Source organism: Tamandua tetradactyla, chromosome X (genome assembly GCF_023851605.1).
Source record: "Tamandua tetradactyla isolate mTamTet1 chromosome X, mTamTet1.pri, whole genome shotgun sequence".
Lineage (NCBI taxonomy): Eukaryota > Metazoa > Chordata > Mammalia > Pilosa > Myrmecophagidae > Tamandua > Tamandua tetradactyla.
In genome coordinates, this window is record NC_135353.1 from 69404437 (window position 1) to 69475095 (window position 70659).

Sequence of the window (70659 nt, forward strand, 5' to 3'; positions counted from 1 at the left end):
GCCGCCGTCATCAGCAGAGTTGGAGGCCTGATCTGATGGTTCAGGTTGAAGGCTTGTTGGTTTTTTGGGCAACAGCTCCGTGGCCTCCTCGGGCGATGTCACGGTTCTCACCAGTCTTTCCGGAACCCACACTGGTTGACGTCCTGGCTCCTGGGGAAAAACACAAACAGAGCCTCTGGCCCAGCTGAGCACGGGGTCAGGGCCTTGCCACTGTCCCGACAGGACATCCTTCCATCGGACTAGACCTCTATGTGGAGGACTCGGAGTGGTGTGTTGAAGGGCAGGTGTTATTCCCTGTGAATTTTCATTTAAAAAATTGTACGTAAACAAGGCTATAGACAGTTGAGCCTTTGGGGACAGGCCGTGACCTATTCCCCCTTTCTGTTTCTTTAGTAAGTCTTTGATGTCTAAGATGAAAATAGACCAATGCTCTGGCAGAGCTGAGAGAAGGGGCAACCCCATCTGAACAGGTCCTAAGGACTCCATGCAATTATTAACGGCTCTTAAATCATGTAACAATCTCCATCTGCCTGATTTCTTTTTTATGACGAATACGGGTGTGTTCCAAGGCGATGTGGAGGGAATGATATGGCTCTCTTTTAGCTGTATAGACACTAGAGTATGCAATGCTGACAGCTTTTCTTTTGGTAAGGGCCACTGAGGCACCCACACCGGGGTACTGGTCTTCCACTTTAGTTTTATAGGTGTGGGTGGGAGTCTCCCCTCAGTGGCCCCTAGGAAAAACCCAGGCCTAGTCTATTAAAATTGGAAGCAGTCTGTATGGGCATGGTGTGTCCCTGCAATGAGGCTCCTAAGCCTTTGCCAGGGACATATCCCATTCCTTTTAAGAGATGCTTAGAGGCCGGAGAGCAGTTACTGGTCAATGTAACATCCATCTGGGCTAGAATGTCTCTTCCCCATAAGGACACAGGCAAGGGTAGTACATAAGGTTGAAAACTGCCTTGATGTCCTTCTTCATCTGCCCAGTGGAGGGCAGTGGCACTCAGCATGGGTGCTGAGACCTGGCCTATTCCTCTAATGGTGTCCTCCGCCTTGCACGTCGGCCAGGTGGAGGGCCAGTCTTGTTGTCTTATAATTGATCGATCGGCCCCGGTATCTAGCAGGCCCAAGAAGGATCTGCCTTGTACCTTAATAGTCAACATGGGTCGAGACTCCAGAGACATATGGAGGCCCTCAAAAACTTCTCCAGAAGACCCAAATCCCTTATCTCTTCTCTGTCTGGGTCTACTCGGAAAGAATGTATGTAAGCTGGGTAAGAGCAAGAGCTGTGCCAGCTTATCACCTTTTGCAATGACCAGAGTACCTTGCTGAGATTGTACCATAATTTGGGCGTAACCTGTGAAATCTGAATCTACAACGCCTGGTATGACTGTTAGTCCTTTCAGGGCTGTGGATGCCCTCCCTATTATGAGCCCAACAGTCTTCGTTGGTAAGGGCCCTTTAAAGGAGGTCCCTATCAACTGGACACCCATGGAGGGGGTCAGTACGAGTCTGGAGGTGGCACAGAGGTCCAGTCCTGCTGATCCAGGGGATGCGCGAATTTGGACGGGTGTTGTGTCGCCGGATGGCATGCAGGGGGGTCCACCGAAAGGGTGGACCCCCTCTGCCCGTTTTTTGGGTCCTGTTCAGGACGGCCAGAAAGGCGCACACCCTGCGCATTGAAGGCTGACCTACAGTCTTCTGCGCGATGGGGTCCCTTGTGGCAACGGCCACATAGCCTGGTTGCCGCATATGGTCTACCAAACTGTTGAGTGGCAGGTGGTTGGCCTTTATTGGGACAGTTTCTCTTAATGTGTCCCAACTGGCCACAATGATAACATCCTCTTGGCTTTGTTCCTAGGTCTTTGGATTTCTTTGCAGCTACTTGTAAGGAGCTGGCTAGCATGGCAGCTAGACCTGCATTAGTTAACGGGCTACCAGCATCTCTGCAGAGCCGAACCCATTCTGTCAGGTTTTTTCCTCTGTTTTGTGCTAGGATAACTTTACATTCCTTGTTGCACTGCTCAAATATCATTTGTTTAACTACAGTCTCTGCCACTCCTGGATCTGAGAAAATTCTCTCAGCCGCAGTTTGCATTTTGGCTACAAAATCCACGAAGGGTTCTGTGGGGCCCTGATGTATGTTGCTGAGTGAGGCTTGAGCCTCTCCCTCACCTGTCAGCTTTTTCCAGGCTCCTACGAAACAACGGAAAATCTGGGCGTAGACTTCTTGAGGGAACCCTGTTTGATTCTGGGAGTGGGCACCTTTCCCCAATAGCATATCTGCATTCCATCCGCCATGTCTCCCCGCTGCGTTTTTCGCAGCTTGCTCCTCCGCTAACTCTTCGAACCATGCTTTCCAATCTATGTATCGGCCCTGGGGCAAGCAAGCACGGGCCAGCTGATATATATCTGCGGGTGTATGATTCAGGGCGGAAAGGTTTTCAACCATATTCAATGTAAAAGGGGCATTGGGGCCATACTGATGGACGGCCTGCCTCAATTCCTTTAAAAGTTTGTAATCATATGGCTCGTGCTGATTGTTACCTTGGGGGTTGATAATAACCGGGTACATCTCTGAGACTGGTTCTGGCTTAAGCGGCTGGCAACCACCCATCATACCGAAAGGTCTAAAGGCTGAAAAGGGGTTCCATTTCCAGAAATGTCTCCCTCTATTGTTTGATGACGTGGGACCCTGAGGGCCTGCGTACGCAGGCGGGGGGCACAGCTGTAACTGCCCTTCCCATGACCAGCCTGCAGGGGGCTCCGGATCTCGCAATGGAGGGCAGACGGAATTACCTGATGCTGCCACTCGAGGGAGCCCTTGCCTACCATCCACCGGAAGGCGCCGCGTCTCTAGGGGCGCAGCGGTAGGCGCGGCCGGGGCAGGAGGCCTCTCCCAATCAATCAGCGGAGGCGCGTCTGCACCCTCGGTGTCATTACTATCTGACTCCGAGTCAGAGTCGTCCGAACTAGCGTCTGACTCTGGCGGCTTGCAAGTTGGCGGCTCACTTTCACAGGAGCCGTCCGCTAAAAGGGTCTTTAAGGGAGCTAACAAAGGTAAACTTCCGGACTGCCCCATGTTTGCAGTCGGCACTGTACTTTAATCACTCGGAGAGCTCTTCCGAGTCCCCGGGGCTACCTGAAAGCCCGCGGGCCTTAACTCTCACGTAATAAGAAGTACTCACCTTCTCGCGGTGATCAGGCGCGGGAAGTCCGCTGCGAGCTCAGGATGCACGTCCTTCTCAGTTCAAGAAGAGACAGTACGGCTCTCCTTGCAGAAGAGGTGTCGAGAGAGGAGGGTCCCCGTACGGGCCACCACTTGTCTGGCGCCGTCTCGCTCAGCTTCTGGTCCCCGGCCGGCGGAGGGAACAGGAGGGAGAGAGAGACAGACACAGACAAACCGACTCAAGTGACAGACACGGGTTCGAGACATGCTGCCGTTGTGAGCACAGACCTTTACTGGAGCTAAGCTTGCAAGCTCTGTTACAAATTCCACGCGGGACAGAATACCCCGCGGGGAAACAACCTCTATGCGGCCGTCAGGTACGGCTCCCTATGGGTCGTCTCCACCCACCCTGTCCGGGTAACCTCTTATATACTGTGCCCAAACCCAATAGGTTAGTGCCACGTATACAGAGGTGATTGGAAGATAGGGTTGGTGGGCGCGTACGTCATACGCGGAAACAGGATGCGGGCGCCATCTTGACTCACTCGATGGGCGGGGGGAACTCTAGAGCAGGCCGCAGCGTGTCCACTAGGCCAGACCCGGGAGGCGGCTCTCCACAAAGGTGATGGTGGAGTAAAAAGAAAAGGTAGAGTTGAACAAACAAGTATGATTGCTGAATCATTATACTGGTATTTCTTTTAGACTCCAGTATCTTAGAGAAGCTGGAAGTAAAAACGTAAAATTGTGGAATTGCAACCCATACCGAATTCTGAAATCTATCCTATGACTAATTGTTGTGATGTGCTTTGAAATTTATTGTTTTTTTTTGTAAATATGTTATTTTTCACAAAATAGAAAAAAAAAGGAGAAGGAGGAGTTATGAAAGAGATGACAGATTCAACAATTGAGTATGACTGCTGAATAATACTGATATTTCTTTTAATCTCCAGTGTCTTGGAACAGCTAGAAAGAAAATTGAGGAACTGCAATCCATAACAAACTCTGAAATCTGTTCTATACTCACTTGTGGCAATGTACTTCACAATTTATTTCGTTTTTGTTGACATGTTAGCATTTTTTAAATTTGTTAACATTCAGATTAAAATGTTTTAAAGAATGAAGCAAGCAAACAAACAAACAAAAAAAAAGTGTGCTGGTTTGAAAGGATGTATGTCCCCTAGAAAAGCCATGTTCTAATCTAAATTCCATTTCATAAAGGCAGAATAATCCCTATCCAATATTGTATGTTTGAAACTGTAATCAGATCATCTCCTTGGAGACCTGATTTAATCAAGAGTGGTTGTTAAACTGGATTGTGTGACGACATGTCTCCATCCATTTGGGTGGGTCTTGATTGGTTTACTCGAGTCCTATAAAAGAGGAAACATTTTGGAGAAAGAAGGAGATTCAGAGAAAGCAGAGAAGAATGACATAGCCATGAGAAGCAGAGAGCCCACAAGCCAGAGACCTTTGGAGATGAAGAAGGAAAATGCCATCCGGGGAGCTTCATGAAACAGGAAGCCAGGAGAAGAAGCTAGCAGATGACGCCGTGGTCGCCATCTGCCTTCCAGATGAGAGAGGAACTCTGATCGTGTTCACCATGTGCCCTTCCAGATGAGAGAGAAACCCTGACTGTGTTCACCACGTGCCCTTCCACTTGAGAGAGAAACCCTGAACTTCATCGGCCTTCTTGAACCAAGGTTTCTATTCCTGGATGCCTTAGATGGGACAGTTCTATAGACGTGTTTTACTTGGGACATTTTCTTGGCCTTAGAACTGTAAACTAGCAACTTATTAAATTCCCCTTTTTAAAAGCCATTCCGTTTCTGGTATATTGCATTCCGGCAGCCAGCAAACTGGAACACCACGGCTTTTCAACCCAGCATAAAACCCTTGAGCAAGGATGTGAATCAAGGTTTGGAGGGCCCACCCTGCACAAACAACATTCATGGGGCTAACCAATTATGTAAACCACCTGGCAGTAGCCAACCCACCCAAATGCGCTATCTTTTACCAAGCACTGCTCTGGAGAGTAGGCAAGTTAAGAGAAAGACCTGAACAAGGGAGAGGGGGAGTAAGTAAAGCTAAGCAATAAAGGCAGATGACCCCACAGTGCCAGGGCCTCTTGCCCCTCATCTCTTTGTTTGCAACAGGGCGCACATGTTCCTTCTCTGCATACACATTTAATAAATTTTCTACCTGCTTACTTTGTGCTATGCCCTTGAATTCTTTCTCATGGCATGGCCAAGAGCCTAGACTCAAATCCAGAAACATATTTTGGCAAGCCAGCCAGAAGACATTTCTCCTCTCTGACCAACTGGATTGGTACGTCATGGCTACTGACTGGGAGCCTTGGCCACGTGCTTTTGCTTTTGCTTCTCATTTGGCTCAGTTCTGTGTCTCTAGGAATCTGGGGACTCTGATCCGGCTCCTCCAGGATATAAATTCAGTTTACTTTGATTTCTCTGGCTCCCTCCTTGGAGGTGGCAGGAGCCCATATCCACACCGTGCAGATCCAAGGAGACGCATTGTGGTGGGTGATGCTGCCCTTGAAACCTGACTGGAGGATTTTCCCTGTGTCATGCAAGAGTCATATGGATGGATTAAAAGTAAGTAAATAATAGGGGGAACAAATGTTAAAATAAATTTAATAGATTGAAATACTAGTGATCAATGAAAGGGAGGGGTATGTATGAATGTTTTTTTCCTGTTTTCTTTTTATTTCTTTTTCTGAATTGATGAAAATGTCTAAGAAATGACCATGATGATGAATATACAACCATGTGACAGAAAAGAATGATCATATTGTATGTTGATTGGTTTTATTAATAAAAATTTTTTTAAGTCACATTGATGCCAAGTCAAGTCTCACTCTCACTCTCTCTCTCTCTTTCTCTCTCTCTCTTCAGCTCCCTGAAACTTCCCCACACTCCCCCCTCTCCTTTCCTCTGGGGATGTAGACCCTTCCTCCTGCTAAATCTGTTCCTCTTTTCCGAGGTCCTCTTTCCTGCTTCATGAAAGTTTCCTTCTTTTTCCTCTGTCTGACTTTCAATGTTTTTTGAGACATCCCATGTTTTGTAACACAAGCTTATGGGCTAAGGATTCTTGTACCAAACAAGGTGTTCTCTTTGACATTCTAGGGTGTCACCTCTGATCTGTGCTTATGATAACTGAATATTTTCCAGTGGAAGTGTCTCCCCTCCATGTCTTCATAGTTTAGTCTCTATTGAGATCCACTAGGGCTGAATATAAAGCTTTTCTAGCACATGCTTACTTTTTAACTCTCAGAAATCAGGAAATTAGAGTACAAAGTTATTCTTGAGAGCATTGCTCTAGGCTTCTCTTGCATGGGGTGCACTCCTTCAGGAGCATAGATCTAGACATCTCATGGTGAAGAGCATCCCAGAGATGACCAGTGACTTCACTGCCTGTGTCTCCAAGGCATCGGGCTGGTGGAGGTCATTTGAATCTACAACTCCTCGAGAGCATTTATCTGGAATCCTTCTGAGCAAAGGTCGTGCTAAAGTTCCTTACCCATGCTTGGAAGTTCCCTGGAAGTATAGGTCCAGACATCTCTCAGCTAAGAGGCTGTCCAGGCTTGAGTCTCTGACTCCTCAAGAGCATAGTCCTGGAATTCTTTCAGGCTAGGATGGGGTTAAAATCCCTGACCCGTTTTCTGGAACCACCAGGAAGCAGAAATCCAGGTATCTCTCAGGAAAGAGCGGAGTTTGAGCCCCCAACTCCTCAAGAGCATTGTCCTGGAACTCTTCCAGAGAGGGGTTTAAGTACCTGACCTGTGTTTGGGATCTCCCTCAGAAGCATAGGTCCAGAATCTCACGAAGGAGGCTTTCCAAGAGCATTTCTTGCAATCTTTCCAGGCAAGGGCAGGGTTCAAGTTGCTGTACCTGTAAACTCCTCTACTTCCTTTTCCAGAGAAAATGGGAAATGACAAAATCAAAATAAGCTAAACGGTATGGAAACATAGCCCTCCAATGAAACTCTCAATGACACACCATCCTCCAGTCTGTAAAAGACAGGAAAAGTAGTCAGAAATTCCCTATGCCCAGATATTTATAGCTTTCTATCTAGACAAGGACCTGAGAGGGACTGGTAGCTTGTGCTATGCCCATATCTCAATTTCAATTAGAAGAGCTCATCTTAATGATCACCTTTTAAAACTTGTTTGCTCAAAGGCATGAGAAAATATACACTGAGCTGGTTAATTGTAAAAAGCCAAAGAAGATCACTCAGGACGAAGAGGAAAACCTGGCTCTGTTTGAGGGGAAATTAGTAGAAGCCCTAAAAAAGTTTACTGATGTGAGTCTGGATTCCCAGGAAAGTCCAATTTTGCCAGGCACCATTATATCCCCCAGTCTGCCCTTGACATTTGGAAAAAGCTGAAAAAGCTCTCCATGGGCCTGAAAACTCCCACTAATAAGCTGTTCGAAACTGTCTTTTCTGTCTTTAACAATTGGGAAAAGGCCAAGGAGAAGAAGGCAATGAGAGGGAAACAGAAAAACAAAGAATAGGTTCAGCTTGTGGCGGTCATTGTTAAAAGCACCCTGTCTCCTTGAGTCATTGTTAAAAGCACGCTGTCTCCCGATTCATGGTTTCAAGCCTCAAGGGCCTTGCTTCAACTTTGGGTCAGGGGACCTTGAGACAACCCTTGACCTCATGACCCACTGGGGCCTTGTCCCAAGTGCCACCAACATGGGCATTGCGACCAGGGACTGCACTGTCTCCTGAAGTGGGGTGGGGGTGGGGGGCAGGACAGCCTCTCAAGCCCTGCTCATGGCAGGTGAAGAAAACTGAAAGTACCTGAAATCACATATGGCTCCGCTGACTTCACACCTGATCAACGACTTAAAGGAGCCTCGGATACCACTCAACATGGCAGGTAAGATTATTAATTTTAAAATTAAATACTAGATCCATGGACTCTGTTCTGAACTGCCATTCTGGAGCTACCTCCACTCCAAACTTGCTTGGTTATGGGGATTGACGGTAAAGCCAACACTCAAATCTTCACGACCTCTCTCCTTTGTAGGCTTGGGGATACTCTAGTGTTCCATCAATTTCCTACTGTCCCTGAATGACCCGCCCCCGTTCAAGGGAGAGAACTTTTTCACTCCACAGGAGCCACCATAAGGCCAGAACTGACTGGCGTTTACCCCATTGTTTGCCCAGAGGCCCCTACCAATTCAAGGCTTCTTAGAATCCCCAAAGCCTCGGTTTGCATTCAGGTTTTCAAGCCAAAATCTCAAAGACACATTTTTCATATCCGTTTTCACCCTGACTCTTAATATCTATTTGTTTTTTGAACGACAAAGACTAGTGAGAAGATTCCCACCTTGCTAACGTAGTGGTGCTTCAAGAGTTTCAAAATAGTCCCCATATCTTTAAAAATGCCTTCCCAGCAGACCTTACTAACCTCCAACTCCTAAAAGCACATTCTTGCAATATGTTAATTTTTTGAACTAACATATTCCTAGTATGAAAGTAAATTTTGTTTATTGTAGTCCTTGCTGACTACGAGACCCCAATGGATATGCAAAGTTGCAGAAGGTTTAAGAAAGTGAATTTAGTATTCAGAAAGGGAATTTTGTTTGTAGTCTTTGCTGACTACAATCACTAGATGGATACCGAATGTTGTGGAGAGTTTAAGAAAGTGAGTTTTGCTTGTAGTCAATGCTAACTACAAGCCCTGGATAGATATATAAAATTATACAGAGTTTATGAAAATAAATTCCGTCTGCCATAGTCAATGCATCTCTCTCTCTTTTTTTTTTTACTTTTTTATTGTGTAATATAACATATATACAACGCAAAGAAAGAAAATGCAATAGTTTTCAAAGCACTCCTCAACAAATGTTACAGGACAGATCCCAGAATTTGTCAATATGAACCTTGCAGATTTTTCCTTCTAGCTGCTCCAGAATATAGGAGGCTAGAAAGAATAAAATTTTTTTTAACATCACAATGGACTTTTTTCTCTTTTTTTGTGAAAACTGACATATATATATAAAAGCAATAAATTTCAAAGCACACCACCACAATTAGTTGTAGAATAGATTTCAGAGTTTGGCATGGGTTACAATTCCACAATTTTAGGTTTTTATTCTAGCTGCTCTAAGATACTGGAGACTAAAAGAGATATCAATTTAATGATTCAGTAATAATATTACTTTGTTAAATCCTATCTTCTCACCATAACTCCACCATCACTTTTGATCTTTCTCACCCCTCTCTTTAGGGGTGTTTGGGCTATGGCCATTCTAAATTTTTCATGTTGGAAGGGTTTGTCAGTAATATGGAGTAGGGAGATGGAACCCTCTGATGTCATGGAGAGACTGGGCCTTCTAGGTTTCAGGACTTATCGGGTCCAGGGACCCATATGGAGGTTTTAGGTTTCTGGAAAGTTACTCTAGTGTCAGTGCTTCTCTCTTAACCTTCTGAGTACTCTAAATGTTTATGCTGGCCTTATAATCCTTTATTTCAAAACACAACTCTCCTCACTCTTAAAGGAGACTGTTACAAAGAATTTGTTCTTTCACCTTGTAAAGGTGAAGTGTAAAAGTAATTTAACATATTACATAGAAAGTGTTTAGGAAGTATTCTAATAATTAGAAGATAATTTCTATCCTTCTGTTAGATAAATCTGCGTGATATTTTAGTCATCTATTGAGAGATTAGATTCCTAAAGACTTAACAATATTCTCATTGTCCATGTTATGTCCTAATACAGAATCATTGCCTTAATTATTCTTAGAAAAAAAGATACATATCATAAAAATAACCAAATTTACTTGTGAGTTACACTACTTTGCTCTTAGGCTTCTTTAAAAGTACATGTGGCCAGCTATAAGTCAGAACTTCATCTTAAAGTCACATCCCAATCAACCGCCTCATTCCTGCACCCCTTAACTTGCTACATGCACCCTCTCATTCACCAGTTGATCAGGAATGAGCTACCCAGCTAGAATTCACTCTTGGACCTAAAGGACTGTCACTCCCTTCCCTTTTCTCCAGTCTCTCTTGGCTAATGAATCTCCAAAGCCCACTCACTTCTATCCTCCTTTTGCTATTGATTGGTCCCTGCATTTTTTAAAACACGTTTACTCCTTCCAGACTAGGAGCCTTTCACACCAAACTAATGCTGATGTGTGGACACACAGCCATTACAATTGCCCCTCCAGATTCCTCCCCGCTCAACCTAAATGAGGTAGCCAAAAGTTCTATACTCCACCAGGTAGGGCTTACACCCTCTGACAAGCAGCAAGCAGCTACAGAAGACAGACCCTCATCCTCAGTAACCGTTAAGATTAAGGGGCTAGCTCTCCCTCTAAGCCAACTCGGCAGGTAAACTCACTGCCCTCCTCCCTAGATGGGACGTGACTCCCAGGGGTGTAAATCTCCCTATCAATGTGGGACAGGGCTCCAGGGACAAGTTGGGACTTGGCATCGTGGGATTGACCAAAACGGGGAAGAGAGAAATGAGAAAATAAAGTTTTAGTGGCTGAAAGATTTCAAACAGAGTCAAGAGGTTATCGTGCAGGTTATTCTTATGCATTATATAGCTAACCCTTTTCAGTTCATGGTGTATTGGAGTGACTGGAGGGAAATACCTGAAGCTGTTGACTTGTATTTCAGTAGCCTTCAATCTTGAAGATAATTGTATAAATATATAGCTTTTACAAGGTGACCATGTGATTGTGGAAACCTTGTGTGTGATGCTCCTTTTATCTAGGGTGTGGAAAGATGAGTAGAGAGTAAGGATAAAAACAACTATTAGGATGATAAGGGGTAAAAAAATGGGTAGTTTTGGAAACTGGTGGTCAATGTGAGGGAGTGGTAAGGGATATGGGATATATGAGTTTTTTAAAATTTCTTTTTCTGGAGTGATGCAAATGTTCTAAAAATTATCATGGTGATGAAAACACAAGTATGTGAAGATATTGTGAATCGCTGATTGTATACTATGGATGGACTGTATGTGTGTAAAGATTTCTCAATTAAACTATTTAAAGAAAAAAAATTAAGGGGCTAGAATTCACTGAGAGGGAAGCTGAGGCAGGCCAGAACAGGGACCCAAGAGGTGTAAGAAGCTACTGTGAGTGATCCCTTGGTCAGACAAAATGCCAGGGCTACCCACTTACATAAAACACTGAGTGCCAGCTGACATGCCCAAACACACTATCTACCACCAGGCACTGCCCTGGAGAGAAGGGAGGGTCGGAGAAAGAGCACTACAAGGAAGGAGAGAGGGAGTGTGCCAGTTTGAAAGTATTGTGTACGCCAGGAAAGCCACGTTTTAATCCTGATCCAATCTTGTGGGTTTGCAAATACCAAACACATTAGCACGACTTTTTAAATGGATAAGGGGAAGATTTTGGATGAGTTGTGAGGCGCTTGATAGAGAAGGCCTAGAATGCTTTGAGATGTTGGTAGAACTGTGGACTCTAGGAATACCTCTGACAATGCTCTAGACAGAAATGAGGCATGTGTTACTGCAAACTGGAAGGAAGGTGATCCTTGTTTTAAAATGGCAGATAACCTGGCAAAATTGACTGGTGGCTTTGGCTGGAAGGCAGATTTTAAAAGCCATGAACTTGGATATTTGGCAGAAGAGATTTACAAATTAAATGTGGAAAGTGCAGCCTGGTTTCTCCTCACAGCTTACAATGAAATGCAACAGGAGAGAAATAGGCTGAAAATGGAACTCTTGGGTACAAAGACACTAGAAATTGATTTCTGGAAAAATTGGGGCTTCCAGGATGGGAGATCATAGAGAATAGTGCCTCATGTGATCATATGACCAAATGTGGAATCAGTCAGCCAAAATTTCAGAGAAAACCAGGATTGGAGATAGAATTATCCACGAAGGATTTGTGGAAACTCCTTATGTCTGATGGGCACAATCTGACCTTACTACATAGAAAGTCAACAAGAGTGTTGTGGGATTTGTATAAACAGAACCACTGCCAGTCTGGACTGAGAAGGACAGAAAAGGTACCGATTGGAGGAAAAATAACTTCCGAGGTGGAGCTATGGAAGCTAAAGTCTAAAGTTAAGAAACCTCGAGCCAGGAGAGCAGACCCACCCAAGCATATGGAGAGGGTGAGTTTGCTCCAAAGGCAGAGGATGGGCCTTCCACTTTGTTGCAATGGAAGAGTGATGCTGCCTCAGGCCTTGGAGACGGTGGCGCACATTCCTCGGGGATTGGGGAGAGACTAGCTGCCACCATATGGAGGGGTTGAGTGTATGTCCCAGAGATGGCAGAGAGACAAGGTACAACCCTGATACTTGGAGAGAGCAGAGCGGTAAAAGAGGCGGTCTCCCCAGTGTCCACGAAGGTTGCATTTGGAGAGAGATGGACAACTGCATAGGCCCTTAGAAAGGGTGGGACTTTTGCCTTCTAAAGCCCCAAAGATAAATGACTCTCAGACTTTGAAATCTAGTGGAGTTTGCCTTGCAGGTTTTTGAAACTGCTTGGGTCTGGAGACCCCTGCGTTCCTTCCCATTTCTACCTATGGAAACAGATATATGTATCCTATGACTGTTCCTCCTTTGTATGGTGGCAGCAAATAATTTTCCTGTGTTTTACAGGTCCAGAGCCAGAGGAGAATTTTTCCTTGTAACAGACCATGCCTGTAACAGACTTTGATGAGATTTTATACTGTTATTGACTTTGTAGTGCATTTGTATTGTTACTAAAGTGTTTTAAGGATTTCTGATAATGTTATGGAATGAATGTATTTTGCACTTGGAAAGAGCGTGTCTTTTGGGGGACCAAAGGATGGAATGTATTGGTCTGAATCTGTAATGGACCCCAGAAAAGCCATGTCCTTTAATCCTCATTCCTTATTGCTGGGTGGAAACTTCATTAGAATGTGACTCCACCCATTCCAGGTGGGCCTTGATTAGTTTACTGGAATCTTTTTTTTTTTTTTTTTTTTTTTTTTTTTTTTATTAACGGAAAGAAAAAAAAGAAATTAACACAACATTTAGAAATCATACCATTCTACATATGCACTCAGTAATTCTTAACATCATCACATAGATGCATGATCATTGTTTCTTAGTACATTTGCATCAGTTTAGAGGAACTAGCAACACAACAGAAAAAGATATAAAATGTCAATATAAAGAAAAGAAATAAAAGTAGTAGTAATAGTAAAAAACAACAACAACAAACAAACCAACAAGCAAACAAAAACAAAAAAAACCCTATAGCTCAGATGCAGCTTCATTCAGTATTTTAACATGATTACTTTACAATTAGGTATTATTGTGCTGTCCATTTTTGAGTTTTTGTATCTAGTCCTGTTGCACAATCTGTATCCCTTCAGCTTCAATTACCCATTGTCTTACCCTGTTTCTAACTCCTGCTGAACTCTGTTACCAATGACATATTTCAAGTTTATTCTCGAATGTCCGTTCACAACAGTGGGACCATACAGTATTTGTCCTTTAGTTTTTGGCTGGATTCACTCAGCATAATATTCTCTAGGTCCATCCATGTTATTACATGGTTCACAAGTTTATCTTGTCTTAAAGCTGCATAATATTCCATCGTATGTATATACCACAGTTTGTTTAGCCACTCTTCTGTTGATGGAGATTTTGGCTGTTTCCATCTCTTTGCAATTGTAAATAACGCTGCTATAAACATTGGTGTGCAAATGTCCGTTTGTGTCTTTGCCCTTAAGTCCTTTGAGTAGATACCTAGCAATGGTATTGCTGGGTGGAATCTTTTAAAGAGGAAACATTTTGGAAAGAGAGTCCCTTTTGAGAATGATGAGATATGAGAACTACCAAAGCCTATGTAGCTAGAGACCTTTGGAGTTTAAGAAGGAAAACATCCTTGGGGAGTTTCATGAAACAAGAAGCCTGGAGAGAAAACCAGCAGATGTCACTATATTCACCATGTGCCTTTTCAATTGAGAGAGAAACCCTGAACGTAATCGGCCTTTCTTGAGTGAAGGTAACCTCTTGTTGGTGCCGTAATTTGGACATTTTTATAGACTTGCTTCGGGACATTTTCTTGACCTTAGAACTGTAAACTAGTATAACGTATTAAATTCCCCATTTGAAAAGCCATTCCATTTCTAAAATATTGCACTCTGGTAGCTCGCAAACTAGAGCAATTTCTATAAAAGAATATTAAACATTTCTCTATAAAATATGTCCCACATTTAAAAAATAACATTTCATATTTCTTTTGTGTGGCACTTGTTTGAGACAGACAAAGTATTTTTTAACCTTCTCTTAATTTTTCTAGTAAATCTGTACTACAGTGTTTGGTTTGCTAAAGCTGCCAGAATCCAATATACAAGAAATGGGTTGGCTTTTACAATGGTGATTTATTTATTTACAATTTACAGTTCTTAGGCTGTGAAACTGTCCAACTCAAGGCATCGACAGAAGATACCTGGACTCTGAAGACAGGCTGTCATCATCTGTGAAACCTCTGTCACATGGGCAGGTACATGGCCAGCATCTGCTGGCCCTTCTCGTCCATATTTCATCGATTTCAGCTTCTGACTTCAGTGGTTTCCTCTCTGCTTTCTGTGGATCGTATCTTAGCTTCTCCAGGGGGCTTTTTCTGTGCGCTTCTCTTAATTTCATCTCTTAGCTTCTGTATGTGTGTTATCCTCTTATAAAAAAACTCCAGTGAGAGCAGTAAGAACCTCCTTGAATGAGGTGGGTCCCATCTCAATTGAAATAACCTAATTAAAAGTTCCTGATACTGAACAAATGTGGTGAGTTCTCTTCCCAATACCCAAAACAGCCAATTTATGATACTGGAGTTTCAAAGAGAGAGAGTTTAATGCTATGTGCACAGCAGGATATCAGATGGCCCATCTGCCCAAAAAATTTGTCTCCCCAAATCTGAGGAGTTTGGGGTTTTTATGGATTCAAACTAGGGAGATGGAGTTGTTACATTACAATAATAAGTGTACACAGGTTGAGAAAAGGCTATAAAAACCATTCCAATAGTAACTGTAAACAAGGCTGAGACTAGGCTAGAAGAATCAATTCAGTAGTTAAGTATAAACAAGGGTGAGACTAGGCTAGAATAGCCATTACAACAGTATAAACAGGGCTGAGACTAGATGAGTTTTAGTCATTTCAAGTATTAAATTCTCTCTGTTCTACAATAGAGAAAGAAAAACACCTATATAATGATTCCGTAATCATAATCATTTGTTAATTCTTAATTTATCAGTTACAATTCCTCCCTTTTATTTTTGTTTATCCCTTAATCTTGAGGGATATCTTGGTGACTGTTGTAATTTCAAGCTGAAAAGGGACATTGACATTATGAGGTAGAGGAATGAAACTGGTTGTCATTCTTGGAGAGACTGGTACCTCTGGTTTAAGGGCTTAATTGGTTTAGGAACAATCTGGAGGCTTTAAGTCTCTAAAAAATAAACTTAATAAGTAAATTGAAAACTATAGGTTTAGATAAAAGGAAGAGAAGGAGGTGATATATAACTAGGTTACATTTGAGAACTAACCTTTTCTAGATTTTAGATAGAACCAGGGGTGTTTCTTACGGTTTTCAAGAATATCTGGCTGAGACTTACATAATATTAACCTTCAGAATGATCTTCCAACTCTATTTGAGGTTTCTTAGCACTGAAACTTTCTTTCTTTTTCCCCCTTAAACCATGAATCCATTGCTAATTCCACAGTGTCAGGGAACGTTACCACTGAAAGTCATGTTCCACATAGGGAGAAAGGTGATGAGTTTATTTGCAGCATTAGCCTTAGAGAGAGAGAGACCATATTTGAACAACATGGAAAATTTCAGGGAGAACTCTTAGGCATCATGTCATATTAGGTATAATGCCTAGTATGGGCTCATATATTTTAGAGTAAATTAGGAACCCCTATTGCTTGAATTCCCCAGGTGGGGAAGTTTGATAGTTCCATGTTTCCTTTCCCCAGTGCCTCAGGGATCTTGCAAATACTTTTTCATTTTATGCCCCAAACACTCTGAAATATAACAGGGTATTATATCAGCTTGTACAGAATACTAAAATCTCATTCCCTAGTTTCCATGCCACATAAAACTGAATTAGGCTCTTCAAATAAACTGACTAGACAGATCAAATTAAATAGTGTGCAGAAGAAAATTTAGATTTTCGATAAAATGAATCTCTCTTCATTTGGTGTCACAAAACAAATTAAAGTTTTAAAATACAGAAAATATCATTTTTAGCCTGTATTTTCATTTACTTTAGTCCTAATCAGATCAACCTCATTAATGCCCCTAATTGAAGTCTAATCTAGTTCAGCTTCTTTAACACTGGTGTATGGAGTACTGTTGCATCTTCAGTACTTCTAGAGCTTGAGATCTCTGATTCTGAGTCTCAGGCATCACACAGATAACCAAAGTTCCAGGGAGCTACCAGGTTATACAAAAAGCACACAGTATCTCGGAATTTAGAAGTAACAGAAGTATGACTGCTGTAAGAGCTTACAATGTAGGCCCTAATTTCCTTATAAGTATTTTCTAAATGAAGCTATTTCCAGAGATAAAAACATTTGACAATTGAATTATATTGGAGTCTGTAATCGTTAGGATTCTCTAGAGAAACCAAATCAACAGGAAACACTTGCAAATATAAAATTTATAAAAGTGTCTCATGTAACCGTGGGAATGCAAAGTCCAAAATCCAAAGGGCGACTGTGAAGCCAACGATTCTGATGGAGGGTGTGGACGAATTCCACAGGAGAGGCTTGCCAGCTGAAGCAGGAAGAAGAGCCTGTCTCTTCTGAATCCTTCTTAAAAGGCTTCCAGTGATTAGATTAAGCATCACTCATTGCAGAAGACACTCCCCTTGGCTGTTTAAAATTGAATCAGCTGTGGATGCAGCTGATGTGATCATGATTTAATTCTATGACATGTCCTCATTGCAGCAGACAGGCCAGCACTTGCCTAACCAGACAAATATGTACCACCACTTGGCCAAGTTGACACATGAACCTGACTGTGACAGGGTCATCAACCGCAAACCATAGCAGAAGTTTTGTCCTTTCTCACCTTTACACATATACCAGGGTTATGTTAATTAACAGGTAGAATATAAAATGTACACTTGCCTTGCTTCTCTTTTAAAATCCCCTTTTGTTAACCACATGTATTTTAGTGAAGCAAAGAGCAAGGCAGTATAACTGACAAAGTAAATTTGATTGTTTCCATGATCTATGTCAATATTAAGATATAATATGGGAAGTGAGAACATTGTCAAGTCTTTAGGAATTTTATACAATCGCTAAATATATGTGTGGTAGTTAGGTTTCATTAAGAGGAGACAAAAAATCTGCATTATCTTAGTAGAGAGAACATTAAACCACATGGTTTCTCTAGAGACCCCTAACTAATACACACCCCAATATAAGTCAATTGTCAAATGTTTAAATCTCTGGAAACAGCTTCATTTAGAAAATACTTACAAAGAAATTAGGGCCTACACTGTGAGCTCTTACAGCAGTCATACTTCTGAAGGACTATACATTTCATTAAGAGGGGACCAAAAATCTGCATTATCTTAGCAGAGAGAACACTAAACTCCAGTTTTATGTGAATAAATAGTTGGACACAAAAAGCTCTTACAAAATATTATACACAAGACTATCACATTTTTGGTCAGCATTGGCTATGGTGAAAAGAATTCACTTTCACAAGTGAAAATTTTGAAAAATTTTCAGGTTTTGTCTTACACATTAAAACTAGCCATTTAGAGGCCAAAAGGCTCAAGAAGAGATGTTCAATGTCCCTAGACATTAGAGAAATGCAAATCAAAACCACAATGACATACCATCTCACACCCACCAGAATGGCTATTATCAACAAAACAGAAAATGACAAGTGCTTTAGAGGATGCGGAGAAAGAGGCACACTTATCCACTGTTGGTGGGAATGTCAAATGGTGCAACCACTGTGGAAGGCAGTTTGGCGGTTCCTCAAATAACTGAATATAGAATTGCCATACGACCCAGCAATACCACTGCTAGGTATCTTCTCAAAGGACCTAAGGGCAAAGACACAAACGGACATTTGCACACCAATGTTTATAGCAGCATTATTTACAATTGCAAAGAGATGGAAACAGCCAAAATGTCCATCAACAGACGAGTGGCTAAACAAACTGTGGTATATACATACGATGGAATATTATGCAGCTTAAAGACAGAATAAACTTATGAAGCATGTAATAACATGGATGGACCTAGAGAACATTATGCTGAGTGAGTCTAGCCAAAAACTAAAGGACAAATACTGTATGGTCCCACTGATGTGAACTGACATTCGAGAATAAACTTGGAATATGTCATTGGTGAGACACCAGCAGGAGTTAGAAACAGGGTAAGATAATGGTTAATTGGAGCTGAAGGGATACAGACGGTGCAACAGGACTAGATACAAAAACTCAAAAACGGACAGCACAATACTACCTAATTGTAAAATAATTATGGTAAAACAGTGAATGAAGCTGCATCTGAGCTATAGTTTTTGTTTGTTTGTTTGTATGTGTCTTTTGTTTTTTTCCTTTTTTCTATACATGTTTATTTATTTATTATTATTCTTATTTTTATTTTTTTCTCTATATTATCATTCTATATCTTTTTGTGTTGTTTTGCTAGATGTCTTCCTAAATCGATGCAAATGTGCTAAGAAATGATGATCTTACATCTATGTGATGATATTAAGAATTACTGATTGCATATGTAGAATGGAATGATTTCTAAATGTTGTGTTAATTTCTTTTTTTAATTAATAAAAAATTAATTAAAAATAAAAATGAGGACAAAAAAACACGCAAAAATCTAGCCATTTAGAAAACTACACTCCGTAGCCAAGCTTATTGAATTTTAGTTAACGTTGATGACAATAAACAAAATTCACTTCCACAATCTTCCACAACTTTCCATATTCACCCATTTTCTTCCTCCACACTTTGGAGGACAAAACCGTGCTCCTTTCTTTAACAAAGCAATCCTGTATACTTTACATACATGCATACCTTAAGTTCCAAAAAGATCTTTGAGACTATCTTTAACTTCCCTACAAAACATAATTATTTTCAAATTAGTTTGTCAAACTATTAATTTCATCAAACACCAACTTACATTTTCACCCCCCTACTGATCTAGTAGGTAGAATGCTTCCTTTTCTACTGGAGGTTTAAAAAATCTTTGTTTCTGTGCTGGTTTGAAAGGAAGTATGCCCCCTAAGAAAAGCCATGTTTTGGTATAAGTTCCATTTCATAAGGGTAGAATGGTCTCCATTCAATACTGTATGTTTGAAGCTGTGATTGGATCATATCCCTGGATGGTGTGGTTTGGTGGTCAGTGGTTGTTGAACCGGATTGGGGGACGATATGTCTCCACCCATTTGGGTGGGTCTTGATTGGTTTGCTGGAGTCCTGTAGAAGAGGAAACATTTTGGAGAATGAGAGACTCAGAGAGGGCAGAGAATGCTGCAGCACCACGAAGCAGAGAGTCCACCAGCCAGTGACCTTTGGAGATGGGGAGGGAAGATGCCTCGCGGGGAGCTTCATGAAGTGGGGGGCCGGGAGAGAAAGCTAGCAGATGATGCCGTATTTGCCATGTGCCCTTCCAGCTGAGAGAGAAGCCCTGACTGTGCTTGCCATGTGCCATCTCACTTGAGAGAGAAACCCTGAACTTCATCGGCTTTCTTGAACCAAGGTATCTTTCCCTGGATGCCTTTGATTGGACATTACTATGGACTTGTTGTAATTGGGACATTTTCTTGGCCTTAGAACTGTAAACTAGCAACTCATTAAATCACCCCTTTTAAAAGCCATTCTGTTTCTGGTATATCGCATTCCGGCCGCTAGCAAACTAGAACAGTTTCCTAATCTAAAATTATGAACAACCTTAAAAGCATCAAACTCTGGAAATCTTATAACAATTGTTTAATTTGACCCAAGCATAAATCCAGAAAAACTCCCTGGTAGCTCTGAAGGACATTTCCTCTTACTTACTGATATTTGGCAATTAGATCTTATTCAATTACCTTTAGCCCAAAGATACTTATATTTTAATAATGATTTGTTTACTATGGTTATCCTTGCAAAAATATTATTGGAAAAAATTTAATTGCGGAATTCTCTCAGAACAAACTTGGCCTATTCCACAGTATGTCCTTTACGCCTACCATTTCAAATCTCCAGGCCCAGGAGAAAAAATTCTAAACCAAGCCCACCCTCCCCCATCTTTCTGCAACCAACCCTTACCCCGTAGCTGCCTTAGCTGATTAGGCCCTGGAGGAAAGGATAGGTAAGATAGAAAGAATGAAGCCTGGTTTTCAAAAATTTAAATGAGGGTAGTAGTATTTAAGATCCCTAAGAAGGCCTTAGCGTTGTTGAGAATTTTTTGCCCTTTTTTTTTTTTTTACCGTTTTTTGTTGTAGAGTATAACATGTATACAAAGCAAAGAAATAAAAAAGCAGTAGTTTTCAAAGCACTCTTCAGCAAGTGCCTAGAGGATAGATCCCAGAGTTTGTCATATTATTCCTTCTAGCTGCTCCAGAATACAGGAGGGTAGAGGGCTTACATTTTTTTTTTCATCATCACAATAGACTTTTTTCTTTCTTTTTTTGTGAAAAATAACATATATACAAAAAAAAGCTATACATTTCCAAGCACAGCACCACAATTAGTTGTAGAACATATTTCAGACTTTGACATGGGTTACAATTTCACAATTATAGGTTTTTATTTCTAGCTGCTCTAAAATACTGGAGATGAGTAGAGATATCTATCAATTTAATGATTCGGCATTCATACTCATTTGTTAAATCCTATCTTCTATATATAACTCCACCATCACCTTTGATCTTTCCATACCTCTGTTTAGGGTTGTTGGGCTATGGCAATTCTAAATTTTTGATATTGGAGGGGTCTGTCACTAATATGGGGTAGGGAGATGATGCTATTTAATGTTCTGGAGAGGCTGGGCTACGTTTCAGGACTTATGTGGACTAGGGACCCATATGGAGGTTGTAGGTTTCCAGAAAGTTACTCTAGTGCATGGAACCCTTGTGGAATCTTTTATATTGCCCTAGGTGTTCTTTAGGATTGGCTGGAATGATCCTGGTTGGGTGTTGTATTTTGCCCTTTTAATTGTTTCCAATTATTAGATTATTTTGCCTAAAGCTGTGACCTGGAAATTTGGGAAAGTCTTTGCCTTTTCCTAAGGCAGCTCTGTGCCACCTTCATGAAATTTCAGAGGGTCGTTTATTTCCAATCTTTACGTTTGTTTACAGTAATTACGGTACTAAGGCTTTGAACCTTGGTGCCCAGAGGATTCTTCCGATTCTTCTTTTTGGGACTCCAGGACTACTAATACATACAAACATATATATGTATATATATATAGTTTATCCTTAAGCAATTTGAATAGAACTCTTTAAAGAATTTTTGTTTGCCAATTGGTATCACCATCTGCATATAGGAAAATATGCATTACACCAACAAGACACCAGTCACATATAGAAAGTTACACAAACACAAAAACCCAGAAACAGAAATATAAACCTCACCAACTTGAACGCCACTTTTTCATCCTTTTCTGATATTGTGCCTGTGATTTGAAAGGATTATGTACCCTAGAAAAGCCATGTTTTAATACTGATCCATCTTCTGGAAGCAGCTGTTTCTCTTAATCCCTATTCAGTACCCTAGGTTGGAAAATTGATTAGATTATCTCCATAGACATGTAGCACGCACAATTGTGGCTATTAATCTTTGATTAGAGGGAGATGTGACTCCACCATTCCAGGTGGATCTTGATTCGTTTACTGGAATCCATTAAAAGAGGAAACACTCTGGAAAATGCTTGACAGCACCAGAGCCATGAGAACTGCAACAGCCCCCAAAGAAAGGGAGTTTTGGAGATGAAGAAGGAAAACGCCCCTGGAGGAGCGTCATGAAACAAGAGGCCTGGAGAGAAAGCTAGCAGATACCGCCATGTTCGCCATGTGCCTTTCTAGTTGAGAGAGAACCCTGAACTTCATCGACTTTTCTTGAGTGAGGTAACCTCGTGTTGGTGTCTTAATTCGAACATTTTTGTAGACTGGCTTTAATTGGAATATTTTCATGACCTTAGAACTTAAACTGGTAATTTAATAAAGTCCCCTTTTTGAAAGCTGTTCCATTTCCGGTATACCACATTCTGGCAGCTAGCAAACCAGAAAAGGTATGCTTGAATATCAGTTCCAATTTGAGCTATAGATTGAACTGGACTTTCTATTTTCTTAGGGCCTTGTCTATAGAGTAGAGTATTATTTTTGAAATTCATCTAAATCTCACGTTGAGAATGGGGTATGCACATATACAAATCCTCTCAGGCCTCCCTGTCCATTTACTGCTATAGGCACTTGCTGGAGGGGTAGAAGTTTTGCAGGTGGCTCTGCTGCTGGTTTTAGAGAACAGCCTTGGCCAAATTGAGTACACTGGCATGTATGGGAGGGGGAGACCATTTCTATCTCGGAGTCTTTGACCTCTGATAAAGAGGGATACTGAAGAAAATTTTAACCGAGAAATGAAGAATTAGTAAACGTTTGTGATTACTGAACCTTATTTAGATGGTTTTCTTTCTTTATTGTAGAGTAGGCAGAAGTTAATACCTGAAATTACTGAAGCTCAGTTGGTCTCACCCTTGTCTATACTTTGTATTATAATGATCACTCTAGCCTGGTATCAGCCTTGTGTATACTTACTATTGTAATGGTAACAACTCCACCTGCCCCCTTGTTTGAATCCATAAAAACCCTGAACTTCTTAAACTCGAGGAGATAGATTTATTTTATGTGCTTTCCAGCTTTGCACGTAACATTAAACTGTTTCTCTCTATGAAACTTCACTGTCATTGATTTGTTATTACGCATATTGGGCAGAGAACCCAGTGCTTCTGTCCAGTATCAGGATAAGGGGTAAGAGAGCTTCCTCCTTTCCCAATCTATTGGCCCCTTGGTTGTAGGACAGAGGTGGAGCCAATGTTAATAAAGGCTCTATTGGATCCTCTAGATTTGAATAGTGAGGGCATTTTTCTTTTCACCACAAATATTTACAGGCAAAAATTTTACATTTTATCATCAACATACATCGCTGGGAGAGAGAAAGGATTAAACATACATCATATCATCCCATTTCTGTTTTTTTCCAGAATAACTTTAATACAGTGTTCTTTTCCATACAACCATTCTCAGGCCACTTCTCTCCTAAATCTAAATCATGATGAGTCCAGGTTGTGTTATACAAATAAACTATTATTTGTTTTTTTAGAGGCTTATAATTAAAATCTTTCCAATTTTTCAAAAAACAGCCCAAAGCGCTCTGTTTAGGAATGCTATTAGATTTAGAATTACCCATTTTACAGAATTTCCACAAGCAGTAACCAATTAAAACACTTTTACAATACAAATGCAGTAACATACCAACAAATTTAAACAGATGCTTAACCCTTGCTATATATTTAAGTAACACACCAATTAATTACTAGACTGAACACGCAGATTAAGAATTAAACAGCATTAAACACTTACTATACCTAGGTAATATGCCAGTTAACAGTTAAGCGGGCATACTTAATTTCATTAAATACCAGTTAATTGTTGGATTACTTATTTTCTAGGAATATACTCAACAAACAAACTCAGGGCAGGGCCTTGAATCTCATACAGATGGACACCTCATACAGGTCAGGGCCTCAAACTCTGTATAGAATGGTACGCAGAAAACAGAAAGATGTAGGGATCAGAGTAGGGGGGATTGTTCTGAAAGTGGAACCCAGGACCTCAAGTCCAGATTCATGGGACTGGAACCACTGTACTAACTTTCCAATCCACTTTTACCCTGATGATCTGCTTACCCAGTCAGATGTCCAGACTTGGGACTGGAAACCGTTTCTCTCTTTGAAGCTTTTTAGGATGCTGAGGGTCTGGAATGCCAGTAAAGCAAATAAAATCCTGGTTGCTGAGCCCCTAGACTAAAACAATGCAGGGTCCACAAAAGGCTGGATTACCGCATTTACCTGTCCTGCTGGGGTCCAAACTTCTGGCACTCAGACTCCTTGCTTCTTAGGAATCTCTGTCTTTTATGGGGCCACCAATTGGATACCAAACAAATGAGGTGGGTTCTCTGCCTGATGCACATAATCAATCTATGACATGGGTGTTACAAAGAGAGAAAGAATTTAATGTTATGTGTAAAGCAAGAGAACAGATGGCCCACGAGCCCCAAAATCTGTCTCCCTGTGCCTAAAGAGTTCCGGGGATTTATGGATTCAAACAGGGAAGGGGGTGGAGTTGTTACCATTACAATATAAGTATACACAAAGTTGAGACCAGGCTAGAACAACCATTGCAACAGTAACTTTAAAGGGGGCTGAAACAAGACTATAACAATCACTGCAAGAGTAAGTATAAACAAGGGTGGGACTAGGCTAGAATAACCATTACAGCAGTCTAAATAAGGCTGAGACTAGTTAAGTTTCATCAATTTCAGGTTTTAACTTCTGCCTACTCTACGTTATAGAAGGAAAAACACTTATATAATGATTCAATAATCATAATTATTTGTTATTTCTTAATTCCTCAGTTACGATCCCACCCAGAACACTCACAGGAATGGATTAAAATAACATGACCTTTTATGGTGTACATACAGCCTTCAAACTACCACATATAAAATTTTGCTAGGGTCACACATATAGTTTTAAGTTTTCCTGACACATAGGGTACTCGGCTAACCTTCACCTTGGTGGTAAGGATGATGGTGGGTGTAAAAGCCTGCCCTTAAGGCTCAGAGTCCTAAAAGTAGGGCCACATTGACTGGCCTGCTCTGGAGGTAGTGCGCGGTGCCCAGGCAGGAAGTACAGAAAGGTGACCTCCATAAAGGAAGGGAATTAATCAGAATTGCTTTAAGTCAGAGGCACTTCACATGGTATCTCCCTTAACTGAAACAAGTATTCAATTATTATCGCCACTAATCACAAATGTAGAATTAGGTCTAAAGCTTTTTCCACTGTGTCCCAAAGCCTTAAAGATCTGAATACTGGAATCCTCAGTGTTCTGGTATTTAATGGGCCCCCAGTGATTACTCAATTCTTTTCTGTCATGAGCTGTATGATTTTTAATTCAGAATATCAATGAAAATTTAAAACCAATTTCTCGACAGTCAAGAGAAAAAAATTAAAACTGTGAAACTCAAGAGTAAATATTTTCAAACAGTGTTACAGGATTTGTGCTAATATGCATGAACATAACGGACTTTGGCTAATTAGTAAAGATGGATAAGAGATAGGAAGAAATAATTCACCTAAGAAACAAAATGCTTCTCCAATAAATATCTGGACAGATGCCAAACTACATGAGTTGAAGAAATGAAAATCTGTAAAAAGTCATAAATGATAATGCCAATTTATGTGACTGCAAATTCAAAAAATAAATGTCTAAGGTAGGTAAACACATTATCTAAAGAGAAACACATCTGGAAAATGTGCACCTGTCTATTTGTATGGATAGATATAGGTCCGTGTGAGGGGATCATGTAGATGGAACCTGATTTCATTTTCTAAATGTACGTTTTTAGTGATTAATATTCTGTAATTAGGTAAATTTGTTGATATGCTTAAAAAATCTAATAATCAATTGATGAAAAGCGTTCATTTATATTTACCTTTTCAGAAAAATGTTCACATAGTACTGTTCTATAAAAAATAAAAATATTACAATTCTTTACTTGACACTTGATCTGTATCACTCTACCTATCTTACACTTCCCTCACTCCAAACGTTCACACTCTCATATGTAGCTTTCTCTTCAGCTCAGCAACTGGACTTCCTCTCTTGGGGCACAGTGAACCAGGAAGGGATTGATGCCTGAGGATGGAAAATTCCAGAAACTTCTGGCTAATGCACTGAAGCTAAGGACCCTCCCCTTCCGTTAATCTCTCTCACAAAGTCCCCTTGCTTGAGACTTTTAGAGCTGCAGTTCCACTTCCGGCCACGAGGGCGCTGCGGTCTATTTAGCTATATTTTTCTTTAAAGGAAAAAGCATATATATATATTTTTTCTACTCTCATTCCAGTGACCCGTCATACTCTATTTGCTATTTCCTTTACACATCCCAGGTCTGCTCCTACAGTCCCCTCTCTTGGATGGGCTTATTGTTATATCCTGTCACTTAGCTCTTTTCAGATCTTTCCAAAACTTTGCCTTTCCTTAAGAAAATTCTGTATATTGCAGCGATCTTTTATGAAAACTATGCATGGCAGGATCGTGTCCATTCGATAAAGCTCAATTCTGGTCTGTGAATCTCCACCTAGTCTCTAAATTACCCCTTAGACAAGCTTCCGCATCTCACAGAGCTTGAGCAAACTCAGAAAGGACCTGGTGATTTTGCAATCACAGCCCCCTTGTGAGAAATACCTAAAAGAAGATATACAACACAGCAAATGCAGGGTCTAAACCTACAACAGGTCCTCAGAGTTCTCTGTATTTGCAGAATGAAGGAACACGATGTAATGCCGAACGGAGATTGAACTAAAGCCTCCCTGACTAGTTAAGCACATCTGCAGGGATGGCTCCTTTGGAAACAGCTCCCTGGTTGTTAGGCTGGTAGCAAACCTTAGGGGGCAGTAAGAACAGGAAGTTGTCGCCCCCAGCCCCCCCCCCCCCGTGCCCTCAGGACAGGGACTTCCTGTGAGGACTCCATCTTGTGGCGGTGACAAGGTGGTTTGGAGCTTGCGCTAACTTTTCTCTTCAGCCTCTCTCGAACTATCGTAAACCCCGATCTCCCGAACCTGCTGACTCCCCCCACGAACAGTCTGTGAGGACAGTGGTGACAAGTTTCTGTCCACAGGCCACACCATGGGTGAGTTGATAGTGCCAGGGGCTCCGTCTCAGCCTCCACACGGCAGGGGTTCTGGGCCCCTCCCCCACCCACCTCAACGGACACCCAGGGGACCCCGTTTAGTTGGGGTGGGTGTGAGGGCACAGGCTCACTTTTCTACTCTCCTGTGGCTGTGGTCACGGCTGAGGTGAAATTGTCCCTCTGGTTGAGGGGAAAGACCTGTTGTATGATCCTCTCAGGTTCAAGGTTTGGGTGACTGGAGGGCCACCTGGGGTGGAGGGTGTTGGAAATTAAGGTTTTGGGGATTCATGCTAGAAGTGGGGGAGGGGCGGGGAACCCACCATTACTCGGTAATTCCCTTGTTCCAACCATTCAAGGTAGATTGAATTGCCCCTGTAGAAACTTTGGGAGGCTTGCTTTATGGCAAAGTATGATGTATTGTGGAATGTTCCGTGTAACTTAAAGTGTTCTATGTCAGTAAAGTAAATTTTGTTTACTTAAATAATCTCCATTTAATTGCTTTTTGTCTGCCTATTTATCTGTCAGTCAGTGAGGTATGTTAACATGTCCCACTGTCACTCTGGATTTGTCTATTTCTCCATATATTCTGTCAGTTTTCACTGTGTATATTTCTGCTCGATGATAAGAGGTCCACACAAATTTTAAATTGTTTTATTAATATTCTCTTTTTGAATTGAGCCATCATGAAATCTCCCTCTTTTCTTGTGGTAATGTTTTTCTTTAAAGTATACTTTTTCTATCCTTAATATGGTTATACCAGCTTTCAGTCGTTTAGTGTTGAAAGGGCATGTTTTTTGCCATTTTTCTATTTTCAAATTTTCTATATTGCTGAATTTTACATGTGTTTCTTTAAAAGTGTATGATTGAATGTTTTTCATCTAGTCTGATAACGTCTACCTTTCTATTTGGAATATTTAGTCTGTTTTACATTTGAAGTAGTTACAGATATACTTCGGTTTAAATATACATATCGCTGTTTGTTTTACCTTATTTTTGCCTGTTCCAAGTTCTTTTTCTTTTCTTTTCCTTCGAAATGATTAATATTTCTAAGTATTCAGTTTTTATCTCATTTGGTTAGGTAGTTAAAGCTCCTTTGACCATACATGTAGTGTTTACTCTTAAACTTACAACATCTTTGCCTTATCACAGTCTAGTGTACATTAGTTCTTTAACATGTCTACATACAGTGCAGGGACTTTCAAACAGACTGATTCCATTTGACTTATTGTCATGCATTTTAATTGTATATATATGTATGTATATTTTAAATCCCTGAGGAAATTATTGCAATTGTATTATACAGTCAATACTCATTTAGTTTTGCCTACATATTTGCCAGTGTCACTGTACTTCCTTTCCTGCATGTATGTGGTTCCAGTTAGGATTGTATTTATTCTACCTAAAGAAGAACTTTTAGTATTCTATTTGAGTCTTTTAATAACAAATTTAATTTTAGTAACAAATGAAAAGCGTTCATTTATATTTACCTTTTCAGAAAAATGTTCACATAGTACTGTTCTATAAAAAATAAAAATATTACAATTCTTTACTTGACACTTGATCTGTATCACTCTACCTGTCTTACACTTCCCTCACTCCAAACGTTCACACTCTCATATGTAGCTTTCTCTTCAGCTCAGCAACTGGACTTCCTCTCTTGGGGCACAGTGAACCAGGAAGGGATTGAAATTCTCAAATTTTCTATATTGCTGAATTTTACATGTGTTTCTTTAAGAGTGTATGATTGATTGCTTTTCATCTAGCCTGATAACGTCTACCTTTCTATTTGGAATATTTAGTCTGTTTTACATTTGATGTAGTAACAGATATAGTTTGTTTTAAATATAGATATCGCTGTTTGTTTTACCTTATTTTTGCCTGTTCCAAGTTCTTTTTCTTTTCTTTTCCTTCGAAATGATTAATATTTCTAAGTATTCAGTTTTTATCTCGTTTGGTTAGGTTGTTAAACCTCCTTTGACCATACATGTAGTGTTTACTCTTAAAATTTTTTTGGTTAGGTAGTTAAACCTCCTTTGACCATACATGTAGTGTTTACTCTTATAATTGCAACATCTTTGCCTTATCACAGTCTAGTGTACATTAGTTCTTTTACATGTCTACATACAGTGCAGGGACTTTCAAACAGACTGAATCCATTTGACTTATTGTCATGCATTTTAATTATATATATATGTATGTATATTTTAAATCCCTGAAGAAATTATTGCAATTGTATTATACAGTCAATACTCATTTAGTTTTGTCTACATATTTGCCAGTGTCACTGTACTTCCTTTCCTGCATCTATGTGGTTCCACTTAGGATTGTATTTATTCTACCTGAAGAAGAACTATTAGTATTCTATTTGAGTCTTTTAATACCAAATTTGCCTGAAGTTTGTAACCTTAGCATTTCTATGTCTTCCAAATTTAAAAGATAACTTCTTTCTAGGTTTGGAATTCTAGGCTGACAGTTACTTTTCTTTTGCAGTTTGAAGACATAATTTCACTTCAAGCTACCATTGTGTCTTTTAAAATAGGCCAGTTTGTTGCTCCTTTAAGGGTAATCTCTCTTTTTTTCCTGTTAGCTTTGAATATTTTTTTTTCTCTTTCTTTGGTTTTCCACAGTATTACTAAGAGAGGCCTAGGTTTGATTTTACTCATACCCTTCCAGGCTTGGCATACATCGTGCTTCATGAATCGTGACTTGATGTATTTTGTCACTTTTGGAAACTTCTCAGCCATGATCTCTTCACTGCTTCTGCACTGTTCTCTCCACTCTGGGACTCCAATTAAGCATATATTAATTTTAAATATTATTCACTGTATCTTCTTTAACCTTTCTTTTCAGTATTCTCCACTTTTTCTTGCCAGGCTTAATTCTGGTTATTTTCTTCAGACTTATCGTTCATTTCTCCTATTCTCCATTCATATGGAGAACTCAACTTTAACCCTTGCAACAAAACACCACACATTCAGGGTAGATTGCATTATCCACCTAGAGTACAGGAGCAAAGTGAGGGTTACAAATGTTAAGCAGTTTGTCCCGATCACTCAGCCTGAAAACAGCATAGAAAAGGCTAACATCCCAAGCTGGACCCTCTGCCCAAACCCTTCCCACTATCCTCACCTTCTGCTCTAAATGCTCCCCACCTCTCATGCCCCTGGAGGCAGAACAAAGGCAGAGTCTCCCAAATTTTAAGCACTGTGTTATCTGTCTTGCAGAATATAAAAATCAGGGATATTTCTTCATTAATTGCAAGGCATTGGTCTATTATTCAGATTACTGATGTGTTTTCTACCTTGCTTTGGTTTGAGTTTTATTTATTTTATTCTGTTCTTCCTAATTTCAGAGTACAATGAGAGCCGTGCCCCCTTTCAAAGAAGAGCAAGATGCTGGGGTATTTCCCGAAGGAGGTATAGAAATTGGTATGGACGAGGCAGTTCTGCCATTTATCGTTCATCCTACCAGGAAGAAGAAGGAGATACAGCAATGAGTGGTCCCTATATGGAACCCGGAATAAGATAGTAAGTAACCTGTCAGTATGGCTGGCATGTACTAGTCAGTGGAATAAATACCCCTGTAGTTAATTATATAATTTTTCTCTTCTGCAACCCAGCAGAGTGAGGAATGCTAGGACAAGATTACTGGTTGTGCGAACTTTATTGTAGCCTGGTATCGGTGGGGCAAGGGAGTGGAGAAGATGTTTTTAGCACTCTTAGACCCCTTCCTTCCATCTGCTTCCTCATAGTAATCCCCGTGCAAAGCAATCCTACCCTAAGAGTGGCCAATGGCATTATCAGTGCCACCTCCGTACTGATATAGACATGTGGAAAGAGAGATTTCCTCTGGAGACAGCAGTGGAGAAGGAAAGGCGGGATGGAACCCCAGGAAGATGGTTCAAGGTCACAGTGAGTATCTTGGCAAAAAGTATGGAATGTACAGGAGATACAGATCAGGGCAAGTTATGTTGGTCTATGTAGAGACACGAGGTGCTTTTCTGGGGAACAGGTGGGGTTTGTAATCTGTCTGTTTTATGGCTAGGAGTTAACATCCTTGATCATCTAAAGGCAGGTTCAGAGAAGCAGTGTAAATGGAAAAGGCTGGCTGCAGGATGGCTGGGGGAGGTTGGCTAAAGGCAAAGGTGGAAATTACTGCCAAGAAATTGGAGCAAGTTCCCACCAGATGCCTCAGTTTTGCTGTAGCTGTGTGTATGGGAAGGGGAGGTGTGGTGAATCTCTAGAGTCCTTGGTGAGAGGGGCAGGCAGGATCTGCATTAGTCAGACTCTACAAAAATCTTTAAAAAGGAAGATCACGTCTAACACCTTAACTTGATTAATTGCAGGAGAGCGTTTGAATGGACAGAAAGGGGATTTAGAAAATCTACCTTTGGCACGCAAAAAAAGAAATCATGGTGTTTTAGTTTGTAATTTGATGGAATGCAATATACCAGAAATGGAACAGCTTTTAAAAAGGAAATTTATTAAGTTGCAAATTTACAGTTCCAATGCTACAGAAATGTCTAAACTAAGGAATCCAGATAAAGATACCTTAACTCCAAAGAAAGGGCTGATGATGCTCAGGATTTCTCTCTCAGCTGAAAAGGCACATGATGTTGTCTGCTAGCTTTCTTTTCCCATTTCATAACGCTTCCCTGGAGGCATTTTCCTTCTGCGTCTCCAAAGGTCCCTGGCCATGTGGGCTCTGTGGGCTCTAAAGCTTTCTCCAAAATGATTCTGTCTTAAAGGGCTCCAGTAAGCAACTCCACCTTGAACGGGTAAAGACACATCTCCACGGAAACCATCTAATCAAAAGTTACCACCCACAATTGGTGGATCACATCTCCGTGGAAACAGTAAAAAAGTTCCCACTCAACAATATCGAATGAGGATTAAAGAACATGGCTTTTGGGGTACACGACAGTTTCAAATCAGCACGCATGGCAATGGTCATTTCTTTAGAAAAAGGTCTGTTCTCCAGCCTTAATTCCATGTGGTCACTCCTGTCTTCCATCCTTCCTTTTCAACTCTAGGTTCCGTATGGGAGAAAATATAACAGGGCATGGCTACTGGACTCAATCCAGAGTTTTTGCAGTGTCCCCTTCACCCCAGTCGATGTAAGAAAGAATGGTGAAACTGTATGTGTGGGCACAGGGGAGAATAAAGGGGGCCTTGCTGAGCAAGTGGGATCATGCCTACAACACTATTGCTGTTGCCTCCTTTTCCTACAGTTTCACTATGTGAAAGATTGGGCCAAATTCTTTGTTCAGGACTCTAGCACTGCCTCTGCATTGAAGGATGTCAACGTCAAGATTTGTGATAAGGAGAACCGAAAGGTTTGTGTCGAAGATATTAACCATGCCAAACCGAGGTGCGGGAGTACAGGCCAGGGACTGGGTTGTCTTCTTTGGGATTAGAGTTCCCAGTGCTTACCCTACCTCTCTTTATGCAGATATATATCTTTGTCAACCCCTCTTCTGTTCCCCACTCTGTGCAGTATCAGTTGAATCCAGAACAAATGGAGCAGCTAAAGGTAATGCAGACTCAAGATAATGTTGTGATTCCATATCCAGACCCACCTCTTCTTGCCTCCCCTCCCAATTTCCCCATCACTCCCCATAGCTCAGAGTTGTATCTGTTTCTGCAGCTGACCATGTACAAACGATATGATGCCTTCCAGGGAGCTCTTGACCTCCAGAGCTTACGCTTTGATCCAGGTATGACTGACAGTAGTCATTTTAGGGCAGCAGAGGGCAGATTAGGGGTCTGCTTATGAGGCAAATTTAGCGATGGTAAATTATAACGGGGTTGGGGCTGGCTCTAGTCCAACTGGGACCCTCTCAACCTTCTTATCTCTTCTCTCGGCTTCCTGAAGTCTTGGTGGGCCATGGTATTGACATGATCCTGAATAGAAGAAACTGCATGGCTGCCACCCTGAAGATCATCAGAGAGGAGTTCCCTGAGGTGATGCCTCAGGCCCAGAGCCTGTATTTAGGTGGAGGGGTGAAATAAGTAGATAGAGAGCAGATTTTTCTCCAAAGCCCAAGATAATAACTATCACTCTAATTCTTCTTCCCCAAAAGCTCTTCTCTTTGAATTTGCGCGGTAACAAACTGTACCGGCTGGATGGCTTATCTGACATAATACAGGAGGCCCCCAAAGTCAAGATCCTCAACCTCTCCCAAAACGAAGTGAGAAGTGGGAGTCTGATCAAATTTAGAGTGTGGGTGGGGGTAGTGCTCATCTAGGTGATGTCAACAGACAGATGGAGGTATTTGTGGGTGAGGATGGGCGTTCGGGATGCAGGGGCCCAGGTATTTCTCTTTCACTGGTTTTTCTTTTCCCTGATTCCCCCCAGCTGAAGTCAGTGTGGGAGTTGGACAAGATGAAAGGGCTGAATCTGAAAGAGCTGTGGCTAGAAGGAAACCCATTGTGCAACAACTTCTCAAATCAGTCCACCTACGTAAGGTCAGTGTTATCCACGATCACTCCTCCTTGGGCACTTTGCCCTTTTAGAAGCCTGAGCTACCCTGACGTGCCCATCTGCAAGAGGTGTTAGCCCTCATCCTATGAGAGGACTACATATCATTCCCACTTCTCTCTCTGTGCCTCTCAGCTGTGCTTAGATCTCCTTGCCTTCTTATCTGGCCCACTGGGGCTGGGGTCTGTTTCCCGTCTCTCTGCATCCAGCCTTCTCTAGCCCTAGAATGACTGCTACCACTACATTGCTTCCTCTGTCCTCTGGCCCAATGCCAGGACTGGGCCATCCTAGAGCGAAACCTGGGTTCCCTGAGTCAGGGGAACAGAGATGAGCCACGGCCAGCAAGCAGAGGACAACCAGAGGCAGGGGCAGAGTGAGGAAAGCAGAGGGGCAGAGGTGGAGGAGAAGATAGGAGGACAGCCCTCTGAGAGGCATGTCCATCTCCCACTCTCCGTGTCACAGGCTTCTGCCGATCCTTCACGGGAGCACAGGGTAGCCCAAGGCAGGTGGGATTCCTCAGGCAAGGAACCAACTAAGGCCCGGTGGCACAGGGGACATCAGGAGAAAATGTGGTGACCATAGGAGGTGACCAGAGACCCTCAATCCCATGCTGTATGGGGCCCTGGCCTTTTACTCCTGGGAAGAGCTCCTGCCCCTAGGGCTGCTCTTTTCCCCTGCCCAGCTGATACTGGTAGAGCTCACACCGGTGACAAAAGCTCAAATGCTGGGCCCAGCCCAACAAGTGTACGTTTTCCGTTCCTCCCTTGAGCCTCAGGACCAACCAGCAGCAGAACAAGGCAAGGACTGCAGCAGGGAAGCCATTTCTCCATTATCTCTCTTTTCTTTCCTTAGCCCACACCACCACAGTAGAGCTCTTTTCCATTCCCTTTCCTATTTTTTCCTTTCTCCTTTGTGTTGACTGACTCTCCTATATCTCCTCCGTATCTACCTCCCACACCTATACTCCCTTGCTGTCCTCATCCCTCGCCTGTGTCATTCCTTCCCTATTTCCTGAGCCTTGTCCCACTCATCTCCCTACCCCAACATCCTGGGCCATCACCCCTGAGTAATATCCTGGTCTTGTATAAGGCCAGTCCTGGCTGAATGCTGGACACTTAGTGAGGTTGGGGCCTCTCTCCCCATTCCCTGTTCCCTTCAGAGCCTTCTCTGATGACTTGAAGGAGGTGAGGGAGCCAGGGAGGGGAAGGAACCCCTGGATCTTGGGCTCAAAATGCTACTTCTTGTGGCTTCACATGGGAGTCAGAGCAGTCCATGCTGAAGCTGCCCAGGAGGAAGGAAAGGGAGGGGAGAAGTAGAAGGAGAGTAAGGGAAAGAGTAAGAAAGAGAGTGTATGTGTGTGCTCTCCCTCTTTTGTCACTCCATAGCAGGTTCCAGGGTCCCTGAAGAGGCAGTGGACCTGGAGTGAAGGTGGGGCATATGGGGTTATGTCTCAGGTGTAAGTGTGCTTGCTTCCATAAGGCAGGGCAGCTCCACGCTTTCACTTTCTTTTCTCTCTTTGGTCTTAATTTTTGACAGCTCCATCCTGGAATTGTTCCCCAAGTTACTACGCCTGGTAAGTGTATTCCTTTATCATTGACTCATCTGTCACTGATGCCACCCATGACCTCCCTTAGGTCTTTCCCAAGTTACATTTTTGTTTCTGAACCTCGTTGGAAGAGACCCATGTGGAAGCCAAATAAAGCCTACAGACATTCTCTACGGGCTTCCAGGATGCCCTGGAGAAGACCCTAATGGTAGACTTGCCCATGGAATTTCTAGGGCCCTTTGACACCTGACCTCTGATCCCCGTTCTTTCCTAGTCTTGTTCATCTCACTGCTCATCGAATGCCACCTCCCTGGTCTGCACTGACTTCCTCTTTCCTTCCCCAGGATGGCCAGGAGTTATCATCAATCACCGTTGGCATTGAAGCCCCCAAGAGGCTTCCAACCTGCCAGGTGAGGAGGCAGCATCAAGCAGGCTTGGGGTGGTACACATGGAGGGGATATCATCTGTGGTCCTAGGACTGTTTTAATTCCAGGGGAGCTTCTTTGGTTCTGAGACCTTGAAGAGTCTAGTCCTGCAATTCCTGCAGGAGTGACTACCCCTAGGACACCAAGGCAGGCAGGGCTGGGATGGGACAGGCCAGTCAAGCACAGGTCTGCTCATGGGGAGGAGGGGCATTTAAGTCCCCTTAGGGGCTGAGACCTCACAGATAACCTGTCCCCTTTGCTTCCCTACAGATATTACTTGATCTATGACTGTGGAGCCTCGAGCAGAACTGAAGCATGCTGCATTTCATACTTACATGCATTTACTAAGTGAAGAAACTGAAGCCCGGAGAAGGAAAGGGATAATGTTGGGATCACATGGAAGAAGTTGCCACTCAACCAAAAATCGTGAAATTGTAATGCATACCACACTCTGAAATCTGCTCTAAAAGTAATCGTTGCGATGTGCTTTGAAATGTACTGCTTTTATTTATTTTTTTATTAATTAACGGAAAAAAAGAAATTAACCCAACATTTAGAAATCATACCATTCTACATATGCAATCAGTAATTCTTAACATCATCACATAGATGCATGATCATCGTTTCTTAGTACATTTGCATCGGTTTAGAAGAAGTAGCAACACAACAGAAAAGATATAGAATTTTAATATAGAGAAAAAAATAAAAGTAATAATAATAGTAAAAAACAAAACAAAACAAAACAAAAAAACCTATAGCTCAGATGCAGCTTCATTCAGTGTTTTAACATGATTACTTTACAATTAGGTATTATTGTGCTGTGCATTGTTGAGTTTTTGTATCTAGTCCTGTTGCACAGTCTGTATCCCTTCAGCTCCAATTACCCATTATCTTACCCTGTTTCTAACTCCTGCTGGACTCTGTTACCAATGACATATTCCAAGTTTATTCTCGAATGTCGGTTCACATCAGTGGGACCATACAGTATTTGTCCTTTAGTTTTTGGCTAGACTCACTCAGCATAATGTTCTCTAGGTCCATCCATGTTATTACATGCTTCATAAGTTTATCCTGTCTTAAAGCTGCATAATATTCCATCGTATGTATATACCATAGTTTGTTTAGTCACTTGTCTGTTGATGGACTTCAACAAAACAAAAAAAAGTAAGAATTACTGATTGCATATGTAGAATGGTATGATTTCTAAATGTTGGGTTAATTTATTTTTTTCCGTTAATTAATAAAAAAAAATTAAAAAAAGCAGTACATTTCAAAACACATCGCAACGATTACTTTTAGAGCAGATTTCAGAGTGTGGTATGCATTACAATTTCACTATTTTAGTCTCTTTGCAATTGTAAATAACGCTGCTATAAACATTGGTGTGCAAATGTCCGTTTGTGTCTTTGCCCTTAAGTCCTTTGAGTAGATTCCCAGCAGTGGTATCCCTGGGTCGTATGGCAATTCTATATTCAGCTTTCTGAGGAACCGCCAAACTGCCTTCCACAGTGGTTTCACCATTTGACATTCCCACCAACAGTGGATAAGTGTGCCTCATTCTCCGCATCCTCTCCAGCACTTGTCATTTTCTGTTTTGTTGATAATGGCCATTCTGGTGGGTGTGAGATGATATCTCATTGTGGTTTTGATTTGCATTTCTCTAATGGCCAGGGACATTGAGCATCTCTTCATGTGCCTTTTGGCCATTTGTATTTCCTCTTCTGAGAGGTGTCTGTTCAAGTCTTTTTCCCATTTTGTAATTGGGTTGGCTGTCTTTTTGTTGTTGAGTTGAACAATCTCTTTATAAATTCTGGATATTAGACCTTTATCTGATATGTCATTTCCAAATATTGTCTGTCTCCCATTGTGTAGGCTGTCTTTCTACTTTCTTTTTTTTTGGGGGGGGGGGGGCTTTATCCATTTATTGTCTGATGTACAGAAGAAGCTTCATGATTTGACTGTTAATATCATTTGAAATTGTCTTAATCATGTATTTCAACAACTTCAATCCATTTTTTTTTAGAAATCATTCCATTCTACATGTACAATCAGTAGTTCTTAATATCATCACATAGTTGCATATTTATCATTTCTTAGTACATTTGCATCGATTTAGAGAAACAAATAAAAAGACAACAGAATAAGAATTAAAACGATAATAGAAAAAGAAAACCTATACCTCACATGCAGCTTCATTCAATGTTTTAACATAATTGCATTACAATTAGGTAGTATTGTGCTGTCCATTTCTGAGTTTTTATATCCAGTCCTGTTGCACAGTCTGTATCCCTTCAGCTCCAATTACACCTTCTCTTTTTTTTTTTAATTAACGGAAAAAAAGAAATTAACCCAACATGTAGAAATCATACCATTCTACAGATGCAATCAGTAATTCTTAACATCATCACATAGATGCATGATCATCGTTTCTTCGTACATTTGCATTGGTTTAGAAGAACTAGCAACACAACCGAAAAAGATATAGAATGTTAATATAGAGAAAAAAATAAAAGTAATAATAGTAAAAACAAAACAAAACAAAACAAAAACTTATAGCTCAGATGCAGCTTCATTCAGTGTTTTAACATGATTACTTCACAATTAGGTATTATTGTGCTGTCCATTTTTGAGTTTTTGTATCTAGTCCTGTTGCACAGTCTGTATCCCTTCAGCTCCAATTGCCCATTATCTTACCCTGTTTCTACCTCCTGCTCGACTCTGTTACCAATGACATATTCCAAATTTATTCTCGAATGTCCGTTCACATCAGTGGGACCATACAGTATTTGTCCTTTAGTTTTTGGCTAGACTCACTCAGCATAATGTTCTCTAGGTCCATCCATGTTATTACATGCTTCATAAGTTTACCCTGTCTTAAAGCTGCATAGTATTCCATCGTATGTATATACCACAGTTTGTTTAGCCACTCGTCTGTTGATGGACATTTTGGCTGTTTCCATATCTTTGCAATTGTAAATAACGCTGCTATAAACATTGGTGTGCAAATATCCGTTTGTGTCTTTGCCATTAAGTCCTTTGAGTAGGTTCCCAGCAATGGTATTGCTGGGTCGTATGGCAATTCTATATTCAGCTTTTTGAGGAACCGCCAAACTGCCTTCCACAGTGGTTGCACCATTTGACATTCCCACCAACAGTGGATAAGTGTGCCTCTTTCTCCGCATCCTCTCCAGCACTTGTCATTTTCTGTTTTGTTGATAATGGCCATTCTGGTGGGTGTGAGATGATATCTCATTGTGGTTTTGATTTGCATTTCTCTAATGGCCAGGGACATTGAGCATCTCTTCATGTGCCTTTTGGCCATTTGTATTTCCTCTTCTGAGAGGTGTCTGTTCAAGTCTTTTTCCCATTTTGCAATTGGGTTGGCTGTCTTTTTGTTGTTGAGTTGAACAATCTCTTTATAAATTCTGGACACTAGACCTTTATCTGATATGTCATTTCCAAATATTGTCTCCCATTGTGTAGGCTGTCTTTCTACTTTCTTGATGAAGTTCTTTGATGCACAAAAGTGTTTTATTTTGAGGAGTTCCCATTTATTTATTTCCTTCTTCAGTGTTCTTGCTTTAGGTTTAAGGTCCATAAAACTGCCTCCAGTTGTAAGATTCATAAGATATCTCCCAACATTTTCCTCTACCTGTTTTATGGTCTTAGACCTAATGTTTAGATCTTTGATCCATTTTGAGTTAACTTTTGTATAGGGTGTGAGACATGGATCTTCTTTCATTCTTTTGCATATGGATATCCAGTTCTCTAGGCACCATTTATTGAAGAGACTGTTCTGTCCCAGGTGAGTTGGCTTGACTGCCTTATCAAAGATCAAATGTCCATAGATGAGAGGGTCTATATCTGAGCACTCTATTCGATTCCATTGGTCAATATATCTATCTTTATGCCAATACCATGATGATTTGACCACTGTGGCTTCATAATATGCTTTAAAGTCAGGCAGTGCGAGACCTCCAGCTTCTTTTTTTTCCTCAAGATGTTTTTTAGCAATTCGAGGCACCCTGCCCTTCCAGATAAATTTGCTTATTGGTTTTTCTATTTCTGAAAAATAAGTTGTTGGGATTTTGATTGGTATTGCATTGAATCTGTAAATCAATTTAGGTAGGATTGACATCTTAACTGTATTTAGTCTTCCAATCCATGAACACGGTATGCCCTTCCATCTATTTAGGTCTTCTGTGATTTCTTTCAACAGTTTTTTGTAGTTTTCTTTATATAAGTTTTTGTCTCTTTAGTTAAATTTATTCCTAGGTATTTTATTCTTTTAGTTGCAATTGTAAATGGGATTCGTTTCTTGATTTCCCCCTCAGCTTGTTCATTACTAGTGTATAGAAATGCTACAGATTTTTGAATGTTGATCTTGTAACCTGCTACTTTGCTGTACTCATTTATTAGCTCTAGTAGTTTTGTTGTGGATTTTTCCGGGTTTTCGACATATAGTATCATATCATCTGCAGTGATAGTTTTACTTCTTCCTTTCCAATTTTGATGCCTTGTATTTCTTTTTCTTGTCTAATTGCTCTGGCTAGAACCTCCAACACAATGTTGAATAATAATGGTGGTAGTGGACATCCTTGTCTTGTTCCTGATCTTAGGGGGAAAGTTTTCAATTTTTCCCCATTGAGGATGATATTTGCTCTGGGTTTTTCATATATTCCCTCTATCATTTTAAGGAAGTTCCCTTGTATTCCTATCTTTTGAAGTGTTTTCAACAGGAAAGGATGTTGAATCTTGTCAAATGCCTTCTCTGCATCAATTGAGATGATCATGTGATTTTTCTGCTTTGATTTGTTGATATGGTGTATTACATTAATTGATTTTCTTATGTTGAGCCATCCTTGCATACCTGAGATGAATCCTACTTGGTCATGATGTATAATTCTTTTAATGTGTTGTTGGATACGATTTTCCAGAATTTTATTGAGGATTTTTGCATCTATATTCATTAGAGAGATTGGTCTGTAGTTTTCTTTTTTTGTAATATCTTTGCCTGGTTTTGGTATGAGGGTGATGTTGGTTTCGTAGAATGAATTAGGTAGTTTTCCCTCCACTTCAATTTTTTTGAAGAGCTTGAGGAGAGTTGATACTAATTCTTTCTGGAATGTTTGATAGAATTCACATGTGAAGCCGTCTGGTCCTGGACTTTTCTTTTTAGGAAGCTTTTGAATGACTGATTCAATTTCTTTACTTCTGATTGGTTTGTTGAGGTCATCTATGTCTTCTTGAGTCAAAGTTGGTTGTTCATGTCTTTCCAGGAACCCGTCCATTTCATATAAATTGTTGTATTTATTAGCATAAGCTGTTCATAGTATCCTGTCATTAGCTCCTTTATTTCTGTGAGGTCAGTAGTTATGTCTCCTCTTCCATTTCTGATCTTATTTATTTGCATCCTCTCTCTTCTTCTTTTTGTCAATCTTGCTAAGGGCCCATCAATCTTATGATTTTCTCATAGAACCAACTTCTGCTCTCATTGATTTTCTGTATTGTTTTCATGTTTTCAATTTCATTTATTTCTGCTCGAATCTTTGTTATTTGTTTCCTTTTGCTTGCTTTGGGATTAGTTTGCTGTTCTTTCTCCAGTTCTTCCAGTGGACAGTTACTTCCTGCATTTTTGCCTTTTCTTCTTTTCTGATATAGGCATTTAGGGCAATAAATTTCCCTCTTAGCACTGCCTTTGCTGCGTCTCATAAGTTTTGATACGTTGTGTTTTCATTTTCATTCTCCTCGAAGTATTTGCTAATTCCTCTTGCAATTTCTTCTTTGACCCACTTGTTGTTTAGGAGTGTGTTGTTGAGGCTCCACGTATTTGTGAATTTTCTGGCACTCCGCCTATTATTGATTTCCAACTTCATTCCTTTATGATCCGAGAAAGTGTTGTGCATTATTTCAATCTTTTTAAATTTGTTAAGACTTGCTTTGGGACCCAGCATATGGTCTATCTTTGCTTCTCATTTCTTATGAAAGCCATTGACGCTTTTGTTCAATTTCCTGCCCCTGTCACAGGCAAACACCACACCCCCACACATACACGCAGATACACACGCACACAACACATACACACACACACACACACACACACACACACACCCTGCCAGGACCCACGTTTGGACACTGAATCTCTACATCTTATATATTAACGGACTTCATCAGCATTCTGACAAGCATGCTTAACACAGGCCTATATTCAGGCAGCACCTTTGCTCTACTCCCACACAGTTTAGAGTATTTTAACTCTGACCCGCCCCCACGTTAAGCATGTTTATTATCCAGTGTTTAGTTCTAGCTTGTTTTATTCCCCACAGCAGCCACCACCATGATGAGAACTGTTTTATACAACCACTGCTGGTTCTTATTTGCCCATGTTTGGCGTTTGATTCTGTTACCGTTCTTTCCTGCAGTTCATGTCACCTTTGTGTGATCATTTTCCTTCTTGCTAAAGCATGTTCCTCAGAAGCGCCTCTCGAGAGGTGTCTGTTGGTGGAGGGGCTGCTAGTGTTTTGTTCGTCTGGATGTGTCTTTACCTTCAGGTTAGGTTCTTCAGGAAGCAGGCCCTGAGATGGAATTTAGTGTGCAGGGCACTTATTCAGGATCAACACCTGTGGAAAGGGACCAGGAGGTGGCAGACGTCGGCAGAGGGAGAAGTGAGCTGTAATGCAGGCCCAGCAAAAGCTTCGCTGGCATGCATGGGGAGCTCCGAAGGTCAAACGACCCCTCAGAGTTATTCTGCACGGGACCAGAATAGCCCAGACATTTACAGCCCCTCTTGGATCGGTCATTTCTGGTGGGTCATCTCGGGAAGGGCGTGACCTTGGTTGGGCAAGGCAGCTCTCTGCAGCTCAGGTAATACCAGAAGGGGCTAATGGCCGACGGCTGGCTTCCAACCGCACACCCAGCAGCTGGGACAGAGGGATCTGGGGGGTCGGTGGGTTCTGTCTTCATGTCCATCTCTCCCTCATTCTTAAATAGCATTGTGGCTAGGGAGGCAACTCTGAATGCACAGTGATGCGTCTCTCATCACTCACCTTTGGTTGCCATTTGTTGATCAGAAGAGGATTGCTCTCAGTCTGCCTGTCATTGCTTTGTAGGAAATCTGTCCTTTCGTCTGCTTATTAGGTCACCTGGACCTCAGTGTTCTGTAGCTCTCCTAGGCTATGCCCAGGTATACTTTCTGAATCTAGCGACCCGTATCTTTGCTTAATTCTGGGAAATTACCAGCCATTTCCTCCTTGAATGTTACTCATCCTCAGACACGCCGCCCCCCCCCCCCACCAACACCACCACCATTTTCTCTTTCCAGTGCACCTATTAGGTGTATTTTCGGTCTTCTCATTTCGTTCCTTATCTCTCATCTCCTCTCTTTTATCCATTATTTCTCTTTATCTCTCTGAAGCATTCAGTATAATCTCTTTCATCTATCTTCCAGGTGATTAATACTCTAGCCCGCTGAGTATCATCTGTTGTTTGAAGTTACATGATTTTCTTTTTTTGTCTTGGTAGTTTTCTTCTAGACAGTCTGCTTGCCTTCGAAAAAAGTAATTAGTGGATGTTTGCTCATATATTTAAACGTATTGAACACCTATTTTAATAATCTGCATCCGATACTAAGGAAGACCTCTTTGGAGGTCGGCAGATTTGGTTTATTGCCTGTGTGGCGGTGGCTTGTTTTGTGATCGCGTGTATGTTTGGATAGGCTTTGCCTTTCGGAATATTGTTTAAGCCTCAGTCAGAGGTTGGCACCTACAGAACGGAATCGGTTTGTTTATGCACAGGTCTGATTTTGCGGCCAGGAATTAATTGGGCCATGCTGATTGTGTTCATTTGAGCTCCAAAGCCACATGTGGGCAGGCCTGTGATGACAAATTCTCCAGGGAACACGTCCTGCCTTCCCCCAACTTGAGCCAAGGCCGAGGGATGTGAGTTTCCTTGTCATCTCCTTTGCCCAGAGGGAAGCCGTCTTCCCATTCGCTGAGGGTGTCTCCTTCAATACTCTACGCTATATACGAAGGTCTCAGTTCTTGATTATTTTCTGGCTCCTTCCAAGTGCAGCTGAGCCTTTAAGTGAATATTTATGGTGCTTTTATCAATGCTTTCTCTGTGCTTGGAACGGGAGGGTTTTCACTTTCTTCATTCCACATATGCGTTGTCCCAAGAACAGTCATACGGGACCTTTGAGACATAAAAAGCAGCTTAGTGCCACGCAGTGGTATCGAGTGGATATCAGACCTACTCTGGAAGTTGCAGGACAACGTCCACTCACGTGCCAGGTGCCTTAGAGGGACTTGTTGCATGGCTGGGCCCGGATACGTCGCTCTCCCTCTCTGAAACGTCTCAGAGCGTCTCTCTGTGGACTCTCCAGCAGGATAGGCAGACTTCTCACACGGCGGCTCAAACCTCTCCAACAGCAAAGGAACCACCAGTCCTGTTAAAGATCAGGTGCAGAATTGGCATTATGTGACAGTCACCATACTCCATTCGTCCACAACATCACAGGCCAGCTCACATTTAAGAAGAGGGGGAGACTGCTCTCAAAAGGGGGACATATCAGATGGCTTATAAGGTAATGGAAGAAAGGTTTTTTAAAAGTCTCTGGAGGGCGGTGCAACGGTAGCTCCGTGGCAGTATTCTCACCTATCATGCCAGAGACCCAGGTTCAATTCCCGGGGCCTCCCCATGACAGAAAAAAGAAAAAAGTCGGTGGAACTACACAATGGTGAACGGTAAGTTAAACCGTGGACTATAGTTAATAGTACAATTATATAAAAGTGCTTTCATCAATTGTCCCAAATGTTCCACAACAATGCAAGGTGTTAATAATAGGGTGATATATGGGAATCCCGTATTGTGTGTACGATTTTTGTAAACCCACAACGTTTCTAATAAAAATATTAAAAATTGAAAGAGGAAAGGCAAACAGACATGAAGGAATGTCCAAGAATGAGAATCCTTCCAATATCCTGCCAGAGAGGACGTTGCAGCCACGCTTCTTGACATCCTGCTGGGTTTACCCGTACTAATCAATTGTTAGCTAGGCTAGTGTCGTGGAATTTTGGACTGGCTTTAGGCTTCCCTTGTCCCTCGTGTGGGGACGCGTCCATTTCAGTGATCCACATTCCTTTCATCTGAGCCAACACCCTTGAAGTGGCATGAAATTTCTAACTGATACACTCATCTCCCACAGATGAGGGTCTGAGCATAGACACACTCATAGGCGGAAAGGAGAATATAGGGAATGACTCGGCCGGGACGTGCTCCCATAGCTGCGTGTCCTGACTCAAGGCCACCGAGGGTTCACAAATTCCTCATGCTCCTCTCCCGCCAGGGTTCCTTACACCGAACCCGTCACTGTAAATCGTCCCTCTCCTTGATGCCTACAAAAGGAAGTACCCACTCCATCATTAACGGGGAAGGTCTGAGGCCACAGAAGGAATCTAGGAGGCTGAAAATAAGAAGCAGCACCCAACTTGTCCGCCATCCCCAGCTGTAGGTATTTGGCCACGGAAACAATATGCTTAGGTATATTCATTTGCATTAATTACCCATTGGAGAGCAAAGTAGTGAAAGCAATTGAATACTGCATTTCCTTTTTTCTGAATGTATTACCCAACAAGCAGGTTAATGCAGAGATGCAGGTTTTTTCTCTGAGCAAACGACAGTCCCAAAAGCTCAAAGGCTAGTCACATGCCTAGTGGACTAGACATTCGAATAAGAGTCAGCAGATCCGCTTGGGTTCTGACGTCAGTTTGAACAATGCAGAAGGCCTGCCACCTATCCTGAATCCCTTCTAGGAAAGGTCTCTTCATGTCTAGAAGCAATGGAATTCACGATGCCAGTTTAGTTATTTCAACGACATGGTAACCGTGTCTGTTATTAATTTTAAGGCAAAACTCCCAGTGATCCGTGCCAGAATACCTGATCAAGCACGATTTCCTCCCAAGGAGATATGGTCCCGCCCTTGTGCACCTCCCATAGGCTGATGTGATTCACAATAACCTCATGTGCAGGTAGACCTTGAAGCAGAGTAAAATCATGGGCAGGTTGCAGGATTTCAGAACATTCACGTGGCAACCGCAGAGGCAGCGGGTGTGAGTAGGGGGACCGTGACAAGCCTCACATGCACCCTTGGCAGCAGAGGCACAATCTGCTTGAAAACACCATGGGGAGGAGGCCTGATGCCCTCTTGCTGGCCTAATGCTTGCCTCAGGGAGGGGCCCACCTTGTCAGGTCTGTGATCCTAGATTTCTTGAAATCCCTTCTAATAAGGAGAAAGAATAAATCGCCCCATTTGTAAACTTCCACTCCTCCGCCAGCCTGCACCGTCCACCCTTTATTCATTCCTTCAGCCAGATGACAGACCCTGTTCAAAGAGAAGGGGCGTGGTGACCTGCCAGCGAACAGACGAATCCCGTTTTACTGGCCACTGCACTGGGGTAGGAGTTGTCACTACGCCGGGTTAAGGCGATTGGCTTTATTTGGTCAGGCGCATGAGCTTGATGTGTAAAGATTAAACCAATATTCACAGAGATTGAGCAAAAAGCGCAGGAAATCAACGTTTTTCTTTGTTCATCACCAACACACTCTTCATTTGATGGAAGAAGCAAGAGAGACGTCCACTCCCAGCTCTGAATTTCGAATCTGAAATCGCTGCGGTTAATAGCAGATGATATGAAAAGCAAAAACAATAGGCAGAGACCCACGCCCCCTTCTTGCCCCTTCTCCAATTGAGAACGTCACAGGACAGCCCTTATTGGCTCCGCCAGATAAAGCTTTCCACATTTTGGGCCAATCGCTGTGAGTGTTGGCTGCGGTTCTGTCATTGGCTGAGCCAGTGTAGCGTGGGGGCAGGGCCTGCTCTCATTGGTTGCTCCCAGCTTCCGAGTGATTAACGGGATAGCGGATTTTGAAGGTTTCTGTTTCAAAACAGAAAAGGCAAGGGGTTAGCCTGGAGACCAGTAGAATCAGATAAATCGAGGTGAATTGGAATAATGCTTTCAGAGGCCAAGGGGCTTGGGTCGATATCAATGGTTGACAGTTTACTTCTCGCTACTTCTGTACTGTGTTTTGGGGCCGCCGTTATGTAGAGCAACAAATTCCTTGATATAGGTCATAAAGAAGGAAGTTAAATTGGGAGTATGTTTGTTCTATCAATTCTGAATCCCCGCGGGTGCTGCTTATACTTTTTCATTTGCAATGGTAAAACTGTTTCCCTTAACATCGCCTTTTCTCCAAACACAACACTTAGATCGGGACTGCTCGCTCGCTTACTGCACGTCTTCCTCATTCACCACTGACAGATTTACTCATTTTCCCTTCCAGCCTTCAACCCAACCTCAACCTTCCTCTGCGCAGACGAGATTTCTTATCTCACTTATCCCGCTCGCACAATCCTCAACCCACAGCCCAGACAGCCTGCATTTAACTTGGCCAGCATGTTTTACTATGCTTCTATATGCTTTCTTCACTTATGAAAACAGCCACTTCCAAGCCGTGCGATGGTGGCTGTGACAGAATTCTCGCCTGCCGTGCCAGAGACCCGGGTTCGATTCCCGGTACCTGCCCATGTAAAAAACAAACAAACAAAAAAAGACAAAAAACAACCACTTCACACTATAGTGCTCCTATTGGATGTGCTATCTTAAAATGACCTCTCATTTTACAGAGGTACTATATGTATGAGACCACACGCAAGAAAAGCTTTGATGAAATATTTTCATGGACTCTTGTTAAACACTGGGCATTTGAAGCAGGAACAATTTTAGCATGATAGAAATTAGGTACATAGTGAAATGCAGGTCTTTGAACTTGTCTACAGGTCTTTCCTGAAGAGGCTGGAGGCTCTGAAAACAAAAAGCTGCTGTCTTTCAAAACATTTATTAAGGGTTTCTAAGAAGATCACGTAGCTCTGCTCTTGGAGATTTACTCCTTGCTCATGTAACCTTATTTCTTTTCTTTTCCTTTTTTTTAAAACTTTTTAGTGTATAATATATATATACACACAAAGATATATATATACAGAAGAGAGGGAAAAGCAATAATTTTCAAAGCACACTTCAACAAGTCATTACAGAACAGACCTCAGATTTTGTCAATAGGCTACCATTCTGTCATCTCAGATTTTTCCTCCCAGTGGCTCCAGAAACTGGAGGCTAGAAAGAGATTTTTTAATATGGTGATTCAGCAGCCACACTTGTTTGTAAAATCAGATTATGTCTGTCATCCCTTCTCCTCCTTTAAAGCTTCACCCCATCTATAGGGATCTTTGGAGAATGCCTGTTCTTACTTTTCAGTGCTGGCAAGGGGTTTCCAAACTAAAGGATAGGAGAATGTAATTAACTGATAATCCTGGAGAGACTGGTCCCTCTGGGATTCAGGATTTATCTGACCTAGGAATTCTCTGGGAATTGTGTGTTCCAGGAACGCAAAGCTAATGCAGGAAACCGTTATAGAGTCTCAGTTCGAGCCCTAGGCGTTCTTAAGAGTCAACAGGAGTGAAGTTGATTGCAGCGTACCAAACCATAACAATTAGCACTATCTAACTGAAGCTTGTCTCCAGAACAGCCTCTTGACTCCGTTTGATCTCTCTTGGCCACTGATGACTTATTTTATTACACTTCATTTCCCCCTTTTGGTCAGGAAGGTATTATCGATCCCAGGTAGCCAGGGCCAGACTCATCCATGGAAGTCATACCCCATGCTGTCAGGAAAGTTTTCATCCCTCAATGGTTTGTACCACGTAGTGGGGAAGGTAACGATTTTCCATGCAGAGTTGAGTTTAGAGACAGAAAGTTCACATCTGAGCAACAAACAGGCTTCTTGTAAGCAACTCTTGGGCCTTATTATAAGTAGTCTTAACTTCTTCCCTACAGAAGTAAGTTTCATAAGAGCAAGCCTCAAAATCCAGGAACTGGCCTAGTTTCCTGGAAGTCCCCAGTGGTTGGGAGGTTTCACAGATGGGTGAGTTTAATAGTTCCATACATATCTGTATATATATTTTTTCTTCCCTTCAGATCCCTAAGAGACTCTACCGATACTTTCTTTGTACTTTCTTCTTTTTTCTTTTAAAGTCTTTATTGATATATATTATATATTCACATTCCATGTAATCATACAATGTGTACAGTCAGTGATTCACAACACCATCAGAGAGCTGTGCATCTATCATCACAGTCGCCTCCTTCTTCCTTCTTTTGGGAAAAATAATATAAATATTTAAAAGCAATACATTTGAAAGCACATCGCAATGATTACTTTTAGAGCAGATTTCAGAGTATGGTATGGGTTACAATTCCACAATTTTAGGTTGAGTGGCAACTTCTTCCATGAGACCTCAACATTATCCCTTTCCTTCTCCGGGCTTCAGTTTCTTCACTTAGTAAATGCATATAAGTATGCCATGCAGCATGCTTCCGTTCTGCTCTAGGCTCTGCCATAAAATTTCCTCTTTTACTTTTCCCCATAAATGTAGCTGCTACAGCAGAGATTCAGTGCTATCTGTTTTTCAATTAATAAATGGATTCAGGGCCCTAAGTCTCAATCCCTGGCTGATTGAAAAAAACAAAACTCCTCTAAATTGGAAAGTGAATCTAGTGATTAGAGAAGCAGTCCGGCATTAGGTGTTTTCGAAATGGAGGGCAAAACTACTCCAGAAGAGCACTTATTTTTCCCATCTCCCATCTATATGAATATTCACTTAGCAGCTATGTGTCTTTCGCCTCCCTCCATGTACCTTCCATCTGCTCTCTCTCAGTTCAACACTTACACAGTCAAGGGTGGAATCAATACTTTAATGACAAGGATGGTTACCAAAGCAGTGGGAGGGGCAGAGGAGTGCTCCCGCGGTCCTTCGGCCAATCAGAAGGCTGTAGCGGCGTCTGGGAGGCGGGCCCTGATGATATCATCAAGCACGGTTGCCCGGGTGAGGTCTTAAGCTTTGGGGAGAGAGTGGGCGGAGGCCCACAAGAGGAAAGTCCAGGTAGAGCCGGGAGGCGAGCTCGCGGGCTCTCGGCCAATCAGGGAAAGCTGGGCGGGGCCCGGGGTTCCTGCCCAGGGTGCCCGCCCGGGACTTATAACTGCAGAGCTCTGCGCGGGAACGCTACCCTAGCGCAGAGTGAGGAGCTGCACGCACCGGGCAGTTGTCTCTTAACTGTGTTCACGTCTTCAGGTGAGGACCAGCGGCCCCTCCGGGAGCCAGAGGAGGCGAACGCCCGGGGGCTGCGGGTGCGGTGTGTCGGGTCTTCGCACGCTGGAGGGGCCGGTGTCCGGCTGGCCTTGGAAATCTGCGCTGCCACAGGGTGAGTCTGTGCTTCTGTCTTCCTGCCGCATCTTCCGCCCCGAAGCCGGATCCCCCGGGGGTGGGGCGGGGAAGGCCGAGGGAGTGGACGCCCAGAGCCCACCCCGCCGCCGCGGTAGCTACAGCTCCGAGGCTGCGAAGACGAAGCCGCCCCTCTCTCCCTCCCCCTGGAAGCCATTAGGCTGGGCGCCCACAGCGGTAGTCATTAAAAGATGTATGCAAATTGCTCCTGAAAGTCAGTGCACCAGCCCTGTCGTTAAGGTTGGTCCTGGTTTCCCTAGCTTTGCAGATTGCAGTCTGATCGCTCAGCAGAGATTTTGGGGTGACCTCGACTGGATGGAGGCATATTCAGGACTCTAGCTGATTGGGCGGCCTCTATTCTACTCTGGGCCCTGGACGGGTCCTACCCCGCGAGGGTGGAGCTAGGCATGCGCAGGAGACCTCTGCTTTCCAGTTTCTAGGATGTCCTATGGTCAGTTCGGGATAAATGGAATGTTTCCGGGGTACCAGGCATTCATCCTGACCACGGACGGCCACGCACCTCTAAGCCTCATGTCCTTGCCTCTGCTTTTGGAGACAGAGAAAGTGGTGCAATAAGACAACTGTATTTGGTCTGTCCAGTTCTGCTCTTGTGCCAGGCCTGATCCTAATTAGTTGTTCATTTCTTAGAGCAGTTACAAGCCAGTGGCACCAGGACCTTGTTGTGAGACATGTCATTAGTTATTTCCTGATCAGATCCCTTCCCTCTTTTATTGTCCTATTGTTTCTCTTTTAGTCTACTGTCTTCGGTCAGGTCAAAATGGAAAGAACCTAGTTCAACTTAAGCCATGCTTTTTATTTCCGGCTCCCTACCCCCAAGTAATAAAACGCCCCCGCCCCAAAGTATTGAATAGAAAGTGAAGTTGCTTAATAACTAACTGGTTCAACCCAGTCCTTAATTTTCTTTTTTATCCCTACCTGCTCTTGGGCTTTTATCACCTCCATTTTACCTTTGATGTCATTTTAAAAGAGTCGGACGTTTTAGCTGCTGGTTTCTAGAGCATGTTAGTTTCTTGTGCATCCTGATTAAAAGGCAGCTACTGCCTGTTAGAAGCAGAGTGATGATGTGGAATTGAAAGTATACTAATAAAAACCTGACTTTTCTGATCTCTGTTGGTATTTTCCTATTGAAAATCAGAAAGTAAAATACACACTGATGGCAAGTGTGAGGATTTTGGGTGTGAGTCCTTAGTTTGAGCATAGTTATGCCAGTTAAGCTTTTAAAAATGTTTTGTTTTTTTCTTTTAGGAAAGACGAGTGATAAGCCAGACTTGTCCGAAGTGGAAAAGTTTGGCAGGTCAAAACTGAAGAAAACTAATACTGAAGAAAAAATACTCTCCCCTTGAAGGAAACTAAGTCACGGGGGTTTCTAATAAGGCCAATCAGTGGTGAAAGTTCAGTAAATAAACTCTTCTAAGTAAATTTTGTGACAAAGTAAGCAATAATTAGAGTAGCATTGTATTTAACAAAATAGCTAAAAATATGAAATTGTCTTCTGACTTGGATTATATAAGCGATTCTTACATAATAGGCCCTAGTAGCAATGGGGGGACAAAACAACTAGTTCCTTCTTGGAAAATTACTAATACCATTTAAAAACCTATCTTGAAACATCGGGCATAGCGCTAGAAAAATCTCAGTTTTGTCCACTTGGTGGTTGTTTGGCATTTTTCTGCATCTAGCAGTTGGGGTCCATGATCTGATCCCTAAAGAACCAGGTGAACTGTAGTTTTTGCTTCCTCTGCCTGATAAGAAGATGAGGTGGAAGTGCAAGTTTAGATCTTGGGTATACTCAAGGCTCCCAGGCTCAAGGGAAAAGTTTTGTTTTCTGGAGTTACAGCCTGCTGGAAAAAGTATATTCACAAAAGCTAAGGGGCGCTTTTTGTCATGACATTATATTTGAGGGTTCCAAAGTTAGTTAAATTTGTCTGAAAGGATATAATTTCTTAATTGTATAGTGATAGATAAATCTGAAGAAAATGCTTAACTAGCTCCTCAGTCTCAGAGTAATCTATGGAAAAAATGGTAACACCATAAGTCTACCTCTTGTGGAAAAATTACAAAACAGCTGATATAGATTCCAGTGAATGTTCAGGGGATTAACACGCACCCAAAGAAACACACTGGCACACACACACACACAGCTCACTGTGAGGATTTGTGAGCAGTGCTTTGGTGTTATAACTTTAAAGCATGTATGGTAACCTCCCATTGCTTGGCAGGGAGCTCTTTTTGAAGAAACTGAACTTAATCTTAGGAAAACACCCTCTTAATAATTTATTCCCCCCCCCCCAGCTATCCAGCAGGAGAAAGAATGTATCCAAACATCATAAACCGAGGGTCTCCTTGCAAGAGCAAATTTGAGCATGACCTGCATGTTTTGGTTATAGGCTTGTTTTTTGTAAAGTAACATGTTTGTAGAGAATTTAGGTATCTTTTTCTGTTCTCTCACCCATACTTCCTACCTCAGAGGTCAGGGTTAGCCAACGCTCCATTACTTTCATTTTAAAACACCCATTGGTGCGCAAATTCCAGATGGTTGATGCTGTCAGTAGTCTCACCATCAATGACCTTTGTGTTTGTAGCCCTTGCACTCCCTACAGGATAAGCCACATTTAACTTTCCACAACGGGTGCCTCCATTGCTCCATAATCTTCATGAAGTTGTATGCCCTAGCAACTTCTCACAGTTTATTTTTATTTCTAATTTGACAATAAAATAGAATCATTATTTTGAGGCTCTTGTGGTTTATTCTTGGTGGTTTTGAAATGAATGCACATGTACGAGGATACTCTTTCCAACCAAAGAACATGGTTTAAGGAAAGCTGCTTTAGCAAATTATTCACATGGGAAATGCCCTCTGTCAGGTCCCGAGGGTCCTGATGGAGTATGCTGGATGCTTTTTCTCTCGAGTTGAAATCATAGATTTAGGGAGCCTTTGGAGAAGAGGTAATATGGACCAATTCCCTTATGCCATAAAAGAGATGAAATGAAAACATAAGGCCTTAAGTGATCTACTGAAGGTAAATAAGGATTAGAAATCAAGCTGGGCTCTCTTGCCTCCTGGAAAGTATATTTCAATTTAATTAGAAGGGACACCTGAGGCTGGGGTCAGATGGGGAAGGAGACAGGAGTCACTTGGTAACATGCACTGTGATAAGCACTTCATGTATTCTATTGAGTATAAACTCAGATATCTAATACGTGCTAATGACGCATAACACTGCACTTCTGGTATGGTTGTTGTACTGAATGGGAATTTACCATTTTATGAGTCAAGGATTATTAATGTTCACAGTGAGCTTAAGGAGTACATATAAATGGGCACGGTCCAATCCCTGTCCTTGAACAATGCATTTATCACTTTCAGATCAGTTTTCAATCTCACCTATAAACAAATCAATTAGAAAGGTGAACACCTGGGTACACAGTCCCAATGTTTAGTTAGTAAGGTGCCAGAATGCGATATACCAGAACCGGAACAGCTTTTCAAAAGGGGGATTTAATAAGTTCCAAGTTTACAGTTCTAAACCCATGAAAATGTCCAAATTAAGGCAAGGCTATAAAAATGTCCAAATTAAGGCATCCAGGGAGAGACACTTTGGTTCAAGAAGGTCGAGGATGTTTGGGGTTTCTCTCTCAAATGGACAGGCACGTGGCGACATCAGGAAAGTCAGGTGTGCTCTGGTGGTGGTGTTGTCAAGAAGCAAGAATAATTCAGAGTGGGTATCTTAGTGAATTTTATCTAGAAGGAGGGAAGAATACAGCAAGGCTAAGGATGTATTTGGTAAAGAAACAAGTCACTCACAGTAGCCAGGAGAAGGAGTGTTTGATTATTTTTGTGGTTTGCACAGTGGTCTTATACTTTTCTCGCTTCATTATAGTCACAGAGTGACTTTTCCTGAAGTTGGTGTCTGTGAGATGGTTTCCGTTCAACAGGAGAACAGTACCATCCAGCTGTGAATAAGCCAATTCATGATGGAGAATGATAGGACGGCAGGCAAAGCAAACCTGAGAGGCTGAGTACTTAAGGGGACAGACAGTGTACTGGACTAGACAAAGCCAGGTGTAGATGAAGGATGAAGCCAATGAGGACGGCCAGACCAGTTACCCAGAGATAAAGATCTTCTGAATTGTTTTCATATCTGAGCGCATGATGGGGAAACTTGGACACCACTGTGCTGGGAGGAAATGGAACCAGAGATAACCCCATATCTGCTTCACTCTCATGTGCTCTGTCCTGACCACCGAGATTCGGTGCTGTCCTCTTACAGATGAGATCGGCACAGGGGAAATGACTCACTTCTTCCCGGGGGTGTTTATTCCATGTAAAACAACGAGCCAACAGACCGAATAAGTCCTGAAATGCCGAGGGGCCAGCCCTTCTAGAACATCAACTAGTTCCATTTCCCTACTCCATATTATCGACAGCCCCTTGCAACATGAAAAAGTTAGAATGGGCATGACCCAAATACCCCTGAAAGAGAGGGAGAAAGATCAAAGGTGGTAGTGGAGTTGCACAGAGAAGGCCGAGTTTGACAAACGAGTATGAGTGCTGAATCATTATACTGATATTTCTTGTAGCCTCCAGTAGCTTAGAGCAGCTAGAAAGAAAAAGCCAAAATTGTGGCATTGTAACCCATACCAAACTCTGAAATCTGTTCTACAAGTAATTGTTGTGATGTGCTTTGAAATTTAGTATATATACACACACACACACACACACACACACATATATGTATATATGTTATATGTTATTTAAAGAGAATCAGGAGTATAACAGAGGAGATAGGATTTAACAAATGAGTACGACTGCTGAATCATTCTATTTCTGTTTCTGTTGGTTCAATGTCTCGGAGCAGCTAGAAGAAAAAACGAAAAATGTGGGACGGTAACCCATACCAAACTTTAAAATCTGTTTTAACCTACTTGTTCAAATGTAGTTGAGAACTTATTGCTTTTTTTGTATATATGTTATAGTTCACAATTAAAATGATTATTAAAAATCTGCTCTGTAACATCTTGTTAAAGTGTATTGGAAATTTATAGCTGTTTTGCATATATGTTATATTTCACAATGAAAAGAAACATTACAACAACGAAAAAACAAATGAGCCAACAGGTAGAATGTAGCCTGTGCAGCCAGGAAAGGACTGGGTTGAGATAAGTGAAGTGTGGCTGTTTATGTTCATATAGTGCACCATCACACATGCCTGTGATTTTCAAAGAGGAAAGCATGCTGAGAATGAAGTTTTCAAACTTTGTCTTCTCGTGCTGTTTAGTGCTCAATGTAAAGTATGAATATGTCATTCTTTCTCCAGTAGAAAGTCAATTTCCCTTCAATTATGAACATTCACCTCTGTGCTTTAATCTAACAGGCTGTACTCAAGCCTTCTGCCAGATCACTTATTTTCCAAGCAGCTGAAAATATTGTCTCGAAGGGAAGAAAATGAGTGAGTCCACTCAGGCATATTTGTTTTGAGAATACAATGGATGGCATTTAAATGGCATCTTGCTCTATCACATAATTAGGCAGATTCAGGAATTTTGTTCAAGTTTCCTATGAGCATGTATAAAAGCAACTTAATTTTGCCCTCGGTTTCTACCTGCATTATCTATAAGTAAATATGTTGGGAGGCAGATTGTAATGGCAATTTGCTTTAAAATGAAACACTCTCTCAGAAAACAAGGAACAATGTTCCTTGAGGGTTTCTGCCAGGGTTTGTCAGTGATATTCTTGCAATAGTTATGTCATTCTGAAACATAAATGATACTTAACTTTCCTCCTCTGTTAAAAAGAATAATCATGTAATTGATGTAAAATTGTAGAAATGAAGGCAAATAGTTGTCGCAAACGTCACAGTAAGTTGAAACTAGTTTTCAAATGGTTTTCAAGTGTCAGAAAAGAAACCCCAAAAGTTGACCGTAGTTCTATACTCACTTGTTGCAATGTACTTCACAATTTATTTCGTTTTTGTTGACATGTTAGCATTTTTTAAATTTGTTAACATTCGGATTAAAATGTTTTAAAGAATGAAGCAAGCAAACAAACAAACAAAAAAAAACGTGTGCTGGTTTGAAAGGATGTATGTCCCCTAGAAAAGCCATGTTTTAATCTAAATTCCATTTCATAAAGGCAGAATAATCCCTATCCAATACTGTATGTTTGAAACTGTAATCAGATCATCTCCTTGGAGACCTGATTTAATCAAGAGTGGTTGTTAAACTGGATAGTGTGACGACATATCTCCATCCATTTGGGTGGGTCTTGATTGATTTCCTCGAGTCCTATAAAATAGGAAACATTTTGGAGAAAGAAGGAGATTCAGAGAAAGCAGAGAAGAACGACATAGCCATGAGAAGCAGAGAGCCCACAAGCCAGAGACCTTTGGAGATGAAGAAGGAAAATGCCTCCCGGGGAGCTTCATGAAAGAGGAAGCCAGGAGAAGTCACAATTTATTTCGTTTTTGTTGACATGTTAGCATTTTTTAAATTTGTTAACATTCAGATTAAAATGTTGTAAAGAATGAAACAAGCAAACAAACAAACAAAAAAACGTGTGCTGGTTTGAAAGGATGTATGTCCCCTACAAAAGCCATGTTCTAATCTAAATTCCATTTCATAAAGGCAGAATAATCCCTATCCAATACTGTATGTTTGAAACTGTAATCAGATCATCTCCTTGGAGACCTGATTTAATCAAGAGTGGTTGTTAAACTGGATTGTGTGACGACATGTCTCCATCCATTTGGGTGGGTCTTGATTGGTTTACTCGAGTCCTATAAAAGAGGAAACATTTTGGAGAAAGAAGGAGATTCAGAGAAAGCAGAGAAGAACGACATAGCCACGAGAAGCAGAGCCCACAAGCCAGAGACTTTTGGAGATGAAGAAGGAAAGTGCCTCCCGGGGAGCTTCATGAAACAGGAAGCCAGGAGAAGAAGCTAGCAGATGACGCCGTGGTCGCCATCTGCCTTCCAGATGAGAGAGGAACCCTGATCGTGTTCACCATGTGCCCTTCCAGATGAGAGAGAAACCCTGACTGTGTTCACCACGTGCCCTTCCACTTGAGAGAGAAACCCTGAACTTCATCGGCCTCCTTGAACCAAGGTTTCTATTCCTGGATGCCTTAGATGGGACATTTCTATAGACGTGTTTTACTTGGGACATTTTCTTGGCCTTAAAACTGTAAACTAGCAACTTATTAAATTCCCCTTTTTAAAAGCCATTCCGTTTCTGGTATATTGCATTCTGGCAGCCAGCAAACTGGAACACCACGGCTTTTCAACCCAGCATAAAACCCTTGAGCAAGGATGTGAATCAAGGTTTGGAGGGCCCACCCTGCACAAACAACATTCATGGGACTACCCAATTATGTAAACCACCTGGCAGTAGCCAACCCACCCAAATGCGCTTTTACCAAGCACTGCCCCTCATCTCTTTGTTTGCAACAGGGCGCACATGTTCCTTCTCTGCGTACATATTTAATAAATTTTCTACCTGCTTACTTTGTGTATGCCCTTGAATTCTTTCTCATGGCATGGCCAAGAGCCTAGACTCAAATCCAGAAACATATTTTGGCAAGCCAGCCAGAAGACATTTCTCCTCTCTGACCAACTGGATTGGTAAGTCATGGCTACTGACTGGGAGCCTTGGCCACGTGCTTTTGCTTTTGCTTCTCATTTGGCTCAGTTCTGTGTCTCTAGGAATCTGGGGACTCTGATCCGGCTCCTCCAGGATATAAACTCAGTTTCCTTTGAATTCTCTGGCTCCCTCCTTGGAGGTGGCAGGAGCCATTCTTCACGCCATGAAGATTCAAGGAGACGCATTGTGGTGGGTGATGCTGCCCTTGAGACCTGACTGGAGCATTTTCCCGGTGTCATGCAAGAGTCAAACGGATGGATTAAAAATAAGTAAATAATAGTGGGAACAAATGTTAAAATAAATTTAGTAGATTGAAATGCTAGTGATCAATGAAAGGGAGGGGTATGTATGAATATTTTTTCTTGTTTTCTTTTTATTTCTTTTTCTGAATTGATGCAAATGTCTAAGAAATGACCATGATGATGAATATACAACCATGTGACAAGAAAGGATGTTCATATTTTATGTTGATTGGTTTTATTAATAAAATTTTTTTTAAAGTCACATTGATGCCAAGTCAAGTCTCACTCTCACTGTCTCACTCTCTCTCTCTCTCTTTCTCTTTCTCTCTCTCTCTTCAGCTCCCTGAAACTTCCCCACACTCCCCCTCTCCTTTCCTCTGGGGATGTAGACCCTTCCTCCTGCTAAATCTGTTCCTCTTTTCCGAGGTCTTCTTTCCTGCTTCATGAAAGTTTCCTTCTTTTTCCTCTGTCTGACTTTCAATGTTTTTTGAGACATCCCATGTTTTGTAACACAAGCTTATGGGCTAAGGATTCTTGTACCAAACAAGGTGTTCTCTTTGACATTCTAGGGTGTCACCTCTGATCTGTGCTTATGATAACTGAATATTTTCCAGTGGAAGTGTCTCCCCTCGATGTCTTCATAGTTTATTGAGATCCACTGGGGCTGAATATAAAGCTTTTCTAGTACATGCTCACTTTTTAACTCTCAGAAATCAGGAAATTATAGTACAAAGTTATTCTTGAGAGCATTGCTCTAGGCTTCTCTTGCATGGGGTGCACTCCTTCAGGAGCATAGATCTAGACATCTCATGGTGAAGAACATCCCAGAGATGACCAGTGACTTCACTGCCTGTGTCTCCAAGGCATTGGACTGGTGGAGGTCATTTGAATCTACAACTCCTCGAGAGCATTTATCTGGAATCCTTCTGAGCAAAGGTCTTGCTAAAGTTCCTTACCCATGCTTGGAAGTTCCCTGGAAGTATAGGTCCAGACATCTCTCAGCTAAGAGGCTGTCCAGGCTTGAGTCTCTGACTCCTCAAGAGCATAGTCCTGGAATTCTTTCAGGCTAGGATGGGGTTAAAATCCCTGACCCGTTTTCTGGAACCACCAGGAAGCAGAAATCCAGGTATCTCTCAGGAAAGAGCGGAGTTTGAGCCCCCAACTCCTCAAGAGCATTGTCCTGGAACTCTTCCAGAGAGGGGTTTAAGTACCTGACCTGTGTTTGGGATCTCCCTCAGAAGCATAGGTCCAGAATCTCACGAAGGAGGCTTTCCAAGAGCATTTCTTGCAATCTTTCCAGGCAAGGGCAGGGTTCAAGTTGCTGTACCTGTAAACTCCTCTACTTCCTTTTCCAGAGAAAATGGGAAATGACAAAATCAAAATAAGCTAAACGGTATGGAAACATAGCCCTCCAATGAAACTCTCAATGACACACCATCCTCCAGTCTGTAAAAGACAGGAAAAGTAGTCAGAAATTCCCTATGCCCAGATATTTATAGCTTTCTATCTAGACAAGGACCTGAGAGGGACTGGTAGCTTGTGCTATGCCCATATCTCAATTTCAATTAGAAGAGCTCATCTTAATGATCACCTTTTAAAACTTGTTTGCTCAAAGGCATGAGAAAATATACACTGAGCTGGTTAATTGTAAAAAGCCAAAGAAGATCACTCAGGACGAAGAGGAAAACCTGGCTCTGTTTGAGGGGAAATTAGTAGAAGCCCTAAAAAAGTTTACTGATGTGAGTCTGGATTCCCAGGAAAGTCCAATTTTGCCAGGCACCATTATATCCCCCAGTCTGCCCTTGACATTTGGAAAAAGCTGAAAAAGCTCTCCATGGGCCTGAAAATTCCCACTAATAAGCTGTTAGAAACTGTCTTTTCTGTCTTTAACAATTGGGGAAAGGCCAAGGAGAAGAAGGCAATGAGAGGGAAGCAGAAAACCAAAGAACAGGTTCAGCTTGTGGCAGTCATTGTTAAAAGCACCCTGTCTCCTTGAGTCATTGTTAAAAGCACGCTGTCACCCGAATCATGGTTCCAAGCCTCAAGGGCCTTGCTTCAACTTTGGGTCAGGGGACCTTGAGACAACCCTTGACCTCATGACCCACTGGGGCCTTGTCCCAAGTGCCACCAACATGGGCATTGCGACCAGGGACTGCACTGTCTCCTGAAGTGGGGTGGGGGGGGGGGGCAGGACAGCCTCTCAAGCCCTGCTCATGGCAGGTGAAGAAAACTGAAAGTACCTGAAATCACATATGGCTCCGCTGACTTCACACCTGATCAACGACTTAAAGGAGCCTCGGATACCACTCAACATGGCAGGTAAGATTATTAATTTTAAAATTAAATACTAGATCCATGGACTCTGTTCTGAACTGCCATTCTGGAGCTACCTCCACTCCAAACTTGCTTGGTTATGGGGGTTGACGGTAAAGCCAACACTCAAATCTTCACGACCTCTCTCCTTTGTAGGCTTGGGGATACTCTAGTGTTCCATCAATTTCCTGCTGTCCCTGAATGACCCGCCCCCGTTCAAGGGAGAGAACTTTTTCACTCCACAGGAGCCACCATAAGGCCAGAACTGACTGGCGTTTACCCCATTGTTTGCCCTGAGGCCCCTACAAAATCAAGGATTCTTAGAATCCCCAAAGCCTCGGTTTGCATTCAGGTTTTCAAGCCAAAATCTCAAAGACACATTTTTCGTATCCTTTTTCACCCTGACTCTTAATATCTATTTGTTTTTGAGTGACAAAGACGAATGAGAAGATTCCCAACCTGCTCACGTAGTGCTGCTTCAAGAGTTTCAAAATAGTCCCCATATCTTTAAAAATGCCTTCCCAGCAGACCTTACTCACCTTCAACTCCTAAAAGCACAGTCTTGCAATATGTTAATTTTTTGAACTAACATATTCCTAGTACGAAAGTAAATTTTGTTTATTGTAGTCCTTGCTGACTATGAGACCCCAATGGATATGCAAAGTTGCAGAAGGTTTAAGAAAGTGAATTTAGTATTCAGAAAGGGAATTTTGTTTGTAGTCTTTGCTGACTACAATCACTAGATGGATACAGAATGTTGTGGAGAGTTTAAGAAAGTGAGTTTTGCTTGTAGTCAATGCTAACTACAAGCCCTGGATAGATATATAAAATTATAGAGTTTATGAAAATAAATTCCGTCTGCCATAGTCAACGCATCTCTCTCTTTTTTTTTTTTTTACTTTTTTATTGTGTAATATAACATAAATACAACGCAAAGAAAGAAAATGCAATAGTTTTCAAAGCACTCTTCAACAAATACTTACAGGACAGATCCCAGAATTTGTCAATATGAACCTTGCAGATTTTTCCTTCTAGCTGCTCCAGAATATAGGAGGCTAGAAAGAATAAAATTTTTTTTAACATCACAATGGACTTTTTTCTCTTTTTTTGTGAAAACTGACATATATATATAAAAGCAATAAATTTCAAAGCACAGCACCACAATTAGTTGTAGAATAGATTTCAGAGTTTGGCATGGGTTACAATTCCACAATTTTAGGTTTTTATTCTAGCTGCTCTAAGATACTGGAGACTAAAAGAGATATCAATTTAATGATTCAGTAATAATATTTCTTTGTTAAATCCTATCTTCTCACCATAACTCCACCATCACTTTTGATCTTTCTCACCCCTCTCTTTAGGGGTGTTTGGGCTATGGCCATTCTAAATTTTTCATGTTGGAAGGGTTTGTCAGTAATATGGAGTAGGGAGATGGAACCCTCTGATGTCATGGAGAGACTGGGCCTTCTAGGTTTCAGGACTTATCTGGTCCAGTGACCCATCTAGAGGTTTTAGGTTTCTGGAAAGTTACTCTAGTGGCAGTGCTTCTCTCTTAACCTTCTGAGTACTCTAAATGTTTATGCTGGCCTTACAATCCTTTATTTCAAAACACAACTCTCCTCACTCTTAAAGGAGACTGTTACAAAGAATTTGTTCTTTCACCTTGTAAAGGTGAAGTGTAAAAGTAATTTAACATATTACATAGAAAGTGTTTAGGAAGTATTCTAATAATTAGAAGGTAATTTCTATCCTTCTGTTAGACAAATCTGCGTGATATTTTAGTCATATATTGAGAGATTAGATTCCTAAAGACTTAACAATATTCTCATTGTCCAGGTTATGTCCTAATACAGAATCATTGCCTTAATTATTCTTAGAAAAAAGATACATATCATAAAAATAACCAAATTTACTTGTGAGTTACACTACTTTGCTCTTAGGCTTCTTTAAAAGTACATGTGGCCAGCTATAAGTGAGAACTTCATCTTAAAGTCACATCCCAATCAACCGCCTCATTCCTGCACCCCTTAACTTGCTACATGCACCCTCTCATTCACCAGTTGATCAGGAATGAGCTACCCAGCTAGAATTCACTCTTGGACCTAAAGGACTGTCACTCCCTTCCCTTTTCTCCAGTCTCTCTTGGCTAATGCATCTCCAAAGCCCACTCACTTCTATCCTCCTTTTGCTATTGATTGGTCCCTGCATTTTTTAAAAAACGTTTACTCCTTCCAGACTAGGAGCCTTTCACACCAAACTAATGCTGATGTGTGGACACACAGCCATTACAATTGCCCCTCCAGATTCCTCCCCTCTCAACCTAAATGAGGTAGCCAAAAGTTCTATACTCCACCAGGTAGGTCTTATACCCTCTGACAAGCAGCAAGCAGCTACAGAAGACAGACCCTCATCCTCAGTAACCGTTAAGATTAAGGGGCTAGCTCTCCCTCTAAGCCAACTCGGCAGGTAAACTCACTGCCCTCCTCCCTAGATGGGACGTGACTCTCAGGGGTGTAAATCTCCCTATCAATGTGGGACAGGGCTCCAGGGACAAGTTGGGACTTGGCATCGTGGGATTGACCAAAACGGGGAAGAGAGAAATGAGAAAATAAAGTTTTAGTGGCTGAAAGATTTCAGAGTCAAGAGGTTATCGTGCAGGTTATTCTTATGCATTATATAGCTAACCCTTTTCAGTTCATGGTGTATTGGAGTGACTGGAGGGAAATACCTGAAGCTGTTGACTTGTATTTCAGTAGCCTTCATTCTTGAAGATAATTGTATAAATATATAGCTTTTACAAGGTGACCATGTGATTGTGAAAACCTTGTGTGTGATGCCCCTTTTATCTAGGATATGGAAAGATGAATAGAGAGTAAGGATAAAAATAACTATTAGGATGATAAGGGGTAAAAAAATGGGTAGTTTTGGAAACTGGTGGTCAATGTGAGGGAGTGGTAAGGGATATGGAATATATGAGTTTTTTTAAATTTCTTTTTCTGGAGTGATGCAAATGTTCTAAAAATTATCATGGTGATGAAAACACAAGTATGTGAAGATATTGTGAATCGCTGATTGTATACTATGGATGGACTATATGTGTGTAAAGATTTCTCAATAAAACTATTTAAAGAAAAAAAATTAAGGGGCTAGAATTCACTGAGAGGGAAGCTGAGGCAGGCCAGAACAGGGACCCAAGAGGTGTAAGAAGCTACTGTGAGTGATCCCTTGTACAGACAAAATGCCAGGGCTACCCACTTACATAAAACACTGAGTGCCAGCTGACATGCCCAAACACACTATCTACCACCAGGCACTGCCCTGGAGAGAAGGGAGGGTCGGAGAAAGAGCACTACAAGGAAGGAGAGAGGGAGTGTGTCAGTTTGAAAGTATTGTGTACGCCAGGAAAGCCACGTTTTAATCCTGATCCAATCTTGTGGGTTTGCAAATACCAAACACATTAGCACGGCTTTTTAAATGGATAAGGGGAAGATTTTGGATGAGTTGTGAGGCGCTTGATAGAGAAGGCCTAGAATGCTTTGAGAGGTTGGTAGAACTGTGGACTCTAGGAATACCTCTGACAATGCTCTAGACAGAAATGAGGCATGTGTTACTGCAAACTGGAAGGAAGGTGATCCTTATTTTAAAATGGCAGATAACCTGGCAAAATTGACTGGTGGCTTTGGCTGGAAGGCAGATTTTAAAAGCCATGAACTTGGATATTTGGCAGAAGAGATTTACAAATGAAATGTGGAAAGTGCAGCCTGGTTTCTCCTCACAGCTTATAATGAAATGCAACAGGAGAGAAATAGGCTGAAAATGGAACTCTTGGGTACAAAGACACTAGAAATTGATTTCTGGAAAAATTGGGGCTTCCAGGATGGGAGATCATAGAGAATAGTGCCTCATGTGATCATATGACCAAATGTGGAATCAGTCAGCCAAAATTTCAGAGAAAACCAGGATTGGAGATAGAATTATCCACGAAGGATTTGTGGAAACTCCTTATGTCTGATGGGCACAATCTGACCTTACTACATAGAAAGTCAACAAGAGTGTTGTGGGATTTGTATAAACAGAACCACTGCCAGTCTGGACTGAGAAGGACAGAAAAGGTACCGATTGGAGGAAAAATAACTTCCGAGGTGGAGCTATGGAAGCTAAAGTCTAAAGTTAAGAAACCTCGAGCCAGGAGAGCAGACCCACCCAAGCATATGGAGAGGGTGAGTTTGCTCCAAAGGCAGAGGATGGGCCTTCCACTTTGTTGCAATGGAAGAGTGATGCTGCCTCAGGCCTTGGAGACGGTGGCGCACATTCCTCGGGGATTGGGGAGAGACTAGCTGCCACCATATGGAGGGGTTGAGTGTATGTCCCAGAGATGGCAGAGAGACAAGGTACAACCCTGATACTTGGAGAGAGCAGAGCGGTAAAAGAGGCGGTCTCCCCAGTGTCCACGAAGGTTGCATTTGGAGAGAGATGGACAACTGCATAGGCCCTTAGAAAGGGTGGGACTTTTGCCTTCTAAAGCCCCAAAGATAAATGACTCTCAGACTTTGAAATCTAGTGGAGTTTGCCCTGCAGGTTTTTGAAACTGCTTGGGTCTGGAGACCCCTGCGTTCCTTCCCATTTCTACCTATGGAAACAGATATATGTATCCTATGACTGTTCCTCCTTTGTATGGTGGCAGCAAATAATTTTCCTGTGTTTTACAGATCCAGAGCCAGAGGAGAATTTTTCCTTGTAACAGACCATGCCTGTAACAGACTTTGATGAGATTTTGTACTGTTCTTGACTTTGTAGTGCATTTGTATTGTTACTAAAGTGTTTTAAGGATTTCTGATAATGTTATGGAATGAATGTATTTTGCACTTGGAAAGAGCGTGTCTTTTGGGGGACCAAAGGGTGGAATGTATTGGTCTGAATCTGTAATGGACCCCAGAAAAGCCATGTCCTTTAATCCTCATTCCTTATTGCTGGGTGGAAACTTCATTAGAATGTGACTCCACCCATTCCAGGTGGGCCTTGATTAGTTTACTGGAATCCTTTAAAGAGGAAACATTTGGAAAGAGAGACCCTTTTCAGAATGATGAGATATGAGAACTACCAAAGCCTACGTAGCTAGAGACCGTTGGAGTTTAAGAAGGAAAACATCCTTGGGGAGTTTCATGAAACAAGAAGCCTGGAGAGAAAGCCAGCAGATGTCACTAGATTCACCATGTGCCTTTTCATTGAGAGAGAAACCCTAAATTAATGGCCTTTCTTGAGTGAAGGTAACCTCTTGTTGGTGCCGTAATTTGGACATTTTTATAGACTTGCTTCGGGACATTTTCTTGACCTTAGAACTGTAAACTAGTATAACGTATTAAATTCCCAGTTTGAAAAGCCATTCCATTTCTAAAATATTGCACTCTGGTAGCTCGCAAACTAGAGCAATTTCTATAAAAGAATATTAAACATTTCTCTATAAAATATGTCCCACATTTAAAAAATAACATTTCATATTTCTTTTGTGTGGCACTTGTTTGAGACAGACAAAGTATTTTTTAACCTTCTCTTAATTTTTCTAGTAAATCTGTGCTACAGTGTGTGGTTTGCTAAAGCTGCCAGAATTCAATATACAAGAAATGGGTTGGCTTTTACAATGGGGATTTATTTATTTACAATTTACAGTTCTTAGGCTGTGAAAATGTTCAACTCAAGGCATCAACAGAAGATACCTGGACTCTGAAGACAGGCTGTCATCATCTGTGACACCTCTGTCACATGGGCAGGTACATGGCCAGCATCTGCTGGTCCTTCTCATCCATATTTCATCGATTTCAGCTTCTGACTTCAGTGGTTTCCTCTCTGCTTTCTGTGGATTGTATCTTAGCTTCTCCAGGGGGCTTTTTCCTAATCCCCATCTCCCTGTCCATGCACTCCTGAAGCCTCCAGGCCTCCATTTGGAAAGGAGCGCATAGACTATTTCCACTAGCTGAACAGTCTCTGGTTCTCTGTGTCTCAATTCTTCTGCTTTTTCAACCAGGGCCTCCCTCCCTGGTGTAGAACACCCTCCTTGGTCACTTACACCCTGAAATCACTGTCCCAGTAATTTTTCTGTCACTTCTCTGTTCCTTGGAGCATGGGTGAACTCAACTTATCCTATTCTGCCATCTTCCCGGAACCCCTTTAGTATTGAAGGGCAAATCTCTGGTTGACAAACTCTCTCAATTTTTGTTTGTCTGTGAAAATTTTAATCTCTCCCTCACTTTTGAAAATGTTTTTTTCTTGTGAAATGTAACATCCACACCAAAAAAAAAGGTGCAATAATTTTCAAAGTACACTCAACAAGTAATTATATTATGGATTTCAAAGTTTTGTGTGTGTTACCATTCCACACTCTCAGGTTTTTTTTCTAACTGCTCCAAATCACTGGAAGCTAAAGGAAATATCACTATAGTGATTCAGCAGTCATACTTGTTTGTTAAATCCTATCCTCTCTGGTATAACTCCTCCTCCTCCTTTGATCCTACTTCCAATCCATAAGGGTCTTTGTGCTATGCTCATTCTAACTTATTCATATTGAAAAGGGGTGTCAACAACATAGGATAAGGGAATGGAATCAGTTGACTTTCTTGGAGAGTCTGGCCCCTCTGTGTTTCAGGATTTATCTGGCCTAGGAATCTTCTGGAAGTTAGAGGTTTCCAGAAAGTAAACTTAGTAAATAAAACTTTTGTAGCCTCAGTTAGAGCCCTGGGTGTTCTTAGGTTTAACAGGAATGATGTTAGTTGAGGTATGGCAGAACCATGGCAATTAGCGATATCTAGCTGAAGCCTGCCTAAGAGTAGCCTCCAGAATAGCCTCTTGACTCCACTTGAACTGTATCAGCCAGTGATAATTTTGTTACATTTATTTCCCCCCTTTTAGTCAGGAAGGCACTGTTAATCCCTCAGTGCCAGAGCCAGGCTCAACCCTGAGGTTCATGTCCTGCATTGTCAGGGGAACTTTTCACCTCTTAATGTCATGTCCCATAGAGGGGGAAGGGTAATAACTTTACTTGCAGAGTTGGGCTTAGAGAGAGAGAGAGGCCATGTCTGAAAAACCAGAGGTTTCCTGGAAGCAACTCTTAGGTGCAATTATAGGTTTTCTTAGCCCCTCTGCTACAGAAATAAGTTTCGTAAGGGCAAACCACAAAATCAAGGGCTTGGCCTATTTCCTTGGGAGTCCCTACTATTTGAGAGAATACCAGTGGTTTCCCAGATGGGAAAATGTTATATTTCTGTGTTTTGTCTCCAATTCCTGGGACTCTACCAATACTTTTTAATTACCAACCCACCATGCTCTGGGATATCTCCAGGTATTGCATTAAGCTATATAGAATTACAAGACCTTATTCCCTTCAGGGCTTCATATGGTTTGGGTTGTTTAAATGAGCTATCCAAACAGCTTTATTAGATTGTGTGTTATAGAAAATTTATGTTCCATTCACAATTAACCTCTCTGCCTTTGGTCTCATAAAGTAGGTGAAGCTGTAGAGTATATACACTATCATCTTTTGCCCTGTATTCTGATTTACCTTTGTTCCAACCAGATTGACTTCATTTGTTTGTTTGTTTTTTGCTTTCTTCAAGTACTTTAATGCTTTTTTCAATTGACAAAACAAAACAAGATACAAACACCAACATTCTTAACATATGAACTGACTTTGTTTTTATGTCTAATTGATGCTTGATCTCTTTTTTGGTTATGTTAACTGTTATTGTATGTAGCAATGCTGGGTATTAGCTGCAGAACTCCAATTCTGAATCTCAGGTGTCACAGGTCACAGAAGTACTCAAAGTTCCAGTCTCCATCACTTTTGAAGGACATTTCAGCTGGATAAAGAATGCTTGGCTGGGAGTCTTTCTCTTTCAGGATCTTAAATATATCATACTGCTGCCTTCTCACCTTCATGGTGCCTGTTGAGTAGTCCAAACTCAGACATGTGGTTTCCCTTGCATGTGGTGAGTCGCTTTTCTCCTGCCTCTTTTAGGACTTTCTGCTTCTCTTCAACATTTGACAGACTCATTATTATGTGTCTTGGAGTAGGTGTATTTGGGTTTATTCTTTTTGGGGTTCATTGGGCTTCTTTGGCTTGCATATTTATGTCTTTTATAAGGGTTGGAAAGTTTACCACCATTATCTCCTCAACTAATCTTCCTAGCCTTTTACTCTTCTCTTCTGGAACACCGATGATTCTTACATTTGCATGCTTCATGTTGTCCATCATTTCCCTGAAATCCAATTCCAATTTTTCCATCATTTTTCCCATTTGTTCTTTTGTGTGTTTGAATTCAATTGTCCTGTCCTCTAGTTCATTTATTGTTTCTTCTGCTTCTTCAAATCTACTATTGTGTGTCTCTGTTGGTCTACAATATCTTTCATCTCTGTGAGATCTGCTATTTTTCTATTTATTCTTCAAATTATTCTTTATGCTCTTCTATTGTGTTCTTGATATCCTTTATGTCATTAGCCAACCCATTTAATTTATCTAGGAGTTCTGCAAGAACATCTTTGATTAATTGTTCCAAGTTCTGTATCTCCTCTGGTGTTTCTCCTCATTTGGCTGGGCCATATTTGCCTTCATCTTCATATGTTTTGTGATTTTCTGTTGGCTTCAAGGCATTTGATTATCTTGATAAGGTTATTTTGAAAGTTGATTTCCCTCACTTGTCTAAGGTTTTGTATTTGCTTGAGTTTGCATTTAAATTCTCCTTTTGCACTTGGTTTATCAGTAATTCCCCACCAAGCCAAGGCTTGGACCTTATGCAGGGGATGCAACTCTACTTGAGGATCTGTTTAAAGCTGAACAGATAGGGAGTTTGCCCAATTGCATGTTCTGTTTCTTCCCAGAAGATGGCACTCTTGGGACTCCTCTCCTCCTCAGGCCCGCCTATCCCCCTGACTACAGCAGCCTGCTGAGCTGGATGGAGACCTGGTGCAATTTCAGCCAGGTCCACTTGTCTTGGTGCACAATGAAAGCAGCTAGCCCCAGTGCTGGGGGTTGGCAGTGTGCACCTCAGTGGAGATTCTGCTTGTGGGCTTAATAGGTCTGATGGCCCCTAAGCTTCCACTTGGAATGACCTCGGGCTTTGGGACTGGTATTTCAACTGCCCTTGCCCAAAGCCAACCCAGAAATGCCCGCTTGCTCAGCAGGTGTGTGGCATGGTTCAGGGCATGAGGCAGGGCACAGGGCATGACATGCCTTGCTTCCTCATTCCTGCCTCTCCTTCCATGCACTCCTGAGAGCTCTGGGCCTCCATATGGAAAATGGAATGGTAGGCATTGTGCACTAGCTGGATGGTCTCTGTGCTCAGAAAGAGTAAGTCTGCTGGTTTCTGGGTTCCCCACAGGAACTCCCATCAGTGGAGCTGAGTGGGCTAATCTCCCAAGCTAGCTGTGGGGGCTGGCACTTTCCTGAACACCCTCTTGTCCCCAGTGGTGTTATGACTGAGCCCATTCAACCTGTTCTCTCTGTGCCAATTCCTCTGCTTCTTCATCCAGGATCTCCCTATATAGTGCTGAAGACCCTCTCAGGTCACTTACACCATAGAACTCCTGCTTTGGTTGTTTTCTGTCACTTGTCCAGTTGTTCCATGGAGCAGGAGTGAACTTATACTATACTGCCATCTTCCCAGAAGTACTACCATTGCTTTTAAAATGTATGCAATTGTCTTAATAAAAAAAGATTTAATAACAATGAGTTATCCTATATGTACAAAAGTAGAAATAATTGTGTATTTACAAATCAGGAATTTCATAGTTAAAAATTGTTTTTCTTAACACTTAACATGTGAAGTGATGATGCAAAGTGTGGCACTCCTTGGATCCACATCTTGCTTCATGCTTTTTTTGTTTGTTTATGTCCATACATCAGTTAAAATTATAAGACCTAAATGTAAAGGTACAAAAGAGGCACATTCCTCTACCTACAAACTGGTCCAGCAAAAATAAAGAGCACAGGAATGTGATGCTGAGACAAATTGGAGCTACTGGTTACTGGCTTTTTGGTCTTTGGTTAAGTTACCTTTAAAAGTGCCAAGTCTTTTTTATTTTTAAAATTTACCTGAGAGAGAAAGAAAGAGAGAGACAGAAAGAGAACTAGTAGCCAATCATTTTGCTTATATTCACATCTCAGCTTATGTTTAAGGATATCTTTACTTTTAGCTTTTGCCATTTAGTTGCAATAACAACTTTTTGTTTGTTTGTTTTGCTTTTTCCATTTTGCCAGTTCTGTCATAATTCCTACTCTTAAGAACTATCATTAGTATAAAGGAAGGACAAAACATTCAGTGACTCTCTTCCCCCACCCGTCATCTCCATTCCCAACGCTACCTACACTAAATCTAGAACAAGCTATTTTTTCCCTGAAAATAAAGCAAAAAAGACTTTACATTGCATCATACATCAGATAGCCTAAATAAGTCAAACTATCAGAGGAAACTGTTGGTGTGCAACCTTACAATTTACCCTCTTAAAAGTTCCCCAGTCTGAAAATGTTTCACACAAAACATTTTTCCCATCTTGCATTTTACTACCTTACACATTACATGAAAAATCATT

General features: G+C 41.6%; 1 protein-coding gene and 1 long non-coding RNA gene across 4 annotated transcripts; both read left to right on the forward strand.

Moving 5' to 3' along the window:
- Positions 1 to 26909: 26909 nt before the first annotated feature.
- LOC143670167 (nuclear RNA export factor 1-like) lies at positions 26910 to 36738 on the forward strand. 3 transcript variants are annotated; one of them, XM_077144812.1, is made up of 13 exons: positions 26910 to 27084; positions 30437 to 30611; positions 30836 to 30995; positions 32117 to 32200; positions 32315 to 32419; positions 32536 to 32616; positions 32731 to 32800; positions 32959 to 33047; positions 33167 to 33274; positions 33442 to 33551; positions 35101 to 35137; positions 35455 to 35520; positions 35604 to 35678. In XM_077144812.1, the coding sequence occupies exons 1-13, from the start codon at positions 27081 to 27083 to the stop codon at positions 35661 to 35663; spliced, it is 1149 nt and encodes a 382-aa protein (XP_077000927.1). In that variant the 5' UTR covers positions 26910 to 27080; the 3' UTR covers positions 35664 to 35678. The 3 variants fall into 3 exon arrangements, with proteins under 3 accessions (XP_077000927.1, XP_077000926.1, XP_077000925.1); XM_077144811.1 differs by lacking the exon at positions 35604 to 35678 and adding an exon at positions 35806 to 36738 and having other exon boundaries at positions 32117 to 32419; XM_077144810.1 differs by having other exon boundaries at positions 32117 to 32419.
- Positions 36739 to 49200: 12462 nt separating this feature from the next.
- On the forward strand, positions 49201 to 53656 carry LOC143670503 (uncharacterized). Its single transcript, XR_013169385.1, has 3 exons — positions 49201 to 49528; positions 49718 to 49847; positions 51134 to 53656. It is a non-coding gene; the product is annotated as an uncharacterized LOC143670503 (long non-coding RNA).
- Positions 53657 to 70659: the final 17003 nt, after the last annotated feature.

Bases quoted from the DNA above. Each gene is read 5' to 3' on its own strand.
- LOC143670167 (XM_077144810.1), top strand. The intron at 32,617-32,730 runs GTAATGCAGACT...CTGTTTCTGCAG, and splicing joins AACAAATGGAGCAGCTAAAG to CTGACCATGTACAAACGATA. The intron at 35,521-35,603 runs GTGAGGAGGCAG...TTTTAATTCCAG, and splicing joins AGAGGCTTCCAACCTGCCAG to GGGAGCTTCTTTGGTTCTGA.